The sequence below is a fragment of the Punica granatum genome, chromosome 1 (genome assembly GCF_007655135.1).
Source record: "Punica granatum isolate Tunisia-2019 chromosome 1, ASM765513v2, whole genome shotgun sequence".
Classification (NCBI taxonomy): Eukaryota; Viridiplantae; Streptophyta; class Magnoliopsida; order Myrtales; family Lythraceae; genus Punica; species Punica granatum.
In genome coordinates, this window is record NC_045127.1 from 39,794,208 (window position 1) to 39,866,296 (window position 72,089).

The 72,089-nt window shown below is 40.2% G+C and overlaps 4 protein-coding genes across 5 annotated transcripts in view; 2 read left to right on the plus strand and 2 right to left on the minus strand.

Annotated features, from left to right (window-relative positions):
- The first annotated feature begins 35,559 nt into the window (after window positions 1-35,559).
- LOC116192814 lies at window positions 35,560-38,149 on the plus strand. Its single transcript, XM_031521466.1, has one exon. The coding sequence runs from the start codon at window positions 35,847-35,849 to the stop codon at window positions 37,785-37,787; it is 1,941 nt and encodes a 646-aa protein (XP_031377326.1). The 5' UTR covers window positions 35,560-35,846; the 3' UTR covers window positions 37,788-38,149.
- A 5,361-nt stretch (window positions 38,150-43,510) lies between these two features.
- Window positions 43,511-46,528, minus strand: LOC116192819 (cytochrome P450 704C1-like). The gene is given in 7 exon segments (XM_031521481.1): window positions 43,511-43,780; window positions 43,783-43,882; window positions 44,055-44,258; window positions 44,502-44,822; window positions 44,926-45,216; window positions 45,294-45,509; window positions 45,915-46,528. Coding segments are annotated over 7 exon segments (1,680 nt in total). The 5' UTR covers window positions 46,377-46,528; the 3' UTR covers window positions 43,511-43,694.
- Window positions 46,529-48,354: 1,826 nt separating this feature from the next.
- LOC116201923 (BTB/POZ domain and ankyrin repeat-containing protein NPR1-like) lies at window positions 48,355-53,905 on the minus strand. Of its 2 annotated transcripts, XM_031533395.1 has the most exons (5): window positions 53,185-53,904; window positions 52,511-52,871; window positions 51,061-51,817; window positions 49,180-49,377; window positions 48,355-48,954 (listed from the first exon to the last, which is right to left on the minus strand). In XM_031533395.1, exons 1-5 carry the CDS (start codon window positions 53,253-53,255, stop codon window positions 48,653-48,655), a joined length of 1,689 nt encoding a protein of 562 aa, XP_031389255.1. In that variant the 5' UTR covers window positions 53,256-53,904; the 3' UTR covers window positions 48,355-48,652. The 2 variants fall into 2 exon arrangements, with proteins under 2 accessions (XP_031389255.1, XP_031389247.1); XM_031533387.1 differs by having other exon boundaries at window positions 52,511-53,905.
- Window positions 53,906-71,034: 17,129 nt separating this feature from the next.
- The window catches only part of LOC116205920, a 1,799-nt gene continuing 744 nt past the window's right edge, over window positions 71,035-72,089 (plus strand). Inside the window, exons 1-2 of the mRNA XM_031538622.1 lie at window positions 71,035-71,082; window positions 71,704-72,009. Coding sequence (XP_031394482.1) covers window positions 71,035-71,082; window positions 71,704-72,009 — 354 coding nt within the window. The remainder of the gene's footprint in view (window positions 71,083-71,703; window positions 72,010-72,089) is intronic.

A 72,089-nucleotide genomic window follows, 5' to 3' on the forward strand; every position in this document is an offset into this window, starting at 1 on the left:
TGCGAAGCCTCTTGGGCTCCTGTTGGCCATGCACGGGCATATCGAGACATTCTCAATGATGCCCTAGCGGATCTGTCGGTTATTCGACGCTCCTGTCGACTTAGGGCCCTTCTCGTCAGGGTACCGTAGGGCAGCTGCGCTTGTGACTCGCATGGGAGATTTTTGTGCAAATTTGGTTAGACCTCAGTCTAGTCATTTCCAAAGTGTTATGACTTGACTCCCGGAGATGAGTGTTTAGGATTTTGGGCTTTGTGGTAGCCGATTGTAGGGTGGCTATGACTCGTTTAGAGTCATTTATGGACCGAGAGAAAAGAGAAAGTATGGGGAGCATGTTGCCCCAAGCTAAAAGGATACAAGGTTCACGCCTGCAATGAGATGTACCCTCATTTTCTTCCGTCCTTATGTTGGTGTTAGCTGTCTTGAACTACTTGGATTGCGTGCTTGGTCGCCCGTTGTGCTTGAGGAAGAATCCGCCTTGGACAGTTGTGTCGTGCAGGAGAGCCGATCAGGGATCGTGTTGGGGTAGATAACCTGGCCATTTCCCTTGGGGATCCCTAGTTCGCGCAGTGTACGAGTTCCTAGGGTGACTGTTTTGTTTATCTTTCGTTTTACTCCCATTTTGCTACGGTCACCCACTTCGGGGCTGTACCTCTCAACCTAAAGGGGATGAGCTCTCCTTTTGTCATGACCGCCCACAAGGAGTTTTCGGTTGTGCCTCTCTTTTGCCCTAACTTTTGCCTAGGCCGCCCCCAAAAAGGGGATTTTGGACCTAGCAGGCTTGATTCTTTTGTCTCTCAAGTTTGCAAGGGCGAAGGTTTCAAGGGTTCGACCTCCGAGTGCATTGTGTTCTGTCTCTGTCAAGGAATTGCGTCTACTGCTCCCCTTTTTGTCGGGGTTTGTTGATTTCTTCTAATTGGCGGTGCCGGAATTTTAAATCTTGACGGTGTCTTGTTTTGTTCATTGGCAGGTTTTTTCTGCGTCTTTTCTCTCACTCTTCATTGGCGAGTTTTTCCCGCTTCTTTTCGCTCTGTTATTTTCTTTTCTTTTCTTTTTTCTTTCTTGTAGTTGGGGTTTGTTTTGCGCCCCGTGTCTTTGTTTAAAACTCCACGTTTGTATCATCAAGGCTGCTTTGATGTGCTTTGCCCAGTGGAGACTTGTTGCGTTTTGCTGTCCCAGCCCCATTTTGTGAGGGCCGACTTTCTTGAAAGTTTGACTCTTGTGCACTCGAGAGCCGAACTTCGCGTCATTTGCTTTGCAAGCTTTATATGTGAATTTCCCCCTATTGTCTAGAAAGAAAATAAGAGATTGTCCCGGTGCGAATGTTGGACGAGGATGCCTCGGTCTTCATTTGTTGAAGTGGCCCATAGCAAATGCTTTGTGCGATCATTGTCCCCGACCGTGTCTTGTGATTCCCCTGGCGGGTGCCTTTTGGAGAGGCATGCTTTTGAAGCCGATGGATGCATTTGGTCCCGGGGCTCGTTGTCACTTGACGACTGTTAATGAGCCTTTGCAGTGGCGGTGGCCTGATTTGCCTCTAGGCGTCACTCGATCTCAATGGAGACGCTTGCGTTGACGTTGAATTGTTTGTTCGATCGTCTCTGTTTTCGGCTTCGGAGGGGGGTACCTCTTGATCAGACCCTTTCCCTATCGAAGTAAAAGGTGAAGGGCCCGACAGAGTTATCGGGGAGATGAGAACCCGTGCATCGTTCTTCGCCTGTGACCGGCGTGACCTTGTGAAGGACGAAGAAAATGTTGCATTAGACCATTGTCGCGGTGGATTATGCGGTAAGAAATATAGAGTGGATCCATGAGAAAATCATTTTCGTCCAGCAAGCGACCCATAGGGTGCCACACGTGAAGGACACTCAATTCCGGGAGTCAGGTCATTGCCATGCCGGAGTGGTTAGACCGTGACTAGGGGCTGCATAGGTGTACTTCCCCTGATTGCGAGTAGGCATGCGCAGCCGTCCTAGGGAAGGCTCGAGGAGCCGAGTCCCATGAGGATAAGCGAATTGAACAAGTTGGACAGAACTAATAGGGCGTCTTCTAGATTGTCCTAGTGCCCCTTGAATGGTTCGTTCAAGCCGGGAGCTTGTTTGGAAATGCAAATAAATGTAAAAGAGCATTTGAAGGAGAGTGCGTGTTGCCCCAGTGGCAGGTTGGTGGCCATAGCGGAGGGTGGGTTAGGCCCATTCTTCGATCGGCAGTGTGATCGTACTGGCAACCCCGTGGCGGGTAGGCTGGGACATGCTCTGCTCGTCGGAGCTGTTGTCTATGATCTTTCGTGGAGGGAGGGTCGGCCCTCATTGTTGAAATCCCGAGGGTTAGCCGAGAAAGTTTTGTTGTCCTAATCCTAGATGTTTGGTATTCAGGCTGCCTTCTTGTTGGGTACTTCCTGCAATAGGATAAGAAAAACAATGAAAGAGCAAGAAGAACTGTCTACAGTTTTAATGCAAGGGTGAAGCGGAGCGGACTAGCTGGTTGGCGTCGTGCAAGCACGCCGAGGGTGTGTGCATCGGTAAGGTGGAGGCATGCTCGCACGACGCGAAAGGACACACTCGGTTGTGCTAGTGGACGTGCTCGGTTGCGCGAAGAGACGTGTACTCGATCACGCAATGACGCTTGGTTACGCGAGGTTAGTGAGAAGCTAGCTTTGCCTAGGAAGGTGGATTGGCCCTCGGGCCATGGCTCGCCTTACCGTTGAGAGGGGGTGAAGGTCGCGGTTGGTCTACCTAAGCCAATCTTCCACCACACTCGGAGTTTGAGGGCGCGCAGTCTCGGAAAGCACTGGTTCTAGGTGAGGGCCCTACGGAGATATCTATCATAGAGTGCATGTGTGGTTCTCCACGAGCTCTTTTCCTAGACCTCTCCAAGGCGACGTTCACTCAAGCGAGCTCCTCATTGCGTCTCTGTAGTTTGGCGTGGGTCTGAGTGAGCTCCCTCTGAGGTTGTGGTGGGCCGACGAGTTCCTCATTTTTCTCAGCAACTTACCGGCGAAGGTGATCGGTCCTGTTGTTGGTGAGGTCGACTATGGTGGCTGTGCCTGAAGTGGGGGATGTCCTGGCAGGTGTGCCGGTCTTGGTTTGCGGATACTCAGTGAGATCCTTGTGTGTTGACGAACTTTGTCAAGGCGCGAACAAGAGACCGATCAAGGCGTCTTTTACCAAGACAAAATGAAGACTGATTTAGAACTTGTCCATATGAATGACACCATAATTTTGTAAAACAGATTATGCATGTGGGCAAAGAAAGTAAATGCTCACGTCATAGTACGATTACAAGGTACATTACTCTTGAAATAGAAAAGACTTAAGTGGTACTCAGGCCGACGCGATGGACTGTTTGTTGAAGCCGGGTTAGAAGCTTGCATGGAGGCTTAGCACAATGCATGGTTTGGTGCTATAGGGGTCGTGCTACCTAAAGATGGGGGCTCCCAACTCAAGGGCGTAAATTCCTTGAAATCAGGCGGGGTCTTTCAAGGCCGTGTCAGTGGCCCAGCCGCGCGGCGTGCCCGTACTCGAAACCCCTATCTAACCTGTGCCTCCTAATATCGGTCGGGGGACGCGACCCATAGATACCTAGAACTATGATGATATGTAATGCATGTGCTGAAAATAAATGTGCGGGAAGTAAAGGAGCAAAAATTAAATGAAAGCAGTAAATAAATAAACAGGCAAACAGACAAACGGAAACGAGCCCAAACCCTCTAAATGTCCCCAGTAGAGTCGTCAAGCTGTGCGCACCCGAATTTCATCTCATCGGGGCACGCGTGCGCGCGCCTATTCAACGCGGCTTGGGAGTGTCCACCTTCCCGGGGACGCGTGACAGACGCACGTGAAAAGGAGTTGCCACTTGCCATTTTACAACCCAAATGTCGAGGGCCGGCAAGTTACCCGGGTCTAGGGGTACGAAGTACACCTAATTGCTATGGCATATGATCTACGAAACCCGATGTTCCGAATTCGGGGGTTCTATTACATGCGAACCTATATCTCGCACGCCCTATCGGTACTCTAGCTTGTCTAGATTTGCCATTTTAATTTAATTACTGCTTAATTGAGTTCCGCTCATGTTACGTTTTTTGACACCGTAAATTCGAAAAAACACTCCAACCGTCAACTCTTCGACCAGGATTCTTATATGAATAAATGTACAACATAACCCTTACATTGTTCTCTCAAATAAATAGAATACAAATTACAACAACTGAATCTCAGTCGATTCACCTTCGGTTATTATTCCACTCGTGCTCACCGTGTAGTTTGAAAAGACTATAATTGAAATTAAGATGCGCGCTCAGTGTTAGGGGATTGGACCCCGTATCCTAAAGGATCGGGCTCGATCCGCATAACAAACAAGCCTGCTTTGCCCCTGCTCTGACCTTTTTTTTTTCGAAATTCGAGTTTGATGCACGTACAAATTGAGAATTCCTCTCTTTTTGATCGAATGTCGGAAAAATAATTCGAGACCGCTATCGTGCTCAAAAAAATTCGTTGATCAATATTATGCGGTAAAATTATTTTCAATCTCGAATTTTGTCCCGGATTTTGAAAATTGACGTCGATGTAAGCAAAATTAAAAAACGACCCAAATAGTATTATTTTTGAAAAAAAAATCATAAAATTGGTGTTAAATTAGGAAAATGTGCTATTTCCGAGAAGTCGTGAGTACTCGAGTAATCAACTGGAAATACTTCCCTCGCAGGGGTGACGAAATGACGATTTTATCCCTCTAGAGCCGATTGACCAAAATTGGGTGCTGACAGGTGTTCTTGCTTGGTTTTGCTTGCTGAAGAGCTGTTGTTTGCTTGAGGAGTTTAAGAGGATTTGAAGAGTGAGAAATGCTAGAGAGATAGCATGTGGTGAGTTGTGATTAGCTTAATGACAATATTGTAATATATAGGCAAAGATTAATGACAATTAAGTGAAACAAAGTGCAATTAAGCCCTTGATTAGGGGGCATCCGAATCTTTAAAGAGGATGGGGATGATAACTTCTTCAAATGCATTAATGAAGAATATCCAAATGCATTAATGAAGGTGGAGTGTAGAATGGGATTGTGGGCTTGATATCTTGGAGAAGGATAATGCAAGTTGGCTTCTTGATTTGATGAAGAAGATGACAAATGAGGGGCAGGAATGTCAATTTGCAGCTGCCCTAGGGCAAACTGTGGGCCCCGCGGGCTATGAGGAAAGTTCGGGACAAAGTTCGAGTCTCGATTGATCGCGTGTTCGAGGTTCTTGGCTCAAACGAACGTCGAATTGTCAATGTGCACGCGAAAACGGTTCGAATGAGCCCAAAATCATCCATTTTGCCCAAAAGAATGTTCGTGTAGTTTTTAGGCTCGGAAGTCGGTTTTGCTAGTTTGAGGCGATCGGAGCAAAGTTAGCCATTTCTGAATGCGCATCTCGTGTCTGCATTCCAAATGGGACATTTTGTCATGCATTGTTAATTAGACTTAATAATTGACCCTTAAGTCGGTATTGCAAATGTAAAGCCGGAGACGTCCTAGAAGTCCGAAGTCGGATTTCTCAGAATGCTTTCTAAGTTGCTTGGATGATTCGGAGATCACTGTGATCTCTGTTTGTTGAGAACGGACTTCGAAGGATTGAAAAACTACATCTGAAACCCTGAAAGTACTGTTCTGAGGATAGATGAATTGTGGGATTCCGTATGAGGATTTCACATCGAGCCTTGGGATAAGTAGCACTGGGTAGGCTAATCATCCGGCGTCAAGTATCCGTAAAAAGGACCTCCGGTTATGAATTTCCGTTAAAAATGGTCTTTTCTGCTATTCGAAGGTCATTTGGGAAACTAAAAGGATATTGCAGTTTGATTTGCCCAATTGCGTCTGTCCGCTGCAATTTTTAGGGCAATGCATTGCTAACTTTGTTTGCCGATGTTTTGTCAGAGCAGTCTCCGGATATGCTTTTCCTTTGAGGGATATGTTTATTTTGCCGCTCGGGAGTCATTCAAGGTGTCTGCGTGACTTCTGAGGAGCAATATGAAGCAATGCTCATACTCTGTATAATTGTTGGATGTGACTGCATCTAACATCGGAAAGGTGCGTGGATGTGAGAAAGAGTGTATGCGAAACAGAAAATTGTGTGCTTAAAGGAAAAGGGTGCATGCGTCAGGGGAATGTGCGTGCATATAGGGGAAGGGACTTGCTATGAAGAAAAGTGCTCGTTAAATGAAAGTGCTGTGCTTAATGAAATTGCTAAGTTTAATTGAACTGCGGTGCTTAATGAAAATGCTAAGCTTAGTTGAAAATGTAGTGCTTGATTGAAAATGCTTTGCTTAATTGAAAATGTGATGCTTAATGAAAATGCTTTGCTTAATTGAAATGCGGTGTTAATGAAAATGCTTTGCTTAATTGAAATGCGATGCTTAATGAAAATGCGGTGTTTAATGAAAGTGTGGAGCTTAATGAAAAGTGTGGTGCATTGTTTAATTAAAAGTGCTATGCTTAATCAAAAATGCGGTGTTTAATGGAAAATGCATTGCTTAAAGAAAGTGCGTTCGCAAGAGGCACGGGCGCCTGCCCAGCGGGTTGCAATATGCACGGGCGCATTGCCTTGTGGATTACGGGCTGCACGGGCGCTTGCCCGGCGGGTTTTGCAATATGCACAGGCGTATACCTAATGGACTAGCAAGGATCGCGGGCGCTTGCCCAACGAATTCGCAATGTGCACAGGCGTTTACCCCATGAACTTGCAGGATGCACGAGCGCTTGCCCGGCGGATTTGCAATATGCACGGGCGCATACCTAATGTACTTGCAGAGAGCACAGGCGCTTGCCCGACGGATTTGCAAGAAGCACAGGCGCTTACCCCATAGACTTGCAGGATGCACGGGCGCTTGCTCGGCGGATTGCATTGCTTAATGAAAAAGTGCTTTGTTTAATGAAAAGTGTATTGCTTAATGAAAATGTGTTTGCTTAATGAAAAGGTGCATTGCTTAATGAAAATGAGCTTGCTTAATAAAAATGTGCATGCAGAAAGTAAATGCAAATGCTAGGGGATTGCACGAGGTGTGGAAGGAATCATTGTGCTTCATCCATCCATGAGCCCGTCTGTGTTGCAAACAATGCTGTGACAAAATGCTTCATTGCTTATCATCTGATTATGATGCAATTGAGTGCATTGAGTGCTATCCTGCATATTTCTCCTCGGATTGAGGCTGCAGTGATGTGGGTGTGAAACCTAAATAAAGTGAAGCGAATGTGAAACCCGAATGTAGTGAAGCGGATGTGAAACCCGAATGCAGTGGAGTGGGTATGAAACCCTGGCTGAAGTGATGTGGATGTGAAACCCTAGCTGCAGTGATGTGGGTGAATGCTGCCCCGAGAATTCTGATTCGTCAGAGACCAACGTTGTTGCTGGAGCAGTTGCACTTTGTCGAATGCCAGGTTTGCTGTTGGGCAATTGTGCTTTCGCTGGTAATGCTCCGGCCGTGCAATGAGGGATTTTGCTTTGCGGGATGACGTATGCTGAAGGACTCGAGATCTGGGGTGGAGCGCCTACGTATCCCGAGTGGTAGGGAATCAGAGTCTGCCGTAATTCTTGCTGTTTATAGTACCTGTGATCATGACGTTACTAGTAAATCATGTGAGAAATACTAACAAGTGATAGGTACAGGTGAGCACCAAAAGAGCGTCGTTCTGATACACAAATCCTCAGTTTCGGGTAGCCTGAGCACCCCGTGAATAATTTTGTTTTGACAATGCAGATGGGTCCCGTTCTCGGAGGCCTAGATGCGAGGCCTCCAGGGCTCCCGTTAGCTATGCATGGGCATATCGAGACTTCCCCGACGATGCCCTAGGAGTTCTATCGTTTGTTTGACACGCCCGTTGGCTTTGGACCCTTATCATTCGGATGCCGTAGGGCGACTGCATTTGCAACCCGCATGGAAATTTCTGTTCATATTTGATCAGACTCGGTCTGACCATTTCCAAAGCATTATGACTTGACCCCGGAAAGGACTGTCTGGGATTTTAGCTTTGTGGTAGCCGATTGACGGGTGGCTGTGACCCGTCTTGGAGTTGTGCAATGACAAAGAGAAAAGAGAAAGCTTGGGGAGCGCGCTGCCACAGGCTAAAATGATACACAGGTTCACGCCTGCAGCGAGATGTACCCCTCATTTCCATCCTGCTATTATGTGGGCTGTATTGAACTGCTTGGACGGTGTGCGCACCCGAATTTCATCTCGTCGGGGCACGCGTGCGTGCGCCTAATGCAACGCGGCTTGGGAGTGTCCACCTTCCCGGGGACGTACGACGGACGCACGTGAGAAGAAGTCGTCACTTGCCATTTTACGACCCGAAGGTCAAGGGCCGGCAAGTTACCCGGGTCTAGGGGTACGGGGTACACCTAATTACTAAGGCATATGGTCTGCGAAACCCAAGGTTCCGAATTCGGGGGTTCTGTTACATGCGAGCCTATATCTCGCATGCCCTATCGGTACTCTAGCTTGTCTAGGCTTGCCATTTTAATTTAATTACTGCTTAATTAAGTTCCGCTCATCTTACGCGTTTTGACACCGTAAATTCGAAGAAACACTTCAACCGTCCACTCTCCGACCGAGATTCATACATGAATAAATGTACAACATAAATCATTACATTGTCCTCTTGAATAAAAATGCAAATTACAACAACTGAATCCCGGTCGGTTCGCGTTCGGTTATTATTCCACTCATGCTCACCGTGTGGTTTGAAAAGACTGGAATTGAAATTAAGACGCGCGCTCAGTGTTAGGGGGATTGGACCCCGTGATCTACGATTGAGCATTGGACCCCCTATGAATCGTGTCCTAAAAGATCGGGCTTGATCCGCATAACAAACAAGTGCAAGAATGTAACAAGCGAGCACAAATAAACAAACAATGGGGTTTTGTTATTGCCGAATTTACGTGAATTAACCGATTATTAACCGGGGTATCTTGGCATTCAAATCCTACCCTAAAGCAGACAAAGTGGGTGCAAGATTTGAATCGATCAGGGATCGCCTCGGGAAGGTATTTCGCATTTGGCATTATTTTCCGAGGACCTGACGTACGTGACGTCTGTTGTAAAGTCTTGTGTTTGTGGGTGGCTTTTAGGATTGTTCTATGTTGTGACACTACGGTTGTTACAGATTATTACCAAACATGTATTCCGCCCGTGAATCCAAGAACCTAGTGCCTATCCTGCTATTGCCCCTTTTGTCTTAACCAAGTACATAATTAGTTCGGTATTTGTATTTTGAGCCAATCCACCCGAACTAACTACCCGAGACTATGCTAGAATAATAAAAACTCATCGGTCGGATAGAGCGGGCTATGCAAATAAAGCTGCGCCTAGACAGGTAGCTCATCCCTACCCTGATACCGTAGTGTTTCTATTATTCTAACCCTAGGGTATCGCTAAGTTGCAAATAGACGATTTTACCCTTGAGGTGAAAATTATTTTCGGAAAAGAGAGACTACGCGGTGCGGGCCACCTCGACCTGTGACCGGCGCTAACTGATCCCCTGGACCTTCCGAGGTAGTCAAGAACCCTGAAAAGCCAAAAGATCGGTTAATCTATCCGGAAGTGATCTAAGAAGAACTTCCATGTCCCGACCTGAGTTTCCTGAAATCAGCTGAGGCATCGAGTCAAGACGCGCAACTCCTCCCTAGACATCCATGTCACATCGAACCACGTGTCTCTGGTTTTATAAAATTTGCAAGTTTTTGAGAAGGGCACGAACACATGTTTGCAACCTATCGACGCGTGTTACCGGTTTATTATGAATTCGTGCAAAATTATTAGGGCCAAGTGAGTTAATTAATCGCATGAACGTCCCAATTACCCGTTAGTGGAATAATTGATTAAATTAATTAATATTTTGCCAAATGCTCTAAATATGCGGGTTTCAGACCGTCGAGCCGATCATTGATGGACCGTCCGATGCGAATCCAAATTCCCGACCACCTTGGGATTTAAAAAATAATTTTAGGTCGAGTTTGCATGATTAAACCGATTCATGTGAGGTTTCGATTAAAACGAGAAAATAAAGCGTTTAAACACGGATTAATGACACATTATCACTTCAAGCACGACAACCATACAAATTTACACAGTCGGTGCCGCCATGATCATGATAAACACATACGAACGTATACAAACATAATATTAACGGAATCGATAAAACGGCACCGACTCATGGGAACGGCAAATCATGCAAAGAGCACGTATTATCATGTTGCATACATATAATTATAGAAGCAAAATATTTAGACGGGGCACACATGTTGTCGGTCGGGGATCCAAGTAGGAAAGGATTGGGTATCTTTAGAAAATATCCAAGGACTGATTTGAACAATTTTAAAAGAACATGGACTAATTTGAAAATTCGGATAAAGTTTCAGGGGACTGATTTGAAAATTATAGAAAATTGGGGACTATGTAAGAGTTACTGAAAATATACCAGGACTTGTTTGAAACGAATTTAAAAATTTGGGCTGATCTGAAAAGTGAAAAATGCTCCAAGGACCAAACTGAAACAACTTTAAAAGTTTTCGAAACTGATTTAAAGATCCTGAAAAATTCAGGGACTGATTGGAACGTGCTGAAAATGGCCGGGACTCGACTGAAACGAATTTTAAAATTCTGGCAGATCTGAAAAGGGTAAAAATGGCCCTGGGACTAAACTGAAACAACTTGAAAAGTTCCTTGGGACGCTTCAAAAATTTTGGAAAATTCAAGGACTGGATGGGAAATGGTAAAAATGACTGGGACTTGACTGAAAAGAATTTTAAAATTTGGGGAAAATCTGAAAAAATAAAAATGCGTCATCTGGACTGAAATGAGACAAACGGAAAGTTCATAAAATCAAGTTCGGGACAAATCGATCACCCACGCAACCCAATAAAGCTCATTTCACATCATATTCATCCAAGAAAACATAAACATTCAGAAATGGAGCCCTAAACATGCCACTAAGTCGAGGATTTACCTAATTCGGGAAGTTGAGGGGTGATTCTGTAAATAAGAAAAAAATTAAAAATTAAAAATCCCCGCCGAACGTATTGGACCGGGCCGTGACAGGTGGACTGGGCCGACGCGAGTTGGCTGTTGGACTGGGCCGAGCTAGGCCGACGCTAACGGGCTGCCGCTGTTGGACTGGGCCGCAAGCTAGGCAGCTGGGCGGCGCGCCTATTCAACCCGAGAAACAAAGAAATCAACCCGGTTAGAACGAGAGGGAGAAACCTAGGAGAAAGGACGCGGTTCGGGGGCGGTGGCGATTGATCGTGGCGATTCCCGACTCCGGGGGGTTTCCGGCGGTCTGCTGGGGAGGCTCTCGTGATTGGGGGTTCGGGTCCGCCCGCGTGGAGGAGAAGCCGAGGCGAGGAATCAGGTCCGGGATTCGGTCTCCTAGCTGGGGGTACCGCAGGAGCTGGGGGTGAGAAAAATCATGCGGGAGAGAGAGCGTGGGGGGGAGGGCGAGCCGTGGGAGGAGTTACGAGTTCGGCTGGGGAATTGGGCCGTGTCTGTGTGTACGAGCCGAGAGACCGTGAGCTGTGGGGTTTTCCGGGAGTTCGAGCTTCCGGTTCTTCTCTTCTTTTTTTTTTGAACGAGCTCCGGGTGAGAGAATTCGAGCTGAGGTTTTTTTCGAGATAATCTGTGAGCTGTGGGAGAGTGCGGTCCCGAGAGAGTGTGAGCTCTGTGTCTTTAGACGAGCTTCGGAAGAAGAACCCGAGCTGCGATTTTTTTCAAAACCGAGAAAGAGAGAGAGGGGGGGAGGGAGGGGGAGGGAGTTGCGTGTCGGAAACCGTTGGCGTGTGCAGAGAAGTCGCGTGCGTAGAGGAGTTGGCGTGTGCAGAGGAGGTGGCAGGCTCGGGTCTGGATCGCAGCAGGCTCGGCGGTGAGGGCGGCCAGGGAGTAGGAGAAGAGAAAAGAAAGAAAGAAAAAAGAAAAGATAAAGAAAGAAAAGGGGAGGAAGAAGAACAGGAACGTGGGGGAAAGGGTGAACGGTCAAAAGTCGTCAGACTTCTGACCGTTTGACCCCTCTCCCACCCCCCCCCCCTCCTCCTTTTTTTTTTTTCGAATTTGACGCGCATACAAAATGAAAATTCTGTCTTCTTGATCGAACGTCGGAAAAATAATTCGAGACCACCATCGTGCTCAGAAAAATTCGTTGATCGATATTATGCGATAAAATTATTTTCAATCTCGAATTTTGTCCCGAATTTTGAAAATTGACGTCAATGTACGCGAAATTCGAAAACGTCCCAAATAGTATTATTTTTTGAAAAATCATAAAATTGGTGTTAAATTAGGAAAATTTGCTATTTCCAAAAAGTCGCGAATACTCGAGTAAATATTTCCCTTACGGGTGGCAAAATGACGATTTTGCCCCTCTGGAGCAGGTAGACCAAAATTGGGTGTTGACAGACGACGTGCTCAATTACCCATTGTGTTTGAAGAAGATTCCGCCTTGGACGGTTGAGTTGTGTAGGAGAACCGATCGAGGATCATGTTGGAGTAGAGAACCTAGCCATTTTCCCTAGGGATCCCTAGTCCACGCAATGTGTGAAGGACTAGGGGGTAATTTTATTTATCTCTTATTTTGCTCTCCTTTTACTACAGTCACCCACCTCGGTACCAAATTGCCCCATGTGGAATAAGGAACCGAGGTTACCTCGGTGTGAATGTTGAACGGGGATGCCCCGGTTTTCATTTGTTGAAGTGGCCCGTGGCAGGCGCCTTGTGCAATCATTGTCCTCAATTATATCTTGCTATTTCCGCAGTACATGCCTTTTGGATGGTGCACGCTGCTGAAGCCGATGAATGTTCAAGGAAAACGGTTGCGTTGATGCTGGGCGATTTGCTCAATTGTCTGTGTCTTCAACTTCGTAGGGGGGTACCTCATTGTCAAACACCTCCCTCGTTGAAGTATGAGGAAAGGGTCCGAGACAAGTTCTTGGGAGGCGCGGACCCGTGCATCACCCTTCACCTGTGACTGACGTGTCCCTATGAAGAATGACAAAGAAGATGGTACATTAGGCGATTATGCGGTGGAACATGTGGAAAGAAATATGGGGTGGACCCATGGGAAAATCCCTTTTTGCCCAGCCCGCGACCTATGGAGTGTTGCGTGTGGATGACATTTGTTTCCGGGAATCTGATCATCACAACTCTAGAGTGGTTAGACTGTGACTGGGATCACATAAGCATGTTTTCCCTGGTTGCGAGTAAGCATGCGCAGTCGTCCTAAGGAAGGCTCGAAAAGCCAGGTCCCCTGAGGACAAGCGAGTCGAACAGGTCCGACAGAACTACTAGGCCGTCGCTAGGACTGTCCTAATGTCCTTTTTGAAGGGCTTGTTCTAGTTGGGAGCCCATTTGGGAATGCATTCGAATAAAAGCAAAATAAAGTTTAAGGAAAAGCGCGCGTGTTGTCCCAGTGTTTAGCCGGTGACGATGGCGAGGGCGAGTGGAAGCCATTCTTTGGTTGGAGGCATAATCATGCAGGTATCTCCTGCGATCAAGGGTTAGGTCATGCTCTGTTTGTGGAGCTGTCACTTTCGACATTTGCAATGGAAGGATTAGATTCATCCCTCGAAGTATCGTTTGGATGAATTTGAATCCAAGTCGATTTTGGACTTAAGATGAGCCTGAAAGTAGTAAATGCAGAGTGTAAAAATCTAGAAGCAGTAAATGCTAGGTCGGGGCCCGAAAGCAATAAATGCATGGCCTAGGCCCGATGCGGGGCCGAAGCCTCATGCAGGGCTGAAGCCTAAAAGCAATAAATGCAGGGCCAAAACTCGATGCGGGGCCGAAGCCCAATGCAGTAAATGCGAGGCCGAAGCCCAAAAGCAGTAAATGCGGGGCCGAAGCCCAAAAGTAGTAAATACAGGGCCGAAGCCCGATGCGAGGCTGAATCCCGAAAGCAGTAAATGCGGGGCCGAAACCCGATGCAGTAAATGCAGGCCCAAAAGCAAAGGTCAATGCTGGGGAATAGCGCAAGGCGCTGCAAAGCAGTGACTCTGATTTGCTTGCTATCTTTGTAGAGGGAGGGTGGGAACTCAGTGTTGAAATCCCAAGGAGCTGGATGAGAGACGTTTGTTGTCTCAATTGTGGTTGTTCAGTACTCAGGCTGCCTTCTTATTGGGGATTTCTTGCAATGGGAGAAAAAAGCAATGAAGGAGCATGAACTGTCTGGAATTTCAATGCAAGAGTATAGGGAAACGAAATGGCCTGGTAGGCGTCGTGCAAATACGTCGAGGGACATGCATAGGGTGGCGTCGAGTGCATGTGCATAAGCGAGGTGGAGACGTGCTTGCACGACGCAGAATGATGCGCTCAGTTGAGTTGGTGGACGTGCGTGCTCAATCACGTGGTGACATGCTTGGTTGTAGTGAGGGGTGGGTGGCTGGGATGAACGGCCTCTGGTCACGGCACATCTCGCCATGGAGAGGTGAAGACTGCAGGTGGTCTACCCGCAAAGGTGGGCACAACTCGCCTGTTGTGCGAAAGTGTTAACTGTTATGGAAAACAGTAAATGAATAGGATGCATACGATGCGTGCGTTTTCAAAAACTAATGTTGTCATTTACATTGACTCGAAAGGTTCAAAGTACAATGTAAATTTTGTAAAACAAAGTCCTAAGTTGATTTTCCACCTCACTCGGAGTTTGAGCGAGCGCAGCTTCAGAAAATGCCGGTTCTAGGTGAGGGCCTTGCAGAGACATCTATCCTAGAGTGCTTGTGTTGGCTTCCATGAGCCCTCTTTCTAGACCTCTCCGAGGCGACATTCACTCAATCGAGCTCCTGATCGCTCTCAGTAGCTTGGTGCAGGTCTGAGTAAGCTCCCTCTGAGGTTGTGGTTGGCCGACGATTTCCTCATTTTGTGGCAGGTCCGTGAGGTCCTCGTAAGCTGACGAACTCTGTCGAGGCGTGGGCAGAAGGCCGAGCATGGCGTCCCTTACCAAGACGACAAGAAGATCCACCTAAGACTCGTCAAAGTGAATGACATCCTAGTTTTTGAAAATTGCATGATGCATGCGTGCGAAGAAAGTAAATGCCCACGACTTAATAAAAATTACAAGGTACATGTACACTGCTCTTGAAATGGAAAAAACTCAAGTGGCTCACAGGCCGACTCAATGGACTGTTGTCGGAGTTGGGTAGAAAGCTTGCATGGAGGCATAGCACGATGTATGGTTTGGTGCTATAGGGACCGTGCTACTTAGGGATGGGGGCCCCGACTCACGGTAGTCAATTCCTCGAAATCGAGCGGGATTCTTTTCAAGGCCTAAGCGACAGTCGAACTACGTGTCGTACCCCTACTTCGAACCCCTGTCTAACTTGGGTTGCCTAAAACCGGTCGTGGGACGTGACCCATAGGTACCTAGTGCTAGCGTGATATACAAGGCGAGTTCTTAAATAAAAGTGCGTAAAGTAGATAAGAGGGAAAATTGCAGAAAGCGGTAAATGAACATGCAAGCAAGCAAACAAAATCGAGCCCGAACCCACTAAGTATGACCCTAGTGGAGTCCAAAAGCTGTACGGACCCGAATGTGGACTTTCGTCGGGGCCCGCATGCGCGCTTTTGCATCATGCGGCTTGGGAGTGTCCACCTTCCCTGGAGATGCAGGATGGACAAGCGTGAGAAGGAGTCGCCGCTACCTGTTTACAACCCGAAGGTCGAGGGCTAGTGAGTTGCCCGGGTCTAGGAGTAGTGATACACCTAGTTTTGCTAAGGCATTGATTTGTGCGGAACCAGAAAGTCCGAGTTCGGGGGTTCACATTATGTGTGGGCCTATATCCTACACGCCCTTTCAGTACTCTAGTTTGCTAGGCTTGCAATTTCATTTACCGTGTGAATTAGGCTGCGCTCGGCGTACACGTTTTGATACCGGAAATGCGGTGAACTAAACGATGTCGGTTGAGAAGCCGAGAGAGAAGTAGACCGTGTATTAGGGAATCGGTTCACAATCTTGCGTTACAGTTTATCAAACTATGATGTTTGAATTCCTGCGTGAACCGGAACCGCGAAATCTTGGGATTACTCTTGTCTGGGCAAGCATTGGACCAATTCGATTGATTCGACTCTCAGACCGTTCACTCACCGATTAGGATTCTTACAAAATGAATGTACAAAATAAAATCCTTACAATGCTCTCAGAAAAACAATAAATACAAATTACAAATGATTGAATCCCAGTCAATTTGCATTCGATTATTATTCTGTTTCGACTCACCGTGAGTTTAGGAAAAAACCGAAAACTAAAATTCAAATACGCTCTCAGTGAATAGGGCGTTGGACCCCGTGACTGATGGTTAGGGCGTTGAACCCTAAGTGCAATGCGTCCTATCGGTCGGGCTTGACTCGCATGGACAAACAAGAGCAGAAAATTAACAAACAGCATGCAAATTGCAGACAATGTGTTTGTTATTGTCGAGTTTACGTGGACTAATAAGTTATTAACCCAAGGGTTTTTTGCAAGTAAATGCCATATGCTAAACAAGCAATCGTGCAAAATGTTTTGCATTCGGCTTTGCATTGAGAACTTGACAAATAGAGTCAAATCTCGTGTGTGAATTGCTTTTACAGTTGTTCTGTATTGTGACATTGAAATTCCACTGAATTAGCCAAACTCGTGTTTTGACTCTAGATTTGGAACCTAGAGTTCCACCTAACCATTATCTAGTGTTTGGTTAGATCGAGTGAAAGGTTAATCAGCGTTTTGCATGTTTTGTGACAGTGATAACCGTTCTAGTTACCCAAGTCTACGATAAGATGACAGAAACTCATCAGTAGATAAGAAAAGGCTTTGCAGATGAACCTATCCCTGAACAAGTAGCTTGTCCTTATCCAAATACCATAGTGTTTCTGTCAAGCTAAACTTAGGGGTGTCGCTAAATTATGAAAAGTCGATTTTGCCCTTTATTTGAAAGATGTTTTTAGAAAAGGGAAAACATCGCAGTGCGGGCCACCTCGGCCTGTAGCCGGTGTCGACCAATTCCCTTGATAGTCCAAGGTTATGCAAGAACGCCGAAAAAGCCAAAGAATAGGTCAATCTAACCGGAAGTGATCTAAAAAGATCTTCTGTATCCTGACCTGAGTTACCTGAAATCAGGTAAAAGCTCAAGTTGAGACACAAAAGTCCTTTCTAACATTCGTGCTACATCGGACTGCGCGTTTTGGGTTTTGAAATAAACAAGTTTTGAAAAGGGCATTAACGTCATTTGACAACTCATCGACGTGAGTTATCAATTTATTACCAATTCATGCAAACTTATCAGTGCCAAGTGGGTTTAATCGTGTGAACGTCCCGATTAATCCGTTGGTGGATTTATAGGTTAAAATTAAATGCCAAATGCAGTAAATGTGCGGTTTATAGACAATTAGACAAATCATGGATTGATCCACTAAATGAAGTCCGAGTACCCAAAAAGCTTAATTTAATGAAAACAATTCATGACTAGGCGACTAAGACGAGTCCAAGAAGGTAGAGGATAATTTGGTCAGAATGACCAAAATACCGTCGGAACCCAAATGGCCTCGAAAGAGTCACTGATACATGAATCCATGCATTTTTACTTTAAAAACAATGTTTTAAAGTTGTTAGCATGCGGGATTTGCGACGATATTGAAATTGCAATGTATACAAAATCCGAGAAATGTATTTCATCGAGGTAAAGAGATCGTTCTTGACCTGAATAAGGTCGAGGAACCTTCGGCTCTTTCCTCTTGGGAATAGCCGTGGGTTTCCTTGACCCGTTTCGGATTTCAGGCGTTCTCTTTAACCCAATTTTGACTATTTCTCGTATGCTCAAACGTTAAATACATGTATTTAACAAAGCCAGTATTGCCAAGAGTTTGGAAAACGCATTCAAGCATATAAACATGCACAAACACGTTATTTATGGAATAGATAAAATAATACCGGCTCCATGGATGCGGGAAAGCATAAAAATTCAGGAAACAACTCAAATTGGGGCTAGGACACCGGTCTTGACCCGAAAAGGTCAAGAGTACATCTCGATTATCTCTCCAAGAGGCTAATCCGAGAGGTATCTCGGTTTTTCCGAGTCGATATGGTTTTCTCGACTTCGATTTAAACATTTTTCAACATGCTAGCACATAAAACGATGATAAACATGCATGATATAACATGAAAATTGCATAAAGATTAAAACTTAGAAGTAAAACATGCATAAAACCCCTTATAACTCCATAAACACAACAAAATATAAAAGTCTAGCACCTCTAAGTCAGGAATGATTATACCTAGTCCCGGGATGTGGGATGAGACTGTAAAAAGTCGGGTTGGACCGTTGGTGGGTCGGTTTTGGGCTATTTTGGCTTGAACAGACCCGAGCGACAATAACAGACCCCGGTTGGAAGCTATCTCGACCTGACTGGGCAGTTTTCGAGTCGGAGGCCACCACGGTGGTTCCCGATGGTATTTTGATGCAAGGTCTGTGGCTCCCGACTTCTAAGAGACCCCCGAAGGTGGCTGTGGTGGTTGTTTGGTTCCAGAGTTATAGGGTTGACACGTATAGCCTTGCAAAGATCATGGAAAACAGAGCACGTCTTAGAAACAGACCAGACTAGACAGTTTTCGGGTCGGACGTCACCATGGTGGCTCCCGATGGAATTTTGAGGGAAGGTCAACGGCTTCCGACTCCTAACTCACCTCCGGAGGTAACTGTGGTGGTCGTTTTGCGAAAAGAGTCTCGGATCGACCCGACTGGGCAATCGGGCTGTTTCTTCGTGCTGGGTTAAAACCAATGGATTTTTCTTGGATTTCTCAACTCCTTGACACCCTAGGGTTGTGTAGAGATGTGTTTGATGGGTTCTGGTAGCTCAAACCGACCCGAAAGGCCTTGAAACCCGAGTTGGAAGTTTTGACCCGAAAAGGGCAATTTTTCTGTTCGGTTCTATACTGAGCTGTTCCGATGGGTTAGAGACTTCAAACATAAAATCTAAGCTCGAAAATGGATAGAGGGGGTCGAAAACATGTGGGATATGAAGTTTGGTGAAATTTGGATTTAAGCCGGGATGGTAAATACCATGATTCCGACTTAAGTCTTTGGTGTTCTTGTTTGGTTTTGCTTGTTGAAGAGCTGTGGTTTGCTTGAGGAGTTTGAGAGAATTTGAAGAGTGAGAAATGCTAGAGAGATAACATGTGGTGAGCTGTGAATAGCTTAATGACAATAATGCAATATATAGGCAAAGATTAATGACAATTAAGTGGAACAAAGTGCAATTAAGCCCTTGATTAGGGGGATCCGAATTTTTAATGAGGATGGGGATGAAGACTTGTTCAAATGCATTAATGAAGAATATCCAAATGCATTGATGAAGGTGGAGTGTAGAATGAGATTGTGGGCTTGATATTTTAGATAAGGATAATGCAAGTTGGCTTCTTGATTTGATGAAGAAGATGACAAAGGAGGGGCAACAATGTCAATTTGCAGCTGCCCTAGGGCAAACTGTGGGCCCTTCGGGTTATGAGGGAAGTTCGGGACAAAGTTCGGGTCTCGATTGATCGCGTGTTCGAGGTTCGTGGCTCAAATGAACGTCGAATTGTTAATGTGCGCGTGAAAACGGTTCAAATGAGCCCAAAATCATTAATTTTGCCCAAAAGAATGTTCGTGTAGTTTTTGGGCTCGGAAGCCGGTTTTGCTCGTTTCAGGCGATCAGAGCAAAGTTAGCCATTTCTGAATGTGCATCTCGTGTCTGCATTTCGAATGGGTCATTTTGACGTGCATTGTCAATCAGACTGAATAATTGACCCTTAAGTCGGTATTGCAAATGTGAAGCAAGAGACGTCCTAGAAGTCCAAAGTCAGATTTCTCAGAATGCTTTCTGAGTTGCTTGGATGATCCAGAGATCGCTGCGATCTCTGTTTGTTGATAATGGACTTCGAATGATTGAAAAACTACATCTGAAACTCTAAAAGCATTGTTCTTAAGGTCTAGATGGATTGTGGGATTCTGTATGAGAATTTCACATCGAGCCTTGGGATAAGTAGCACTGGGTAGGCTAATCATCCGTTGTCAAGTTTCCGTAAAAAGGACATTCGGTTATGAATTTCCGTTAAAAATGGTCTTTTCTGCTCTTTAGAGGTCATTCGGAAACTAAAAGGGATATTGCAGTCTGATTTGCCCAATTGAGTCTGTCCATTGCAGTTTTGGGGCAATGCATGGCTAACTTCATTTGTTGATGTTCTGTCAGAGCAGTCTCCGGATATGCTTTTCCGTTGAGGGGTATGCTTGTTCTACCGCTCGGGAGTCATTCGAGGTGTCTACGTGACTTCCGATGAGCAATCTGAAGCAATGCTCATGCTTTGTATAATTGTTGGATGTGACTGCATCTGACATCGGGCATTAACTTTTCTCTTGTGAACCGGCGTTTTAGGACTCCCATTGAAAAGTTATCTAAATTCAAAAAATTACTATGTATAGAGCAGATGATCTGCGAAATGTCTTTGAAAACACTTTTAATCTGTTTGGCACCGCAAGGGTTTTTTGGAGTCCAATACTTACTATCTTCTGATGGTCAAGCGAACCAGCAGAAATAGCACTGTCGGCGATGTATTCTGAAAACACCGATTTGGATGTTGTCTGTGCTCCCTGTTTGCTCTGCATGTTGCTGGATGATTCTGTATGTTCTTCTTTCATGTGCTTGAATCATCTGCCTATCTCTGTTGACTTAAGAATGAATAGCAATTTGCTGCTCTGTCGAGCCTTCTTCCATATCAATGCTCAAGTCATAGTTTGGATTGCTGTTGATAGGCATTTCCTGAACTTGTGAGCCAAAATGGGGTGCTAACAGACACCTTCAAGGGCTACATGAATCTCATGCTGGATTTCTCCAACAGTGCAGTCAATGACTCATTTGCCTCTTGCCTGAAGTAACATTTCCGCTGCTCCTGCTAAAGATGCAGGAATAGAGGAGAGCAAAACTTGCTTCAAAGAAATATCTGCCCCGAGCTCATAGAATACCGGACCATGTGCTTGAAGTGCAAATCCAAATGCTTTCTCTCGTAGGAACAACACTTCTTCTCAAAGAACTCTTTTCTTTTGTGCTCTTTGAGATCTTCAGGATGTCCTATAAAATGCACGTGCATAATATGGATAACTTCTGCAGGGCTTCTTATGAGGAACTGGAGCTAGTCCTGCTCGGTTAATCCTGTCCACCAGTTTCTTAATGTCCCAGAAAACTAGGATACAAACTCAGAAAATGAGTTTGTGGTTGTTCTGGATGGTGAGTGCTCGGGTGGTTAGGTAAGCCAAAAACTCCTGGAGCCTATCTGGCCACCTGGAGGGATATCGTTTACGGTGAAGACGATATTCCCTCTTGAAGGTGCTATTGCAACCACTGGAGGCGGTGGATCTGCCATTTCTGACCTGGCTTCATCTAACTCCATCTCCCCTTCCCATCATCTTTACTGGGGGATAGGAGTCTTCGGTCTCCCACGAGTCTTTTGATTCTTCAGGAGAGGCTTCTGATTCTTGCTTCTCTTCTTCCTCTGATACTGAGTTAGATGCTTCATCCTGTACCAGCATCTGATTATCTTCGCACTGCTCCTTAATAAAGGAGCTCAGAGGATTCTCTTTAGGGAAAACCATGAAGGCTTCTTGTGCTTCTTCTTCTTCACTATCTTCGTTCTTCTTTTCCTTTTCTTCTTTTGGAGGCTTGGAGACCGATGGAACTAGTCCTGGAGGGGTTTCATATACCTCCTTTTTCTTCCTGCTCTTCTTTTGGCAGTCTCTGTAGCCTGTCTCGCCTTTTCCCTTAGTTCCACAAGGATAGCCTTTCTAGGTTGTTGTTCTTTCTGCGAAGGAGAGAACAATGAAAGCCTTATAGACCTGTTTCTTTCTCCGAGTGGTTTCTCCAAAAAGTTGAAGAGGATTGTGATCGGGGAAGTTAGTGGTGATGGTGCTTGAGTCCCAGAGAGAATCGCAATATGATTTTTGAGCTTGCGAATCTCTTCCTTTTTTCGATCCAGATCAATATGGAAATATGAGATAGGAAGGGTATCCTGGATCTCCTTAAGATGCTTTTGGAGGGTACGAAGGAGTGACTGGGTCTATTGATGGTGCCTATCAACTTTGCTGTCAAGCTAGCTGACTTTTGAAGTTAATACGTCCACCTTAGTTCCAATAGAGGGAGAATACACGGTTTTGGGATACCGCGTTTTCAGACTGCAAGTTAAGAACGGCTTATCCTCTGGTAACGGACTTAGGGTTTCCTCTTTCATCCCGATCTGTCGGATTTGGAACTTTAAAGGCATGGGTATGCCTTCCATCACCATCTATAAACTGTCCCAACTAAGGGAACTGTTTATCATAACTAAGCAAGGTTGGACGGAACATACAGGCGGGAGCTGCTTGTGGAATGGCAGTTATTTCACCTTTCTGCTCCATATTGTGGACAAGCCTTTCAGAAATAGAGGTTGGCACCATATCTTTGAGATAGTCCCGAATTTCTTCGAGATTTTCCCACTTTTGCTTCCTGACCCACTTGAGAATGGGTTTGTAGCAAGGTAGCACCTTCTTTTTCTTCAGAACGGTCGATAAACCTTCGTCTACACCCGGATCTGGCTTGGGATCTGCTTTCTTCTGGGTCTCCTTAGAACAAGGAAGTTCCTTTCGTTTCTTCCTGTAGCAGACATTACAGTCGCCACAGTCGCAAACATCCCAGTAATAGTGTTTTCCTCCTGGCTCGCAAAAGAAATATACTAGCATCCCATTACTCATAAATGAGTGAATAGGAGGCATCTGCTTCTACACCTTCGGGTTGTCACATACTCCTTCTTCTGTAGGCTGCATCATCATCATCGTCTAGAACATAAGAGGAGCGGATGGCTCTGGGTTCTCAACGTGACGGTGGTCGAAGGAGATTACGACCTTTCCATCTGGTCTTTTTCCAAACTTGGGCTCAGAGGACTGGATCGGCTGAGCGTTCTAGTGGAGACGCTCATAGTTGGTGACCCATGTCTCTGGGAGTAGCTTCACAAGGTTGGCTCTGGAAATCTATTTGGGAACATGGACGCAAGTAGGTTCATAGAGTCCACAGAGATGACAAGGGCCTCTTCGGACCCTGAGAGCGAAAGATCCAGAGCATAGTTCTGGACTCGATAGGCCATCTGGTAATGAAGAGTGGCCACCACAAAGTCTTGGACCTGAGGGGCTCCAGTGATCTGAAGCTGGACCTTGAGAGTTGTCAAAAGCCGAGGATCTGAGAGAGCCATGTTGAAGTTAGGAAAAAGGGTGACAAAGACTGTCCCCACGTTAAAGGTAGTATCTATCGTCCCTATGCAGGCATACTGGTACTCCAGAAATATGGTGTCCAACAAAGCCATGCGAGCCACAACGGGCAAACCCTTCCTGCCATGATAACTGAGGGCATGTCGGATTGCACCAAATTGAAGATGCGTATACCCTTGAGAGATCTGTCGTGGAAACTCTGGAGGGATATGGAGAGTCACGAACTGTTCAGCTTCTGAGGCCTGAATAGGATGCTGGTCAAACCTCGTAGACTGGAAATATTCTTTGACCCGGTGAGGAGACTGAAGGATGAGCTGTCGGATAGATCTGATGGGAGAAAATGAGGGTTGTTTAGAGAAGGCGGTGTATGGGTTTATGAGAGGGAGATCAATAGAGGAGATCTTATCGTCCTTACTGAGGTAGGATACCTCATAGAGGGCGTCTAGTTTACTTTCGAAGGACTTGCAGAAGGGAGTTTCAACTGACAGAGTAACGTCTGTAGTAGAGGGAGTAGTATCTGAAGAGGTAGTCATGGTGTTTGTAAACTCCAAGCATGGGGGGAAGAGTTCTTCAGTAATTCAACAAAACCAGTTTAAAGATATTCTTACTGAATTACTTTGTCACTCACATTCTTAACTCTTTAAAAATGAAGAATTCAAAATATCTTAAAGACTTTATTCTAATAAACATAAATAATATACGAATAATAGAATAAATTTTATTGCCATAATAGAAATTATCCAAATACATAAAGCAGGCTCTACGGCATATCACTAACAATCTCTCACTTGCACTAGAACCACTCAGTATAATTTCTAAAACCCATCTTCTCAAGATGTTTCTCTAGCTGCTGCTGCTGCTGCATCATGGCCTTCATGAGTGGATTAGCGACATTGCCTGCTGAAGCTACTTTTTGTACAACTACATCGCATCTCCTGATAATCTCCCTGATAATATGATATCTCCTCTCAATGTGTTTGGACTTTTGATGTGACTTCAGTTCCTTTGCCTGATTGATTGCTCTAGTATTGTCACAATACAGCTTTATTGGTGACAATATGGAGAGAACAACACCAAGCTCCATCACAAACTTCCGAATCCAAACTACCTCCGTCGCTACATTAGATGCAACAATATACTCAGCCCCTGTAGTGGAATCTACAGTTGTCTCTTGCTCAGAACCCTCCCAGATAGCTGCACCTCCATTACAGGTGAATATATAACCGAAGATAGACTTTCTATCATCCACATCTGACTGAAAATCAGAATCTGTAAACCTGTCTAGTCTCAAATCACCTCCTCCATATACCAGAACCATATCCTTAGTTCTTCTCAAGTACTTAAGGATGTTCTTGACAACAGTCCAATAATCAGGTCTTGGGTTAGATTAATACCTGCTAGGCACACTAACAGCATAAGCGATATCCGGCCTTGCACACAGCATAGCGTACATCAAGCTTCCTATAGCTGAAGCATAAGGCACCTGTGCCATCTTCTCTCTCTCCTCAGGACTTTTAGGAGACATCGCTTTAAAGAGATGGATACCGTGTCTCATAGGGAGCAATTCTTTTCTGGAATCTTGCATGTTGAACCTCTTCAACACCTTATCTAGATATAAGGCTTGGGACAAACCTATCAATATCTTCGGTCTATCTCTATAGATCCGAATACCCAGAATATAGGTCGCTTCTCCCAAATCCTTTATTGAGAAAGTATTAGACAACCAGACCTTTACAGAAGTGAGCATACCAACATCAGTACCCATTAGCAGAATGTCATTCACGTATAATACAAGAAAGGCTATCATGCTCCCACTAGCCTTCTTATACACACATGGTTCATCTCCATTCTTGATGAAGCCAAAGGACTTTACGGCCTCATCAAAACGTCGATTCCAGCTCCTCAAAACCTGCTTAAGACTATAAATGGACCTCTTAAGCTTGCGCCCCTTAGACTTATCCTTAGATTCAAAACCCTTGGGTTGGTCCATGAATATGTCTTCCTCAATGTAACCGTTGAGGAAGGCGGTCTTGACATCCATCTGCCAAACCTCATAATCATAGTGCGTAGCAATAGCTAGCATTATCCTGATGGACTTTAGCATAGCTATAGGCGAGAAAGTCTCCTCATAGTCGACTCCCTGCTTCTAGCGATAACCCTTCTCCATTAGCCTAGCTTTATAGGTGTCTCTACCTTTCCATCAGCGCCAATCTTCCTCTTGAAAACCCATTTGTTCCCTATAGGTACTATACCTTCAGGAGGGTTAACAAGATCCCAGACTTGGTTCTTGCTCATGGAGTCCATCTCAGACCTCATGGCCTCTAGCCATTTAGAAGAATCTATATCTGATATAGCTTCCTCATAAGTGCTAGGATCATCCCTATGATCATTATCTTCATGAAAGAACAACTCTTGCACGTTTTCATGAAGATTCAGGTATCTCGCGGGAGTATGAGTTACCCTACTAGACCTTCGAAGTTCTATGACATTCTCAATCTGAATAGGTGTCTCAACTGATTTATCAGTGTCCATCGAAATGGGCGTATGATTGGTCTGTGGCATTGATGACTCCTCATCAAGTACTATATGCCTTCCCATGCCACTTTCCTAGACAAACTGTTTCTCCAGAAAGATCGCATCTCTACTAATAACAACATTTTGCTCAGTAGGGAAATAGAAATAGTATCCAAGGCTATCACTTGGATAACCAACAAACCCGCCTTTCTCGGACCGGGTTTCTAACTTATCGGTCTTCTGCTTCTTAATGAATGCAGGACAATCCCAAATCTTAACGTGTTTAAGACTAGGTGTCCTACCAGTCCATATCTCATATGGAGTGGTAGAGACCGACTTGCTCGGAATTCTGTTAAGCAAGTAACATGCGGTCTGCAACGCATATCCCCACATTGAAATGGGGAGATCTGTATAGCTCATCATTGACCGAACCATGTCCAACATGGTACGGTTCCTCCTCTCAGAAACTCCATTCAACTGTGGTGTTCCTGGTGGAGTAAATTAAGAAACAATACCGTGTTCCTTCAAAAAATCACCAAACTCAGTACTCATGTACTCTCATCCTCGATCTAATCGAAGAGTTTTGATGCTCTTCCCTTTCTGCTTCTCTATTTTAGCCTTGAATTCCTTGAACTTTTCAAAGGAATCATGTTTATACTTCATAAGATAAGCATACCCAAATCGAGAATAATCATCGGTAAAGGTAATGAAGTAAGAATATCCACCCCAAGCCACTTCACTAAATGGACCACATACATCGCTATGTATGAGTTCTAAAACTTCCTTAGCCCTCTCCATTTGTCCTACAAATGGAGTCCTAGTCATCTTGCCTTGAAGACAAGACTCGCAAGTCGGATTGGGTTCTAAACCCAATGGAACTATAAGTCTCATCTTCTCCAACTTACTTATCCTATTATCTGCAACATGCCCTAGTCTAAGGTGCCAAAGTTGCTTTAGACTTGGAGTAGATTCGGATACGGTATTAATCTCAATCGTATTCGGAAGTGTTTCATTTCTAGCTCTAAGATAATAAAGACCATCGTGTAAATAACCAATCCAATAACTTTATTACCATAATAAATGTAGCAAATATCATGTTTAAAATCAAACAAATATTCACTCCTAGTAAAACTAGAAACATAAATAATGTTCCGATAGGCATTTGGTAAAACTAAAACACGATCTAGAAATAAAGCATATCCATCTAGATGTAACGAAGTCAACCCCACAGCTTTGGCCGCAACACTTGCTCCATTGTCGACTTTCAAGCAAACCTTGTTCCTTCCGAAGACTCTATTGCTTGCTAGTTCCTGCATAGAGGTACAAACGTGTGAGCTCGCAATAGTATCAAGAACCCAAGCTGTAGATGAGCTATATGAACCACTGGAACTAACATAACAAGAGATAGACATACCTTCTGAAGGTTTATTTTCCTTGTTTACCTTCAACGAGGCGAGGTACGGGAACAATTCCTCTTCCAATGTCCATCAGTGCCGTAGTGGAACACCCCTGCTGACTGCTAAGGAACAAAGCCTTTCTTGGACTTCTTTTTCTTCTTCCCAGTCTTACTGGAAAAAGTACCAGCCACAAGAATGAATCATTATCCTTCCTTTTGTTGTTCATTGCATTATGTACAATGACCAACATGTTCAGCAGCTCAGACAACGAACATGATAACTTGTTCATGTGAAAATTCACAATGAACCCTGAGAAAGAATCTGTGAGAGACTGAAGAACTAAATCCACATGAAGTTCTTTATCCATCTGGAACTCAAGCTTCTCAAGCTGCTGAATCAGCCTGATCATCTTCTGCACATGAGATGTGACTTCAGTTCCCTCCTGCATTCTCGCACGGAATAATTCCTTCGACATCTCATATCGTGCGGTCTTGCTATTCTCCCCATATAGCTCCCTGAGATTCTTCAAGATCTCACGAGAACTCTTCATGTTCTCATGCTGCTTTTACAACTCATTGCTCATGGAAGCAAGCATATAGCAACAGACCTTCGTGTCATCAGCAGACCACAAGATCATATCCATTCTGTTGATCACTCGTAGCATCCCCACCAGGGAGTTCAACCTCCTGAGTCTCCAAGATGTATCCCAAAGCCTCCATGTTTAGGCCAATGTTCAGGTTATGGAGCCAGTCCGAAAAATTAGGCCCAGTGAGCCTATTCTCACTTAGTATACTCGTGAGAGGATTCACTGATTTAATACTTATCATGACTGTAGAAAATAACAAGATTAAATTAATGAATTTATGTATATATCCCCATAATGACCATGGACTTTCAATCAAAATGGTCTCCCACTATACTTTCGAAACCTACACTTCCAAAATAGGAAACGGGAATCTTAACCGGGAAAGATTCCTAGTGAGTGATTGAATTCTCATAAAATGCTAATTCCCTTAGGTACCTGTCGTTATTGGAAACAAACACTCTACAAGCGAACAACTCTTTATTCAGTACATCTCTATGTACGGCTTAATCAATTCGGCTCCTAGTACTCCGAACCTCATGTGCCTGCCGTTATTGGTCCTTCTTACATAGTTAAGTCTGACCCACCAAACCGTAGGTGTCAGCTACCTCAGGTGCTTATCGTTATTAACAATCGACAATCTAAAACATTACATGCTTCTACATTCATGCAAAAAGATCTCTCAATCTGTCTTGTGCCCCCGTGTGTCCACGACCAACAACGAAACAAACCAAAACTCTCTAGAGAATGCTTTGGTGGAGAGCCATGACAGAGATTCGTAACCTTGTGCCATTCCCGACTTAATATTTTAATTCGGAAGATTTTCTATTAAGTGACCTAATTACTATTCGGTTTCACTTTGCACATTATCCGTATTCACACATCATATGCATAAATATATATTCGGAATCGATAAAAGCATGATCATGGACTTACTATTAGCCTAATCCTAGAGCCACAAGAATTAAGCAAAATTTCCTAAAGTCCATAATCACACATCATACTCGAAATTTATAAAAGGAAACTAATAGCATAAAAGGAAAATAAATTTCATGCCAATTTTGTAACTCTTTACAAAATATCCGAATATCGCATGTTAGGAAATTTCCAATTTTGAAAACATATATAGGATATCATATATCTAGTGTATCTTCCAAAATCCTTTTTGATATCAAATATCAAATTTCTAATCTCATTAGAATAGGATATCAAATATCCAATTTCATAAAATCAAATTTTACGAAAAACATTTTGGTAATTAATTATTTCGAAAATCTTATTTTCGAAAATATCGAAATTTTCCTGTTACGTGACGATTGTCGGTTCTGGACAGTCATGTCCAGTCTCGTGCTTCACGGTCGCGTCCAATCGCGCGTTTAGTCGCGCCCCAATCGCGTTCAGTTGGGCAACCAGTCGCATCCAGTCGCACGCTCAATCGCGCGCCCAGTCGCACCCCAGTCATGTCTAGTCTCGTCCAGTCGCGCAACTAGTCGGGTCTAGTCGCGACCAGTTGCAACTAGCCGCCAAGACACCAGCAATTGCTGTAACCTTTTCGGCCTCCTCCAACGCCCTGTGGCCGTCCAGCAGCTACCTGCTGCGGCTGTTCCTAGCCTGTGAAGGCCATCCAATGGCTGTCCTACAGCCAGGACAATCAATCGAATTGTATTGTTTAGGGCCAGTCATGAGAAACGATTTCTCGTGCTCGATTCAATATCGATTTATCAAACAGTTCAATAAATCACAATCAACTACCAAAATTAGGCACAAAACATGTATCTAATCGAATATAAGGGTGGCTATGATACCACTGTTAGAAAACCGAGCACGTGCACAACGGAAATGTTAAATACGATAAAAATCAATTTTTTTATCACGTGCTTGTTTAATCAAAATCTTCAAGATCACATCTTGACATAAGAATTGCCTTCTAAACGAATAGATAACATCACATATCGAATCCACAAGAAAAAGGTTAGATTTTTATACTAACATTGTCGATTCGCGTCGATCAAACTAACCATCCAAGTGTCTGGTCTCTAGCTCGTCCACACGAGCACGTCTCCACCAAGATTAGACTCCTTTCGACCCGTACATTCCGATCTAGGTCACCGATCTCGAATGGAATCGTCACGGAATGAAATGATCTCTTTAAAGACGTCAAGGACAACACCGAAACGTCGAACCAGAGCCAAGAAGAACTCCGATCAGCCTTGGGATTTGTGTGGCTAAACTGTTGTAATTGCCTCAGCCGAAAACTCCTCTCTTTTTCTCTAATATCGGGTCTTGATGATAAATTGCAATTTTTTTTCAGGGTTAACCGGAAGATCATATCTACATATATCTTTACCCTAGAGACTTTATTGCAATTATTAATTAATTCACATTAATTAATAGATCACAAATAAATCCTTACATTTTAAGTCATCCAATGACTTACACTTGTAGTAAGAAAGAAAGATCAAACAAATCATTGACGCAGGTTTCAACTAATAGACAATTTATTTACATAAACTTTCCAAATAAGAAAACTATCGTATTTTCTTAATTAGATTTATCCTTGATATTGAACTCGACTTTAGGATGTGCTAGCACCCTTGCAACCACATTGCAAGCCTCGTTCGATAATTAATTCATAATTAACTTCCTTAATTAAAATTAATTCTTTTCTCAGTTTAGACACGCTCAATTTGTGTGACTAACTGGATTCATCATCAAATGGCAATGAGATTGTAGTATTAACTTATTTGACACTACCAGAAACTCTTTCTGTAACCAAAAGCATAATTCACAAAATGCCTTTAGTTCCCAAAGTTCACGAGTGACACCTAGCAACATATCGTGACAATCCAAATTATGACGAATGTATAATTAAAATATTCCGATGAACCTCTGATCGTATATGCCATGCACTGAATCCCTTCACTACAAAATCCTGATCTAGCCAAAGTTACGGTAAATGCCAAACTCTATAGCCGATCTTATGGACTCTCTGATTTCATTCTTAGATCTGTAGTACTTGAACAGAAACTCCTTTCTATTCAAGTCTATCTACCCCGGCCGAGGATTTTTCCATCCATGACAAACAAACTTCCATAAGACCTTTTCCCTGTCTACTCAGGTTAGTGAATCTCATCTTGATCGGACACCTACCTTCAAGTATAACTAACTAGAACCACTATCTACCGAATACTCATGCTAAGCACAAATACATTAGCAGTAGCAAATCATAATAACCTATACATGAGATAGCGTTTCATCTCAAGTCTAAGGACTATATGCACTAATACAATTCAAATAGCATTAATTGACATTAGTAAATTACCGTATGAATATTATCTGCACGCCACGTTCGATTACTTATCATATAAGCATCCACATGTATGTCATGATAACAGTTATTAAATAGCATGAGACTCATTACTCCATCTTCATTAGTATCCGCATACTAATCATGGATACAGACAAAGGTGACGATATATCCGGAGAAATAATGTCCAGTTAAGTCTCCTACGATCGTGAACAGTTTAAAGATATTCTTACAGAATTATTTCGTCACTCATATTCTTAACTCTTTAAGAATGAAGCATTCAAAATATCTTAAGGACTTTATTCTAATAAACATAGACAATATACGAATAATAGAATAAACTTTATTGCCATAATAGGAATTATCCAAATACATAAATCAGGCTCTAGGGCATATCACTAACATCTATGTCACATTTCTCAAAAGTTTCTATTATGTAGTGATGTTTATAATTGGACGGCATTGTCAAAAGTAACTACAAAAGATGGACAAAAAATCTTACTAGTAAAAGACGGTGACCTTGCTAGAAAATAAATAAAATAATCTAGGGCAAATTATCCTATATATCTCATGATTTGACCTTTTGTTCAAATCTATCATATGCTTTAAAAGTGTCAAAAATATCTCGTGATTTACTCTCTTTTTTTAAATCTATCATGCCGTTATATTTTATGTTAATGAAACGTAAGTAAGTTCCAAATCTATCCAATGATTTTAATTTTTTTCTAAAATCTATCATATGGTTTTAATTTTTTTCTCAAATCTATTCCGTGGTTTTAATTTTTTTTCTAAAATCTATCATATGGTTTTAATTTTTTCTCAAATTTATACCGAGTAAAAGGGCCATAGGGGCAAAACCGTTAAATGTTGACGGAAGATATAACAACGGGATAGATTTGAAAAAAAATGTAAATCATGAGATATTTTTTACTCTTTTAAAAGCATATGATAGATTTGAACAAAAGGTGAAATTATGGGATACATGGGGTAAATAATGATATCTTTCATATTATTTTGACTGAAGAGAATTTTGTTACTTAATTTTTTTATATATTAATACAACAATGTGTGGACAAGCTAGCCTGTAATAAATGTTTCATTATCTTGATAATGCCTATACATGAAAATAATCATTGGAAAATATGGCAAATTGAGGAGTTTGCTCGATAACAGATCAATAGACAGTAGAAGTGCGAGTAACAATGATATGGGATTTCAGAAACACAGATGCAGATGAAATAAGCTAGCAAAGAGCACATCATTCTCCACAAGAGTATAAGATTCTAAACTACAAGCGTTATATTTATATTCTTAATTAAAATACATGTCTTTTGATTTCATTATTTAATTTAATAAAAGAATTAAACCACGACCATATCCAAAAAATATTGATATGTTAATTTCAACATCTTCTAAAGGAAGGAAAAATTCACATCATCAAATATTTTGGAGTAAATGAATCTAAGAAGACATATAAACTAGTTTTCAACAATAAGATAATCTCAAATCTATTACAGTATCGATTGAAAAGCTGAGATTTGAATTCGATTTCACAAATTTGAATTCGTGCATTCTCCTTACTGAAAGACAAATGTGATGTTGATACTCTATTAACAAGTAATATTGCAACTATAATATGATTAGATTATATGAATATTGTATTTAAAATAATGTGTCAACTCAATGACATATAGATGTCGCTGTTAGTTTTATCATCATTCGGTTCGATCATGGATTTTGACACTACGTATAGAACAAAAAGGAAAAAATGAACAAGTTGATTGACAATGTTAACTTTCCAAAAATAAAATTTGAAGTTTCTTTTTTTCGAAGGATAAATTTGAAGTACCTTTTCTTTTGGTGAATTGAAAACGAGGTAAAAGTCCAAAAAAAATGAAAATGGAAATCACGAAACACAGAGCCAAGGCATGGAGACCGCAGTGATATCGCTAAACAATAGCACTTCTAGGCCAGATGGAGAGGAGTACCTAAAGGCAACCGAGGAGAAGCTCTCGCCAACCAGTCAGCATAAAAATTCTCTTCTTGATATGTGTGGATCACCTTAATTAACATGTAACAATGACTTTTCATATCAAGTCATACTTAAGGTGACCTAAGGAAGTGCCTCGTAAAAGATGTAACTAACTCTCTGCTCAATCAATGTTTAACCAACTTAATTTCGAAAATTCATATTTTTGTTTATCTTAACTATTTAAATCATGTAATAATTGAAAATTTACGCACCAAGTAGGAGTCACAACTAGCTCAATTTTCAGTTGTGCAAAGATAATTCAAACAAAAACTTCAAAACTATTGTATATGAGAAACACGATAACAAGGCAACTCGTTTTTCTCACTCGCTACAAATTTATTTTTAAAAATAAAGAATTTAAAATTTTTATGTTACGTTTGGTTTTATAGTAAAATTTTAAAATCAGATTTTGATTTTGAAAAAGAGTGGTATAAATGGGGTCCACCCTTTGACTTTGTATGAGTTATGTTGTTTTGTTGTGGAAAAAAGTGATATAAATGGGGTCCACTCTTTGACTTTGTATGAGTTATTTTGTTTTGTAGTGGGTAGAGCTAAGTTAGAATTGTGATTCTAAAATAGTATTATGAAACCAAACAAGGCATCATTGGGACTATCCCTTGCAAGAGGATGATGGAGAAATAATTATGCTAACACCAGTAACAAACGTCATCAACAATTCAAGTAAAAATAAATGAGTTCTCTTACATGGTCAAACGGGATCTAACAATCACCGTAAAATCAATATCATAAATAATAAGTACTTACAAGATAAGTTTTATTCTGATACAAGCTCTTTTTTATTCAAAAAAAGATAACTTATGCATATAAAAACAAATATATCAAATCCCTATTACTCTTGAATATCACTACTCTTTGGGAATGTACAAGAAACAGAGAAATGTATGTAAGTTAAGAAATATCCTCTAAGATCTATCGTAAGTTCCTCCTAAAAGAAGAGAAAAGCCGTGAAAGAACAATTACAAAATTATATACCTTTCAATTGGAACGGACCCATATATGCTTGGGGTAAACTTCCCACTTGAATTGAATTTTTTTTTAACCGAGCAAAAAAATATTTTTTGTACTGAAAAAGATGAAATAACAGAGTACACCACCTACAGAAGTTTGGCCATAATAGTAAAAAAAGAGGGCCGATACTAAACTCTCGTTAGATGAAGACGTTTAGCCCGGTAACAAATCGCATGAGGGGGTGCTACCACATCCCTTGAACACAAAACCACACTAAGTATGTATTTATTTTAACTTAATCAAATAAGTACTTGTAAATTAGTTACAAAGTTAGTTATAAGAAAAAATAAACAGGAGAAAGATGAATATATGAGAGATGAATGTTTCAATTACTTAATCATTACGTCAAAATTCACTTAATGAGTAATGAATATTTATATTCTTTAAATAAATTCAATTTAAATAATTATTTAATAATTAGTTATTTATATTAACTAATAATTATTAAAATTATATTAATTAATAAATATAAGAAAAATTAATAAGTTTAAATTAAGAGTGATCAAATTATTTATACTATAACTCTTCCTGAAGTAGAAAGCGTTCCTTTTGTTCCTGAATAGCTTCTTTCAAAAGAGTTTCTGCTTCCTCGGTAAATGTTTTAGTAGAAGATGTGATTTTTTGAAACATTACATTATTTCATGAATGATGACACGCTATCTCTATGAATGTATGAAAGAATAAAAAGATCTTTTTTTTTTGTTCTTTTTCTTCTTTCTTAAAAAAAGATTTTAAAAAAAGAATTATTTCGTTCCTGATAGTCATCTTTTTTAATCTGTGAATAGGAGCATACTCTGGATCGAAATCGTGAGGAGTACTGCTTGATCATTTCTACCAACTTAAAGCCCCAATTAATATTCTTTTTATATTATGAAAAATATCCAAAAGTCATTTTTTATATATTGGTGCTATTTATCCCCTCATAAAACATCTCCTCATCTTTAACATTGTTTCACTCTTCCTATATATTTCTTTTCCTAATTAATTAAATATTTGATATTTAAGTACTTAATTTATTAAATACAATCCGTAAAGATAAGAAGACATAGGGAAAGGTAAACTTTTATCCGACTCGGTATTATAATCAGTACTCTCATGTGAAGAGCGCCCCATAGTGTGGATATATGGTAAGTACAATAATTAATTTTTATTTTCAACTTTTTCAAAGTTTACTCAAGAAAAATAGGGAACAAAGAGAGGAGGCCATAGATTAGAAAAAAAAAAACACACATACACGATCCAACTAGCTGATATAAATCTCAAAAGAAGTAACAATATTTAATAATTAAATTGTTTTTTATGGAAAAAAAAAAAGAAAAGAAAAGGAAGGTTGGGGAAGATGGGATAGAAAGCAGACACTGGACGTCTACCCCCACCAAAAAACCAAAAACAAGAAAATAGATAATATACAGATAGAGAGGCATTTTTATTAAAACAATAGAGAAAGAAATTGAAAAAAAAAAAAAAAAAAAGAAAGAAACTCAGCTGCTCGAGAGAGAGAGAGAGAGAGAGAGAGACCCATGTCAGACCAACTGACGAAGAGCTGCTTCTACTTCTGCTTCAGCTGCTTCTTCTACTTCTGCCTCTGCCTCTGCTTCTGCTTCGAGAGGACAAAGCAACGACTCTGTCTCCGTCGTCGTCTTCGTTGTCGTCGTCTCCTCTGATTCATCTCCATCTCCCCCAACTCTACCCTTCTCTCTCTCTCTCTCTCTCTCTCTCTCTCCTGTCTTCTTGCCATGAACCCCAACAAAGTCGAACAGGACATTTTCCACCTCAACCACCACCATCCCCACCCCCACCACCACCACTCCCTGGCTGTCCCTCAGCCTGATCCGCCGGAGCCCGAGCCTGACCCATCGTTTCTCCTCCCGGAAATTGTCCTCTTTCGCTCCTCCGACTCAGACTCCCCCTCCCACTCCTCCGACAACGACGCCGATGCCGACTCCACCACCCCCCATCCCCACCTCCCCCCTAACCCTAACCCTACGCCCAACGACCCTCACCCCAAGAACCCCGACCGGCCCTCCTACATCAGCCCGGAGCCCCACATCTCCTCCCAATTCTATACCTTCAACGCCGAGTCCCATTCCCTCATGATCCGCTGCCTCCTCGAGCACCGCCTCGCCACCCCCTCGGAGATCCGCGCTGCCACCCCCCGGGCCGTCCTCCAGTCCTGGCGCTCCGTCTGGAAGGACCGCAACGAGGACACCGCCTACCTGACCGCCTGGAAGCGCATCCAGGACAAGCTCTCAGCCCGCGTCGACCCCACCTCCGGCAACAAGTTCCTCTGCTTCAAGAACAACTCCAACCAGTTCGTCTCCCACATCAACCAGTGGCAGGACATCGTCATGAGCTTCCATGGGGACGCCGATTTGAAGCACCTTGGGCTCAAGGAGACCATCGATAGGGTTAAGCAGATGTGGACCGTCGGTGCCAAATTTTACGGTATTCCCGAGAGCTTCATTAGGGTTTGTGTCGCTGCCTGCCCCATTTGTAATTCCTCGTCCTCCGGGTCCGCCATTAGGAGCAAGCGGCGACGGTTTGAGTACACTGAGTCCTTTGATGTGCCGGCCAAGGAGGTCCCCTCTAAATTGCAGCAATTGGCGAAGAAACACAAGGTCGTGCTCTGTATCAGGCAGAAGTACATTAGGTATAAGCCCTTTATGGCTGAAGTGAAGGACTATGCTTGTCATCGGGCAGGTGAACCTGCTGCTGCAAAGAGGTCGAGAATTCTGAAGAGGGAGCCCTATGTTTCGAAGAGGTGCGGGTGCGGGTTTCGTATCCGGGCTATTGTGCCTATTGCGAATTACAATGAAAAGGATAAGACTTTTGTTTATCAGGAGGAAGGCATGGCTGTTTTCAAGCTGTACGCCGTGCATTCTGGTCATGAGCCGGGTCCATTGGATGGGAATGCAAGGATTATGCACAGGGTTGTGGGCCATAAAAACGGGCTCTTGATGGATCAGGATACAGTGTATGGAGTGAGCGAGGAAATGGAGAATGAAGGGTTTGGATTGATGGGCAAGGACGATGGAGATATGCAGCTTACTGTTCTACAGCAAGTACAGGAATTAAGAACTGAGATAGGTTTACTAGAGGGGAAAATCGGGAAACTGCCAAGGGAGATACTGAGTTCGCTGTCTCAAGAACTATTTGAGGTTGTCAACAGAGTGAGGAGATTAGGGGAGGAGAGCTCGAAGTCAGTTGGGTTACTTTCGGATAAAAATCATTCAGATGATGTGCTCATGTGCGAGAATGATTTAGCCCATTGGAGTAATCATCATTCCGAGCAGATGTATGGAGATGGGAAGGAAGCAGAGTTGATTGAGGATGATGAGGACAGCTTTGGGCGGTCCCTAGGGGACGTTGTCCCTTGGGAGCCGATGAGGGCAGAGTGCCGAAGTCAAAAGGATCTCATGGCTGAGCCTTGTAAGCCCGAGAAGTGGTTGAAATGCGGGGATTTTGATGAGAAGATCATTCTCGACTGTGAGGACACTAAGCTAACCAAGCCCCTGAGACATGATGAGGGCATAGTTGGAGATGAACAGGAGAGCCTTGTAGGTATACAGGTCGAGAGTTTCTATCAGGACAACCCTAAGTGGTACGATTCTCCTTGCGGGCTGGACTCAGGTACTGACTGTGGGGATAGTGAATTCAGGCATAATCTGTCAGTCTAACTTAGGTTTAAGGTTATTATTTTTGTGCCTACTCATCAATTCTATCAAAAGTTAGACATGGGGTTTGTATATGTATACGAAAACATTGGGGTGTCTTACATGCATTTTTAGGTGGTGATTTGATGCGTCTTGGCTCTGTAAAAATTAGCTGATTGGGCCTCTCTGAGTCAGTACTTGCACATACCTTTTGTAATTATATCTTAACCCTGTTGTGTTACAGTCTCCTAGCCTGTTTGTTCTGTAGTAGATTAGGTAACTTGTATCTCTGCCATCTTGTTGTCCACAAATCTTGTACTTATCTCATGCCCAGTAATCTTAGAGATTTTTTCCCTTTATATGAACCTTATGATGATGCTGATCTACTTGTGTTCTTCCATTTTGATTATCAGCCTGTTCTTTATCCTTAATCAAATTTGGGTACAAAATGGAATGGTTATCGCATTCTTGCAGGCTTATGTTGTGCACGCGTATTGTATAACAGACTGCTGCTGGTCATTGTTCATCCAATTATTTAAGATAGTTAATGCCAGATAAGTGAAAATTTGACAGACGACTTTGTAAAATGGTTGGGTCATGTATGAACCTTCTTTTGAAGAGCTTGATTCCCAGCTGAGCCTAGAAATGGTTTTGGAACTTACTTTGGACACATACAGCATCTTGCTTGATGGCAGGCGAATCTCTTTATTATGCTTCAATTGCTGTATCGCATATTCTCGTGTTAGCTGTGTTTTCCAACTGTCCTAATTTGTAACTTATGATAATTTTTCTCTTATTATTAATTATTATTATTATTATTATCATCATCATCATCATTATTATTATTATTATTGCATATCTATTTTCGCTTCTTGCCAGTCGGTACTGGATAATATTCACGTCTTAAATGTGAGAACTGCTTTTTCTTTTTAGTGAAACAGCGGAAAAAGAAAGTTGGACCTGCTTCAGCTACTTTGTATATCTGAGCTGACTAAATGATTAGTCTGATTGTCTCTTGGTTCGAATGTGCCCTCAGGGGACAAGTTTTTATTCAAATACTTAACATCTTACGCAGAAAAATCTTTCAAATATACCGCTTTTATCAGTTTCACTGGGCCAGTTATTGGTCAGAAAAGTTATGCTGTATATGCTCAAACTGCTAGAGAAGATCTTGTTTGCTTTGGCTTGAAGTTGCATAATCCCAATCATTTATGCATCATAGCAAGCTTGCCCTACTATATACATAATGCAGAAGAATATGTCAGTTTATGAGACATGCTTCGTTTTGCTCAGGGGGAAAAAAATGCAAAGCAGATTGGTTTATGAGACATGCCTTGTTTGGTTTGAAATTCTGTCAGTCTAGTCTAGGCTATCTATTAGTGAGAAAGGCCATCTTGGTTACGACGTGGATTGTAATTTTACAGCTGAAGTTTTTCTTGTCAAGAATGGCAGCATTTGTGGACAAGCTTGGACTTGTAAACATTAATTATCTCACTATGGAGATCCGTTAATAGCTCTCATTATGGGGAGCTTCTTCATGAAATAGTATTACAAATGAATACTAGTTTTTCTTGCAGGACAAATCTTTGCACTGAAGAATTAGATGAGGTCATCTATGATTGATTTTGTTAGTCATCTATCTTTGTGGAATGTATGGTTACTGCTAGGCGTGCAGAGAGGTTCAGGGCTTTTTGAGTGTTAAATTGGATATACAATCACTCAAAGGTTTTGTTCAAAAACAAAGAGCTTGTCCTTTAAGCTGCTGGCAGTCAGAGGTTACTTCTCCATCTCATATTTAAGTATATGCTGTGCAAAATCATATGAGGCATTGAGCTAGTTATGATGCCATTCCGATTCAATTGTTTTCTAACTCATTAGGGGGTTATGTTATCGAAGTTATAGGCCATCTCATGTTTATTTACTGAAGTTGTCTCTGCACTTTTCCCTGTATTCTGCTTTTGCTCGTGGTTGTGGTCTTTATCCAGGTTTTGTTGTTAAATGGGTCATTAGGATGTTTTTCATGTCATGCTCTTCACATTTCACTTCGTATGTTGGTCACATGTGCATTGATTCTGTGGTTGATAACAGCCAGGCATAAAAATTGCGTGGAGACTGGAAGAACAGCTGTAGAGATCTTATTGACTCAACTCAACAACTTGTTATCAATAATTGGGAGACCTTATTAATGCTATTAGTCTGCTTATTGTTCTAAAGGAATTATATTTTATAACCAAGTTATTCTCTGTCTTGATCCATTCATGCAGATAGTGCAATTAGGTTCAGTGTGGGCTCTCTCGGTCTCTGACATTATGAGAAGACTTATCAAATTTCATGGCTTGGTTTGATGCTCTCTGCTCATTAGAGATTTAGTGTAGTTTCGTCGAAAAGGAATATTATCTTTGTAGCTTTACAACCGTGCAGCTCATGACTTTTCTTTGAATATCACGGGATATGAAAAACGTCATTTTGTTAATGTATTGCAAGCCTATACAATGGTTATTTAATTGGTGCTCATGTTTCCCCCAGAAACATTTTTGACGTTTCCATTAACTCCGCTGAGTTAAGCCAATTTTTATATCTTTTGTTTGGTATCATATGTGACTAAATTCCTTTCCTAGTTCTTTCTCCAGCAAGGAGCATCGAGACTTTAAATAAATTGAAGTGACGTTCGTGATTCTGTTGAAATAGTTCTACCTCTGTGTTTCCCCTGCTTACAAGTAGTATTCTAGATGAACAGGGACTTCTCATGCCTTCAATTTGCCTGTCTGAATAACTTACACTACGAAATGGAGGTGATTAGTTCCTGAGCTTTTTGCTTGGGTTTTTGTCGTGTGTGCTCATTGCAACTGTAAGAGCTTTTCTTTCTCAATATTCAGAACTTTCTGCATTCTTCAGATGGAGATTCAAAGGGAACTTTATAGCTTATTCTAAAACTTGGGTACTTCTGCTACTACACATACGAAGAACGAGCTCAGGATCATTGTGATGATTGGGTATGGCAGCTGCCTAAGGTCATTATGAAGAATATGCTTGAGAAACGTACTGTTTCTGCCAGCTATTTTCTCCTGTCATATCAAACATGGCAATTGTGTTCATGTTCTGGGCTATCCGCAGTCTCTGTGCTTTGAGCGTCTCAAAGAGCTCATATGATACCCTTGGATGAGCCATTCTGATCCTGTTGTTTTCTATCTCATTAGCATCTCATGTTATCGGAGTTGTTATAGGCCGCCTCATATTTATCTACTAAAGTTGTCTCTGTGCTTCTCCTCGATATTCTGTTTTTGTTGCTCATGGCCATGTTCTTTATCAGTTTATTTAAGTTCTGTTGTCAAGTGGGTCATTAGAATGTTTTTTGATGCTTCAACGAAGAAGAAAAAAATAATGTTTTTATCGTGCCATGCTTCATAGTTCATTCTTTATGTTGGTGACATGTGCATTAGTTCTGTGATTGATGGACCAGAACAATTTATATGTTTGCTTTTGAAAACTTAAGTCACTGCATATGTTCTGCGATTGATGCACTAGAACAATTTATATGTTCGCTTTTGAAAATTCAAGTCACTGCATATACGACAAAATATATTGCTAGTAGTGATTGTTGGAGGAACTATTGAGCGAAGAGACTTCAGCTTGTATGATCTTCTTGAGTTCAAGAAACAGAAAAGCATAAAATTTATGTGAAGACTGGAAGAGCAGCTGTGGATATCTGATCAATTCAATGATTTGTTATCAATTAATGGGTTACCTTGTTATGCTTTTAGTCTGCCTATTTTTCTAAAGGAGTCAATTTTTTACAACCAAAGAATTCGTTGTGTTGACCTGTTTTGTCCTGTACTGGCTCTCGGACATTATGAGAAAACTCATCTGATTTCATTGCTTGGTTTTGACACTTTGTGCTCTCCAGAGACAAAATAGTTTTCTCAAACAAGATCTTTCCTTTGTAGCTTTACAAAATTATGACTGACCTCTTTTTGAATGTCATGGGATTTGAAAACATGATTTTATTGAAGTATTGTAAGCCTATAGTCTGGTCGTTTAATTGGTGCTCGTATTTCCCCAAAAGACTTTTCTGACTTTCCCATTGCCAGATTCCAATAATGTAGGCAGATTTCCATACTTGTTTGATATCATATGAGACTTACCTCCTTTCCATAAGTGACTCTTTCTCTGGCATTGAGCGTGGATGGGGACTTCAATGCACCTCAGGTTGATTCTGTTGAAATAGTTCTACTTCTGTGTTCCCCCTGCTTACAAGTATTTGGATGGACAGTGACGTCTCATGCCTTCAGTTTACCCATGAGAATCACTTCTACTACGACATTGAGGTGATGGTTTCCTGAGCTTTTTGCTTGGATTTATGTCATGTGTGCTCATTGCACCTATAAGAACTTTTCATTCTAAATCACTTTAAACTTGGGGTATTTCTACTATTACACGTAGGAAGTTCATCGTTATCGATGGGGTTATGGCAACTGCTTATGCTCATAATGAAGAATATGGTTGCGAAATACTTTACTATTTCTACCAGCTATGTTCTCCCCCTGTACCAAACATGGCAATTGCGTCCATGTGATGTTCTGTGCTATCTGCATTTGCTGCTCGTTAAACATCTCAAAAAGCTTGTATCATACCCTGAGTCTTATCTTTATTTTAGATATTCAAATTCTGAGCTTCTCCACGTTTGTATCCAAAGTTAGTCTGGGTGATGAGGGCATATTGTTTCCTCCTAGAATGGTTTCAGCAGGTGCAAAGCAAGAAGCTTCTTGGATATTATTAGTAATGCTCACTAAATTGGTGAGAGAATTAATAGGTGCTTCCTTGTGTGCTTAGTTCAAAAGTGGTTCTCAGTGCTATCAAACTAGGACAGACGTACTTGGACCCGGCTCTGCTGAGAAATGAGAATAGCTTCGAGCATGTTTTCTGATAAACCTCTCTGGTATCGTCTATCTGTTTATTCTCTGTCCCGGATGTTTACTTAGGCTTTTTCCTGATCCTGAGAAACGCGGATGCAGTGATTGAGGCTCCAGGTACGTGACTTGGAAACAAATCTGCTTTTCACTTTTGTTTCTCTTTAAGCGGAAAATAATGTGCGAGTTTCTCTTTATCACTTAATACGCCTCTCATCGTCTCGTGGTTTACTTTCAGGTAGTAGTAGCATTATAAAACTGTCTTGAAAGGACTTTGATCTACTTTGAAGGTAGTAGATAGTTATTTCTATTGCCTAGTTGATAAGCCTGTGATGATTGATGTCTACTTGGGATGTAATGCATTTGTCTCCTTCATTGCGCCATAGCTGTTATGTTGCTATTTTCACCTATTGCTGCAGTTTAGATCAGGATGTTAATTTTCGATGTTATGCTCTGGACAATTCTGGTAGATGTTTCGACAACATAATATGCCGGAAGCTGCTTCCCTGATGTTAAAAAAGAAGTTGAATTTGTGGTTTGCCCTGTTAATTGCTTAGGTTGCTGACAAGAGTTGATTGCGATTGGCTGCTAAGGGGTAATCTTCTCTCAGTCATACCAATTCAGAGTGTTTTGTTTCAGTCCAAAGAGGAGCTGTCAGCAGCCGAAGATTGGTAAAAGACTACGTGCTTCGAGCCAGACGAACAGGATTCAGCTGCGCAGGGAGGATCGGGGTGAAACTACTCCAAATTGGAGGAATCGATCGAGGTAATCACAACATGATCCATGACTAGGCGATGATCTTGATGAAGAGTATCCAAGTACAAAATTGCTCTTAAAAACTTTTGAAACATGAACTGCCATGATTGATCTTATACGATATAAAATTGATGTTATGTTATTTCCTAATAATTCTCAAACTGATAACACCTTAACGCACAAGTCAGCACAGGAGTCGAATCGACCGTCTTTTATCTTACAATTTTGGTATTTTTATAAGTTACTTGTAAGTTTATCATTACAGCTTTTAAATCTTAAACCTGGGGAAGACCCTAACAGGAAGGCCTCCATCGATGTGAAGGTTAAGCATCGTCCTGTAATTCACAGTCCTCTCTCATCGGCCAGCTTGAACACGAAGCATCCCACCAACAGCGCCGAGAATATCTTCATTTGCCTGTACGCAAATTCCTTCCCAAGACATATGCGAGGACCCGCCTGTCGATCACAATAACATATAAAAAAGAGTCCACAAGCATTCAAGAACATGTCTTGTAAAGGTTAATCCAGAAAAAGGAGAGTCGGAATGTGAAAATCAGCAGAATGAAACACAAAGATCTATTAATGTTGAATCCGCAAGTCGCAACTGCAGAAGAAGAAAGTTCGCTACCTGAAAGGCTGTGAACTTAAAAGGACTCTCAGGCTGGAATAGTCCGTCCTCATCGAGCCATCTATCAGGTTGAAATTCCTCGGCATCTTCGCCCCATATGAATTTCATCCTGCCCATTGCATAAGCTTGATATGCCACTAAATCCCCTCTTCTCACGCTGAACCCGTCGGTAAGAGTATCATCAGCGAAGCAAATCTTCGCATCCTGCCCGAACAATAATATGTTAATTGGACATGAATCGGTCATTACCAAATCGTTTGAGCGGTCGCAATATCGAGAAAATAGCAAGGTGCGTCATATGTTCACAGAACATAGATTAATTTGAACTGAATTCAATAGGACTTGAATTTCGAGCATCTAAGGTCCAGATAAAGTTCCACCAGAGGTCGAATGAGGTCCACAACAAAACCAAACAAAACCGAGGTACTTGATATCTGCGTTCCTCACCACTGGAACTGCCGGGTAGAGTCGGAGAGTTTCCGTGATGGTTGCGTGGAGATAGTGCATCTTCTCTAAACTTTCGTCATTCAATCTCGAAGTAAAGTCAGCGAAATTCGTGACGTCCCTGAGGTCGACCATTTTCTTCACTTCTTCTGCAACCTTTTCTTGTATATGTGGATACTTACAGAGCATGCCAACAAACCATGAGAGCGTCGCAGCAGTGGTGTCTTTGCCCGCGATAATGAAGCTGAGAATTATGTCCCTTAAGTATGTCTCATCCGTCTCGTTAGCATGAAGAAACCTCGATAGAATGTCTTCTTTCTTCATCTATGTATGTATTCACGAAATATTCAGGCAGTAACCTTGCATTATATAATAGGAAGAGACGGGCAAATATAAATGAAAGCAGAAAGAAAGATCCAAAACTCACAGAAGGGTCATCCTTTGAGTTGTTCATTTGCTCGATCTTGCTTCTGATCAGCTTAGAGACGAAAGTATTGATTATCTTGGTGTTTTTCTTTAACTTCGCCTCCGACCCGATATTCAGAAACTTCTTGATCTTCCAGAAAACATCAACGTATCTCCAAAGGGTCATCGAACTTGCATCATCAAAAGCATTGCCAAATTTTGTGCCCTCTTCACTTGATCCGCACATGCTATCTAGCTCAACTCCAAAAGCCACTTTAAATATTGAATCTAAGGTCGATTTCATGAACAAGTCCTACACAAACAAATACATTACTATCACTCAACTGAAAGAGCAAATTGGAAAATTGACAAAATTCAAGAGTCTGTTACCTGCATATCCACGACTTGGTTATTAACTGCGACTTTGGACAAAATGTTGGCTAGTTTTGCAGCATTTGTTCGGAAGACTGCACTACTGAAGTCTCTCAAGACCTTTGTGGAGAACTCGTAGCTCGATATCTTCCTCTGTTTGCGCCACTTTTCACCATCCACCGTGAAAATTCCATCTCCTAATAGATCACTCAGAAGGCTGTGATTATAACCTCCCTGCACGAACAAATCAGGCTTGTTCTCCTTAATATAATTACAGTTTTACGCAGCTGGGTTGTCGTCCTCCTCCATTCCATGTGTTAGCAAAGCTCGAAATCATCATAAATGATATATAGGCCTGTTACTAAGCATCCAGAGAAGTTGACAAGCAATCCATTCGTGATCGAGTTTCACATGGTATCAGAACTTTGCCCGACTTGCACACCCTAAATTTGTTTCTCCCCCCATTTATAGGATTTCTCATTATCTTCCTTAGAATCTCAGGCAACAGTCAGTTTTCGATTGACCCAAAAAAATCAGACAAAAAACTCAGATACCAAACCGATTGGCCGACCTTCCTTTCCTATAATATGAAGCCGTCAGTAATTCAGATGGATGTTGTATTATATGGAATATGGATACCTTGCCGTAGTTGTCGGAGTTGGTCTTGAGGATGTACTCGACGTTAGCCGGGTCGGAGGTGTAAACCTCGTTCCTGAAGGGACTGAGGAGCCTGTACGTGCGGTGCTTGGCGGCGAGATCGGTCATGTAGTGGTGAAGGCGGTTGAAGTTGACGAGCTGGTTGAACATCGTCCCTGCAACCGGATGGTACTTCTTCTTCTTCTCCTTGCCATTCTTGTTCGACGATTTGGCGGCGAAGAAGACTGTTGACAGCAGTAGCAGGGACAGGGCAGTGAAGCAGAGTATCGGGTCGGAGAAGAAACCAGACATGGCCATTTCTTGAAATAAAGAAGAAGAAAAAAAAGAAGAAGAAGAAGAAGAAGAAGAAGAAGAAGATGATGATGATGATGATGATGATGATGATTTCAGAGGAACTGATTTTGTTGTCATTAAGCTCGTAGGTATCTGGATGAGGTTTGACATGACATAGAAGGGACGGAGGTAGGGGCCCGTGATGCGATGCTCGGCAGGGATCGGATCTCCATTGAATTATTGCGCAGTCGTCGTCTTGTTCTTGCTGAGATCATTGTTATTGCAAGTGGATCGTGTCGTGTGCCCAATGATTGACTTGGGTAATGTAACCTTGGCCTATCTCCCGTACTCTGATATCCATCCAGCATGCGTCGGGGCTTAATTGGAACCGCTGAAATTTAAAATCCTTTATCCAGAGTTTGGTGAGACTGAGGTGAATCAAATAGCGGTTGAAATATCACAATTCAAAGCCGGCTTTGTTGGGTCAGATGCTCCTTCAAGTAAGTAATTTTTTTCGGTTTTAAGCGAGACTCATGAGACTAATACAATAATATAAAGAAGTAGTCTTAGGTACGCAATGTTTAGTTGAAGTGATAGAAGGAGGCGTTGCTTCCCTTGATTGGTTTGGAAGCATTCCAAACACCAGCTCATTCTGTACATGTTCGTTCATGCCTAGCAAGGATCAATCCAATACCGTAAGGGTTTCTGTGACGGACGTGAAATCCGCCTTCGATAACAAATCCCCTTTGTTGACGATGATCCCCTATGATCCAACTACAAGCAAACTTGCAAAAGGGAAAAACTAGGGTTGTGTCCCGATATCCCTCCTCAATATACAAGTGATGATCGAGCTTACGAGAGACAGATGTATGTAAATCACCGAAATTCAATGCGCGTAAACTGTGTATAAGATATATGCACTTGCACGTCATCGTAGTAGGAAATGGATCCGATATTAAATATATCAAATATTGGCAACTGATATTGTCACTGGGGGGTCGGGTTGCGTTGCGCATATCCCTAGTGCTCTTGTGCCTCGAGCTTCATGGGACAACTTTTTTTCTGGACCAGATCTAATATGAAAAGGGTTTCCTATATTTTGGGTTCAAAAATTTGATCCTGACAGTTTTAATAAGCGTATAAGACCATCTCCTCCGAGTATTTTAGGCGCGCCTCTCCCCTCCGGAGAGGTAGTCTTTCTGTAGTGAGACTCAAAACAGCCATTCAACTCATGTCAATATTTTTTTTTCTTTTAGAGATTGACAAAAGAGCTAACAGCTCCTTTTGTCTTGTGGGTTTCGCTGCTCCACTCAAGTGATATACAGCGAACTACATAATTACTTTTCATTTTTTTTTAAAGTGGGGGCTTTTTAACTATGAAAAGAAAAAAGTGTGGGATCCAAACAGAGATTCTGATCAAATGAGAGGGATACCTTAGGCCAACAAGGTAGTCAACCTCATCATACATGATATGTTGACGGTTGCTCAATTATCTTTCGATTCCATCTGTCGTGGTTGTGTTAAAGTGCTGGATACTTCATTTTTCTAGGCTCATATGATGACCTGAGAGCTCAACATTGTACCAAATTCTATGGGCGCCGGCGAACTCGATGGAGAGGTCGGGGTGGCCAATTGGCGGCCTCGACCCGTCCTCCCCTTTCGATTTTCGTTTAGGATTAAAATGAAATAAAATATAAAGTTTAGGATATGAATGATAAAAGAAAAGGATTTAGAACCAAAATGATTAAAAAGGCTAAAGATTGAAGACTAAACATGAAAAATAATTTGACGCCGTAACCCCTATGTCTGATGGAGCAAAGAACAGGGTGCGATTTGTCTCAAACGAAAGAATAGGATGCGATTTGTCCCAACCCCAAAGCACAATGGGATTTTTATTTTTTTCCCTAAATTTTTAAAGCCAAACATGATTTATCACCACCCCTCCATGACCTGTCCTTATTACTCACCATAACTTTTAATCTAAACAAAGTCTAAAGAGGAAGAACTGACCATACTCTTCTCGTTTTTCTTGCTTATTATCATGCTCCTCCTTTCGTCGAGCGATTAGCAAAGACTAGGGTTAAGTAGATGCAGTCGATTTTTAGATCGAGCTGTTTTCCATAAGCACTTCTCTAATAAAATTTACCCAAAACAAACAACTTAACAAATTTCATATCAGGCATTGGCAATGTTCAGATATTTCCAATTTTCCAACCAAAGGAAAGTAACCCCGGAAAAAGGACAGAAGAGTTGCTCTGTAGGACATTACATACTGTATTTCTTTGCTAGCTCTGCAGTATAATACACATTGTACAGATTAGTTTCTTTGCCAAAAATTTTACACAAACACCAAACAAAAGAAACTGAACCAAAAAACAAAACTGAGATGAAGTTCCCGGATACAGGGTTCCCTTCAGTTCCTCCCATTCGACCGGGTGAGAAACTATTCACAGTTTCCTAATCTTGTTATTGGCTCGGGATCTCGAGTGATTCAAGGTAATTTTGTCATTGGCTCCATCTCTTAAAGAATTCGAGGATGCCGAGGAAGATAGGCCAGAACGGGTAAGTGTTTCCTTGTCCTTGCAGAAGGCCTTCTGGACGTCCTCCTTGAGTTCCATGAACCGCGTTGTCTTTATTCTCCGCTCATCTGGCGTGCCCTTTTCAAGGTAGCACAGATCAAGCAGATCATCCTCCATGAACTTATCGATCACTTCTGAGCAATTCAGGAAATAACGCCTTCCTGTTTCCACTGCCACGATGAACGAGAAAAACAAGATAAAAGCTGGATATAGTAGTAGAATCTACGATGACCACCAAAAAGGAACTGGCTGTCCTTACGAAATGAAGCTATCTGCTGACTCAGTCTATCTTCAGTATAATATAATTGTATTTCAGAAAACAAAATTGCCTCAATTGAACAGTCTATCTTCTGTCAAAACAAAAATAGTACTGCAGAAGGGAAGGTTTAGATTACCCGTTTTCTGGAGGGCTTCCATCCTAGAATAGAGTCTCTTTTTCTGCACAACAGGTGTCTCGTTCAAATCGACCTCCCTCAGATTGCCACTTGAGCCTTTCGTAGCACGAAGCCCAGTGAACTCAAGTGTGGTCTCAGCATGAGCAATGTCCATGGCTAGCTTAGCCTCGGCAGGGAAGAAAAGCCGTGCAAATGCCACTGCAATTTTACCACAACCATGCTATAATCACTAACCCTCCCGAGCTACATATCATCATCCATTCCATTAGAAACAACCTAATCAGCACTCCTTAAAAAATTTGGCACACAGTACTCTTGTGCATCGAATATATCAGAACCATACAAAAGAAGAAAATAAAACACACACGCACACACATATTTGCTGGATTGACGTGCACTTCTTGGTTCCAGAATATATTGCTCATCAAGCAAGTAGGTACATCATGAAATTAACTTATGCCTTTATATTATACTGCCATTAGCACTTTCTAATATAAAAGGGAAACAAGACCAAACTGAACTTTTTATCTAATACTGACAAGTTCCTATAATCGCAAGGAAACGTAGAAATGTTACAGCGAACTAATTGCGAACCTTCCACATGGCGAATCTTATTCCTTATGACTTTTATTATCAGGAATTTCCTTTTAATTAGTCTTTCCACTTCAAAAGTCCACTTAATTCACACAAGTTTGTAGAAAACATAAGGATGTAAATTCATGTAGAAATAAATGCCCCGGTGAATTCCCATCATACTGAAATTTAATTTCATCGAAAAATTATTTAAAAAAAAAAAGAAGCAAATACAGGTGTTACAGTCCATTCAATCATCATGCACGTGCATCAAATAGAGCTTGAGAGCATTACAATTTAGAGGCTTCAGGCTAGTGAGCACTTGGGTAGATTTATACTTTCTTCGGATGAGAATTCACAAATTTTAATTTGACGCACCAGAAAAACAAAATTTGGGATACGGTCGGCGGTAAGCCCAGATCTGTTTTAGCCAGAAGTAAAATAATTCAAACTTAAAGGAAAGGATTTGAAGAAATTTTTTTTATGCCAATTACTTGATGATCTTATTCTTCATTCTCCAAAAAATAAGTTCTCAGTGGATTGTCCCTCAAAGAGATAGACCTCAAAGATAGTCTCTCTGCCTCTGGACGGCAACAGGCTTTAATCTCTTTATAGATAGAAAGAGAATTTTGTTTCCAATGAACTTGTTAAAGGAAATAATATGATAAAATGGAAATATATACATATATCTATATATATATATAATTTCTGTGTTCTGTAATAGGGGCTAATGAGGACTATTGTGTTTAGAGTGGAAAGGGGATCTTCCGCCGCTTACACGTTAGACTGGATAGGTTCCATTCAATTGCTTCAATCAAACAAGATACGAGCACATAAATGTTATCGCATACAGTAATTCATCCATGAAATAACAGCAATCGACTGACAAAATTTCCAGTCAACATAGTTTGCAGTATTGATGGCCATCACTATTATTACTTATTTGACAAGGCCAATGACTCGTGTCACTGAATTAGTAAAGTACCTTATTCGAAAAAAGTTTTATTCATTCAGAAAATATATATATATATATATACAAAAAAAATTGAAACAGTGATTCATTTAGCCTAAAGTTCTCTATTGATTTGCAGGTTATCAAGTGCTTAAAAATACTTTGAGGTATGGGTAGCATGTCTCAGGGTTCATTTCCAACCCACCTGGTCTTCACAGAAGGATTTATACTTAGCTGAGTCCATGATATGTGCCTATAGTTGCTCATGGGCTTGGGGTTAGCTTAGTGAACTAATTAAAACATAAGTTCTAGTAAAGGAAACAAAGAAGCCAACAATAAGTTAAGAAGAACAAGACCTCGATTTTCCAAGTACAGCAGCTTCATGTGCAAATCATCAGCCACGACCGGCGACAAAATTGATGGTTCTCCCATCAAAGGATTCCTCCACATCTCCCTCTCTAGGACATCAATACAAATCCTATCCTTGTTCGCTTCCTGCCCCTTCTCTGTCTTTGCGTTATATTCCTTTGGCCTCGTTAGTCTACGACAAATATTCACAGCACTCTGACCATCTGGGGTTAATTCCGATACGCGTGCTCCTTTTGTTAGCAATGACACAACGATCTTCGGCTCCTTCCTCATTGCAGCAACATGAAGCACAGTGAAACCTCTTAAGTTTTGGCTGTTCACATTACTTAATCCCAGAGCAAGCAACTCAGTCACAACCTTCGGGTCACAATAAGCTGCAGCATAGTGGAGAGCATTTGCTTCGTCTAAGGTGATCTCAGATTCTGAGAGAAGAAGTTTCACGAGCTCAACATCATCAGAATCTAATGCCTTGAGAATTCTCCTTATTCTCTTTTCAAGCAATGGATCGGGTGCTTCCTTGTTATCCTCTTCATCAGCTTGAAATTTTAAACGTAGTAGTCTAATCTCTTCAGCCAATTCATGAGGAAGTTCTTTCTCGAGAGAGATGCTGTCCAGGTCTGATCGAGCCACTCTGTCTATACACACTGTGATGAGTTGACTCAGTTGGCAATGGAAGGCAACCAAGAGAATTGTAATAAAATCTTCTGCAGCCTGAGCCTTCCAAACAAAGTTGAGAAGTTGGCGCTGCAAAACCAAGCAATTTCAAGTTGGAATGCATTCCCTTGTTCGAGTAACTAATGAAATGGGTATAAGAACATGCATATTCTTTCTGACACAAAAAAAGAATTATCGGGCAGATGGTGAACTGTTCATTGGATCTTTCAATGTATGAAACAAAACAAAATTTACATAGATGGTGCTTCAACAAACTTCCAGCAACGCATCCCACATGAACCCACCCTTTCAAGGAGATGGCAATAATGGTACAAATACAATCATAATAATAATTACTGTTCCTCAATTCTCTTCTGTTGCTTGTACCTAAGTTAACTGTTAGATTATTAGGGTCACCGTCATTGCACAAAATTATATAGCTTCTCCTAGCATATATGAAACAGAACTTCCTTCCAATTTCATCAAAATATGTTTCCTTCTCTTTGGATTGAGAATTGAAGATTCTCCAGCAAATACAGGTTCTGTCACCTAGGAGCTCTCAATCTTTTACACTAGCAGCTTAATTAGAAAATAAAACAGCCACCAACAACTCCAGTTATTGGTAAAGTGATGTACTTGCCATCTCCAGCAAGTACTTTCATGAGATCATTTTTCAGCCTTAAACCTACTTAGTTTCGCTAAAGTAACGTACTTCCAGACATGATGAGTCCCTTATAAAGAGGCGAATCTTTCAAGAAGAACTTCAAGAGAGAGCAAACTGACCTGAAGTAGCGAGACAAGCTCAGGAATTTTGAAAATGGACGAGGCATACATCAACTCCACTGAGTAATCAATGGCAGGCCTACAGGCCTCGTGGTCGCAAGAACTAAGAACACAAGTCGACACCTCCGGAGGTGCAGGCTTCAGCTTCCCAGTGTAAACGTAGCCCAAGAAAATCAAGAAAGCTTCGTACCCGACCTTACCATAAGGCAAGAACTCACTCAGGTAGTACTTTGGTTTACTGTCCTTCTCGCCGCTAGACCCCTTTTCTCGCTTGAAAAGCTCATGGAAGAAGTCACTCCGAGCAGCCAAAATGCATCGGTGAACACCCACGGGGGTATTCTCGACGACAATATCGGCATCGCTGTAATCGAAACTGCAGTCAGTAAGAAGCTGCTCCAAGTTAGAGCTGAGCTTGCTCAGACTAATGATTTCAAGGCTAGGCCCCGTCTCGGGGGAAGACGACCCCGACACGTTATTATTGCCGGCAGAGTTGTTCGATAAGTGGGACGAAGAAGTAAAGCTCAGAGAAGAAGAGGGCTCTGTTAAGTTTGCCATTAAAAGGAAAAATCTATTTGATGGCAATAATGGAAGCATAGCATTCCCCCACTATCCATCGACCCAGTTACAATACAGAAATGGATACAGCAGACGTAAAGTCAAAATACTGACAGAACCTTCCATGGAACTTGGGCTTATTGGTATCAGAGAGCATGCCATGGCCATGAACAAGATCAATCACAATCATTCTCTAAAAGCCAAGTCATGTCGAGCTACGGAACAGCCATGAGAGGCTCAGTCAAGTGGGGAAAGGGAAAGAATCGAAAAGGGTCGTCAGAGCTCTCGCTGCCAAGCTTATAAAGACTAGATACCGATGTCAGCTCGGGACAGATCTACCCCCAGAAAGAAGATCAAGTCAAAAAGACTGAAACAAGAACAGCAATACTCAGCAGAAGGAACAGGGAAGGAGGAAAAATTCGATTTCAGGAAGGGAGCGAGAAAGGAGGAGGAAGGTGCAGGGGAGCGAATTCAATCAATTGGGTTTTGGGGAAACTTCAATTTTCGCTTTCAGAGCTACAGCCAGAAAGAGAGAGGGAGAGGAGCTGTTTCAGTTTGTCTGGCTGCATCCAATACCATGTGAAACCAAAGCAAACCAAAGCAAAAGCGTTCACCCAAAAAAAAAAAAAAAAAAAAAGAGAAGCCAAGCAAAGCAAAGGAAAGGAGAAGTTGGACCCCCCAAAAAAAAAGGTTTATTTATTTATTTATTTAAGCGTTGAGTTGAGTGAGGTGAGAATGGGTATGGAAAGTTGGGGAAGGAGGAGGGAGAGGAAGAGGAAGAAGATGAAGTTGTTTCGGTGACGTCTGAGATTGCGTCCGCCATTGGAGGTGGCCCTTCCTTACGTCTTCTCCACTTCGTCAGCGGCGGCTTCCTTTCTCCCGTCCCCACACGACACCCCTAAGCACCAAAAGTCTTTGCCTTTGTTGAAAATTCTGTTCTGTTCAGACCCAAAAAAACACATAATTATTAATTATAAAAATAATTTGCTTTATTCAACACAACCAAATTCTATTCTTCTACAAATTCAACATAATAATCATTATTATTTTACCTCTTTCCTTTTTCTAATAATAATATCTCATTTATATTTTTTTAATTATTTTTATAATTAATTTTTTATTTACTTTACATCTATATATATATACATACATATATATATCCTTATACATTCATATATTTTTAACATTTATTATAATTATTTTTTATCTTTCCTTATTCTCCAAAATTGAACTGAATTAAGTTAAAATCACACTTATTTTGATTGAAAATTATGTTTTGATCAATAATTATTAATTTTAAAAATAATTTGCAACTAAACTATATATATATAATATAAGAGTGTTGTTATATTCTCATAATAATCAATTTAAAAATTCTCTTAATTCAATATTTTACTTATAATGGCGTAAATTGTAATTTACACAATATATGTCCAAAATTATTCAATAGATGCTTGTGAGATTTTAAATTAGAAGGATTTTAGACATATTACTTAGGAGGATTTAGCATTTTTGATAATATAATGTTTGTTTGAAGCATCTTGGATGGAGCAGCAAGTTGAAGAAAAATTACTTATAAATAAAAGTTGAAGATAAAATAATAATGATAGCTTATTATCTCTCTGTGTGCTTAACAATATTTAATGTTCATAAAACAAAAAAAAAAAAACAAAGAATCATCTATATCTGGGTTTATTTTATTCCCTTTGCTACTTGCGACAAATTAGATACCCACTCTTTGTGATGCACATAACCCCATTCCGCCATCTCTCTTTCCTTCCTTTTTTTCCTGTAAAAATAGGGGATTTGGAGTAGTGCACCGTCACACACCCCGTGCTCCGGCAATTGCAGCTCGGCATGGCATGGTACATATATGCCAGTGGATTTGACACGTGGGTTGCTGTGAATTTTGTTTTTTTATCAAATTGAGATACATCATACTAATATGCTAGAAAAAATATATAACTTTAATTAACATTACGAATTATCTTATTAGTTAATTGAATTGTACCAAATTAATAAATTCGAAATTACAATAATTACAAAAATCAAGGGATAAAACTATGTCATAATCGCGGTCACCAAAACGTAGTTTGATGTGCATGGAACAATTATCTTTTCAATTCTCGAAAATAAAAGAAAACAATTACCTTTTGAGAAAACTACATAAACGACATTAATAATTAAATAAACATTTTAGCGTAAGTAAAATTAATTTATATTATATAAAGAGTACATAAATAATAAATTAAAAACAAATTTTATAATGTTAGAATTATAATTTTCCCAATATCCTTGTAATATAAAAGTTATGAAGATTAACATAAATGAGAAATGGGCGTACTGCAATGATATCTTACCTGAAAACTAAGAAATTTCATGTTATGTTATCGTCAGTCAGACTACCCGCCCCTTAATTATTAGTTTTTGGTTTCCCTTTATAAAGTCATGAACCTTCTTTGTAATGGAAAATATTAACATGATAGGTGAATGTATGAAATTTTATCTATTTGTTTTATACTTTTAAAAGAGAATGCATTAAAATTACATTATCAAAATTTCAATTACTTATAGCACTTTTAAACAAATGATCAATCAAAATGAGAAAACAAAAATTTTCAATTAAATTATTCAAGCGAAAAGAAAAATTGGGTTAAGTTAAAAAATTACTTTAACGTGCTATTGATGTATTAAAATATAACATACACTATAAGTTTTGTAACGTACTATTGACGTATTAAATATAATATACGCAATAATTTCAGAATATCATAAATCATAAAAATAGAAAAATACATAATAAATTAATTCATATAATAGAGCTGCAGTAAAAGTAGGGGGAAAAACTCAAGATAATGTAGAGCAAAAATGACAGAAAACTGTCCAAGCAAAATGGGGAAGAAAATGAGATTGGAAAAATAGGTAAATTGCACGTAAATTTTTGGAAAGAGTAGAATAACCCAAAGATTAATGAATAATTATAGATAGCCTTTTCTTGTGCTTTAATTTTATGCAATGTTGCTTTCTTCTCTTAATTTTTATCTTGATGTCTTTATAAAAAAAAGTAGATGAGTGAAAATATAGAAAGTGTCGCAAGTACACGTAGATATTCAATGTATAGAGGACCATTATTAAATGGACGTTGTTGCATACGATTTTAGCAAGTTTTCATAAATTGGGCCAGTCGGTTCCCACTGGTTCTCCAATGATATTAAAGGATCCACTTAAGTCGGAATGTCAGGTATACATATATATATGGATATGATGGTTGATAGATCGAGTGCCATCACTCAACGGACCGGACTCGAGTCGAGTGAGAGAGAATAAGTGAAAACAAGAGAATAGACCCAGCCTTTTAAAAGGGCCGGTCGGCTCTGATGCTAAAGCCGGTCGACCCAGTTGTCTTTTAATGCCAATTTTGTCTGAAATTGGGTATGAATTTTGGATACAAGGTTAATTTTACAGTATTTATGATAAATTGGCAGGAAATCAGATTGGCTATTTTTTGGTCGAGACCAAGAGGGTCGATCGGCCCTGTTGACAGCAGCAGCCAATGCTACATAGAGCGCCGACCAACCCCGATGTCTGGCAGCTACTTTACTTGGACATCACGTCCAGGCGAATATACGGTATCCTGTAGGACCATATTTAGGGAAAGTATCGTAAAAAATCCAATTTGAAGATATATAGAAGCCATTTCCATGGTCTCAGGGCGGCAATACAGAGAGAAAACAAGCCTTATAGCACCACTCTGTTCAGAAATAGATAGAAGGGTCGAGAGAGTTCGGTTTTGTCTCGATAGGTTCGAGAACAACCCTAGCGCTTGAGAATCTATCTAAAGGGTGAGACTCAGACGATCAAACTATCGATATTTTATATATGCAGGTACCGTCTGGAGAATCCACCGATATAAAGAGAAACACCGCAATTTCTTTAGATTTATATTTTCATAATATTACAATGTCATTCAGGCTTTTCAAGTGATTAGGATGATTTTCTTGAGAGGAAAGTTCGCAATTTAAAATTTTAGTTCCATTTCTCTCAGTTTTGGGCTTGGCACAAACAACGTCTGTTGGCACAAATAGCGTCGAGCAACGCTGTTGCCTAGGCCGGTTGACCTTCGTTGCGGTGTTTGTTTCTATTTTCCGCTAAGCTCTTTCTTAAGTGCAAACAGAGAGGTAGGCGCATACAGCACCGATCAGCGCTGCTGCCTTGGTCTTTCAGCCTATATTATATTTATTGTTTCTGTTTCTCTGTTTTAAATCGCTTCAATTTTAGTTTTGTTAAGTAACTCAAATGGCAAATTATTGTATTTTCATTGGAAATCGAGTCAAGGAAGTGTTCTGGGAAGGTCACCGATCAGAGCTGATCGGCTCTGTTGACAGAGATGGTCGGCTCAGATTGCGTCGATCGGCACTGATGAAGGGCCTGAGACGCTGAGACGGAGAAGAAATTTCGTGGAAATCGTGATACCTTTTCTTTATCCCTAATTCCAAAACTGATTTTGAAAAATCACGAAAATCAAATCTTTCAATTCAAAAAGATGGGCCTCATATATATAAACTCTCATACAATTCTATTATACTCAATTCAATTTTTAATACTAAATTCTCTCAACTATTCATTACTTTTTCAACAATTCAACAACAATATCATTACACAATCATCACTTTCTCTTAACTATTCATAACTTTTTCATATTTTTTTCTCATAATTCAACAACACAATCATTATAATCCAATTAAAATCAAAACTCAATTCTATTTAACTCTAAAACTAAACACACCATTAGTTTTTTATTACTCTAGAAAGTAGGCAGCTTGACTCTATTGAATAAGCCGTTCAGCGTAAAGTAAGTCGATCGGCGCTCTGCATTTGTATGAATGTTTGTTGATTCTTACTTCTGATTCTAAAAATTGAGCTAAGGTGGATGGGACAATGTTCAGGTGTTGTGCGATGGATGCACAATTTGTACACTTTGCAGGTCTCGAGGCTTTCACGGACCAGGAAAGGTACTGTAGTAAGGTGCCTCCACGGACGTGCGGCTGACTATCGTGTTTTAGGTTTATATTTAGGGTTTTAAATTCCTGTCATATCATGTGGGGATCGATAGAACTGTTAGCATTGTGTTGTTTGTCTAGATATAGAAACTGCAGGAGATATTTATCATGCTAGGATTGCGGGGCATAAAGTTGGATATCAACTGCTTTACTTTTTGCACATGGCTTCTTGTTCATTGTCCGCAATTGTGATATTGAGTGTTTACATCGCGTAACTAGGGACAACATTTTTATTATGGGCTATTTTTGATAAACAAACGAGCTAAGGAACAGTGGGGCTGGCTTAGGTGGGCTTGGTTGGGCTGCTATGGCAAACATACCTTCCCAATCATGTTCCCATTTCCCTTACCTAGAATCATAGCCTTCAAATGGCATGAGAGTCAAATTCGGGAAATTACCTCGCAAGGGGCCGGATAAGCATCCTCAAGTGGCTCCTAAGGTGGCGACTCTTATCTTCCTTCCCTTTAGGGCATGTTACCTCTCGGGTACTGCATGGTGATTTTGGTATGTAAATCAATTTTCCTAAAATAGATTGGTTTTCTTACTTAAAATCAACTTTTATATGAAACCGGCTACAATTTCAAAAAGGCTACCAGCGTATGTACAAAATCAACCATCTAGATTCCAACGGCCTAGATCAAACTGAGGCTTTTATCCTGACAAAAATTAGACACCCGCATATGCCTCTAGGAAATCGCCAGCTGTATCAAATCGCTGGCGAGAGAGGCCGAGTGATCAGGTGTACCTGGTCAACCATAATATTTTTTAATTTTTTTTTAACTTTAGAGATAAATATATATAAAATAGTAACATGATAATACGAAAAGTGCATTTGAATAAAAAATGATAAAAAATACAAAAAAAATCATAAATAAAATATTTATTTTGGTGTATTTTGAAAATACTTAAGACGAATGGGGTTTTGAAATTACAATATTGAAAATTGGATGGTTATACTTTGAATAGCGATTACCAAAAAGTAAAAGTTATCTAGTAACCTTTGAGGTAGATGTGGTAACTTAATTCAACCATGTTATCACATTTTGAAGAATTGTTAATGAAAATCAAAATTTTCCTAATAACACCAGAAGAAGTGTGGTAACATAGTTTAAATTGGGCAAGTTATCATACCTTGAACCGGTGTTATCGAAAATGGAAAGTTTTCTGATAAGCAGAGAAGAAGATGTAGTAATTTAGTTCAAATTGGGCAAGTTATCACAGCTTGAATAGGTGTTATCGAAAATGCAAACTTTTCTGCTAACCAAAGAAGAAGATGTGGTAACTCAATTTAAATTGGGCAAGTTATTAGTTCTTGAATCAGCATTATTGAAAATCGAAAGTTATCAGATAACCTCAGAAGAATATGTGGTAACCTAAATCAAATTGGGCAAGTTATCACATTTTGAACTTGTGTTATCGAATATCGAAAGTTTTTTGATAGAGCCAGAAAAAGATGTGGTAGTGAAATTCAAACTGGGCAAGTTATCACATCTTGAATAGGTGTTATCGAAAGTCGAAAGTTTTTCAATAATCAAAGAGAAAGATGTGATAACTAAGTTCAAATTGGGCAAGTTATTACATCTTAAACAGGTGTTATCGAAAGTCGAAAATTTTTCAATAATCAAAGAGGAAGATGTGATAATTGAGTTCAAATTGGGCAAGTTATCATGTCTTCAACCAGTATTATCGAAATTGAAATTTTTACAATAACTAGAGAAGAAAATGTTATTAATCAGTTCGAACAGGGCCAGTTATCACATCTTAAACAGGTGTTATAAAAAATAGAAAGTTTTTCGCTAACCAGAGAAGAATATGTGGTAATTCAGTTCAAATTGGGCCACTTATCACATCTTGAACTGTTTTACCAAAACTTGAGAGTTTTTTGTTAACCAAAGAAGAAGACGTGGTAACTCAGTTCAAATTGGGCAAGTTATCACATCTTGAAAATGTGTTATCGAAAGTCGAAATTTTTCCGATAACCTTAGAAGAATTGTTGTAACCCAGTTCAAATTGCGCAAGTTATCACATCTTGAACCTGTGTTATCGAAGATCGAAAGTTTTCTGACAACCAGAGAGCAAGATGTCGTGACTCAGTTCTAATTGGGCAAACTATCAGCTCTTAAACCAATGTTATTAAAAATAGAAAGTTTTCGGATAATCCTAGAAGAAGATGTAGTAACCTAGTTCAAATTGGGCATATACCACATCTGGAACATGTGTTATTGAAGATCGAAAGTTTTCCGATGACTAGAGAGAAAGATGGGGTAACTCAACTCAAACTGGGCAAGTTATATCTTGAAAATGGTTATCGAAAGCCGAAAGTTTTTCCATTAACTAGAGAGGAAGATGTGGTAACTGAGTTCAAATTTGGTAAGTTATCACATTTTGAATGAGTGTTATCGAAAATGGAAAGCTTTCTAATAACCCTAGAAGAAGATGTGGTAACCTAGTTCAAATTGGGCAAGTTACACATCTTCAACCTGTTTATCAAAGATCGAAAGTTTTCCGATAATCCTAGAAGAAGATGTGGTAACTTAATTCAAATTGGGCAAGTTATTACATCTTGAACCGATGTTATCGAAAATGAGAAATTTTAAAAGTTCAAATTGGGGTAGTTATCGCATCTTGAATATGTGTTATTGAAAGTCGAAAGTTTTCTGATACCCCTCAAGAAGATGCAGTAATTCAATTCAAATTGGGCAAGTTATCACAACTTGAACCCGTGTTATCGAAGATGGTAAAGTTTTCCATTAACCCCAAAGAAAAATGTGGTAACTCAGTTCACATTGAGCAAGTTATCATACATTGAACCGGTGTTATCGTATGTCGAAAGTTTTCCAATAACCATAGAGGAAGATGTGGTAACTCAGTTCAAATTAGGCATATCTGATCTTGAACCAGTGTTATCAAAAATGAAAAGTTTTCTGACAACCCTAGAAGAAGATGTGGTAATCTAGTTCAAATTAAGCAAGTTACCACATTTTGAACTTGTGTTATTGAATGTCGAAAGTTTTTCAATAACCAGAGATGAAGATGTGGTTACTCAATTCAAATTGGGCAAGTTATCAAATCTTGAACTGGTGTTATCGAAAGTCGAAAGTTTTCCACCATATGTAAATATATATATATATATATATATAAAATGACGTGGCATTTTAGTTAAATAAAAAAGGGCAAATTACTAAAAAATCTAAATTTTGTAAAACGTCTCAGTTTTGTCATAAATTTTACTTTGTAACAAAAAACCATATGTTTTTATAATTTTTTCAGATTTGACCTACGTTACTATTCCGTTAAGATTTACGTTTATTTGCTTATGTGGACTTTTTAAAACCCACCAAATTTGCATATCATTTGATTTTCTCTTTTATTTACAAAAATAACCTAAGCTCATAAAAGTCTCAGTTTTGTTCTAGATTTTGATTTGTAATTTTGTAAAAAAAATACATGTCAGCACTTCGTTTTGGTCCACCGGCTCTAGAAGAGAACATCAACAGCATTCCTGATTACAACCTGGAAACTATTACAGAAGAATATCCAACAAAACCCGGGATACTACTCACAGCTGGGTCAGCTGGGCTACTTCCCACCGATAGATGATAGAAATGACGTTTTTGTCCCTCCTCCTTGTGATCATGCTATGTTATCAATTTCGAATTTTCCTTGTGCTACTATCCTCTGTGCATTGCTCCCAGGGTTGTTCGATCGACATGGCTGACCCAGTTGTGAATAGTAACCCAAGGTTTGCTGGGTCTTTTTAAGTAATAGTTTCCGGGTTGTAGTCAGGAATGTTGTCGATGTTCTCGGTTGGAGTTGATGGACCAAAACGAAGTGCCGACATGTGCAAATTTGGTGGGTTCCATAAAGTCCACGTAAGCAAATAGACAGAAATTTTAACGGAATAGTAACAAAAGCCAAATTTGAGACAATTATCAAAACATGTGGTTTTTTTTGTTACAAAGTAAAATTTATAACAAAATTGAGACGTTTTACAAATTTTAGATTTTTTTTGTAATCTACCCAATAAAAAATGATTGGAAATTTAGAAAATTCTTCATTAGAAGAGTTTTACACCTTATTAGGCCAACTCGGCTCGAACTGAATCAGTCGGGACCTGTTGAGTTTTCGAATATCAAGGTCCATGATAAAAAAAATTGATTTTTTAAAAATTAAAAAATAGAAAATTACAAAAACTGGGAAAGGGAGAGGGGTTGGTGGAGACGTTGACTATCAGTTCGGTCCTCCTCTCTGGCGGAGATTCAATGCCAAGAGCAATCGAATAATTAGCTTCTCCTTTTCAACTTACTAATATTGATCCACTTTATGGCCTCTTCCTCTTTTGTCAACCTCTCTTCAGAAGTCATAGATAATTGCATATTTTTATAGGGCTGAGGCAAGTTAGCCTCTCTATGGTGCAGTTGTTGTGAGCTTTCACGATATCTTTGTAGGAAGGACAGAAGCTGAGGTCCTAGTGGTGTCGGTTCTCTTTTAGAATAATGCAGTGGTAGATGTCTTGCTGTTGACGCTCGTGGATGTTGATAGCATGCATAAATCTCCGTTTAGACGATAAAGATAACAAACACGACACAAGATCGTATCTGAAAGACTCCAATAAGCAGGGAGGATTTCATATATTCATTCTGATCGTTTTTATGTGCATGATACATCTATATTTGTAATCTGTAATGAGATGTCTCACATTTGACCATGAGAACTTGAAGACTCGATGATGAAGGATAATGACAGGGAAGGCTTGGGAGTAATTGAGTCCCTGGGACGCAACTCTGTGAAGATTGTCGTGGCAAAAGGCACAAGATGTCGTGATAAAAGGCACAAGATGCCATGGCAAAACGCTTCGGTGCAACTCTGTTCAAATTTTTGTGGCAACATTTAGAAATTCTCGTGGCAATTATTTATGTTCGTCTCAGTTCACTTTGCTTGTGGCAAAACTGATAAAGTGCCGTAACAATTTGGTTATTTGAGATATTTTTGGAAGATTTTGGCGGAGTTTTTCATTCCGATTTTGTCAAGTTGTTTCAGTTTACGCTCGTATCTCTTATTAGAATATATTGGAGGTGTGATATGTCTAATGTAACATGAGATTCAATGAGAGGTTGAAAGATGGGAAACACTCAAGAGCGAGAGGGCTAAGGTCCTTGGTGTAGTGATCTTGTTTGGGAATCGAGTGAGACTGGTCTCTGTAATTTGTAATCTTCGTTTTTCATAGTGAATTATTCTCTAGCGCTGCCCATGGAGGTTTACCCTTTCTCGTTGGAAGGGGTTTTACCATGTAAATCGATCGTGTTCTGATTTCTTACTTTCACTTTGTTTGATTGTTAACCTCATCAAGATCATAACATAGTCATTACAAGAGAAAACTCATATTAAATTCTGCCATACCAGAAAACAAGAAAACACATTAAGTTCACCCTTGAAACTAAAAACAGCTAGAAAGATAGGGCCGTTTGGATTCAGAGTTAAAGTTACTTTAATTTTGATTTTGATTTTGATTGTGGAAAAAGACAAATGAGATGTGATTATACATTTGACTTGGGAAACATGTATTTTTGTTGTGTAGTGTGTTGAGTTAAAGTTAAAGTTAAAATTTTTGAATTGAGAAATGTGTATTTTTGTTGTGTAGTGTGTTGAGTTAAAGTTAAAGTTAAAGTTAAAATCATTGAACTCGGAATTCAAACGGGGTACTCCTCCTTAAATCTGAATTTTAGAGTACCAAAATGAAAATTGAAGAAGTCACTAACTACTTCATTAATGAAATTTGACTCCTCCTTGAATCAATGCCAGCATCCTAATCGGGCTTTTTCAATGCTTCGCGTACGACCTCTTTCGTTTGGGCTTGTACGGTTTGGGCTTTTCCTAGTCAAGACATTACATGAACAAATCCGATATTGGCTCCATATCATGAAGACACCTCGTCTTTCGCTTTCACTTCACGAGAATCCAGCCTTGATTTATCCAAAATCAACTTATTTGGACTTCACCATCTCGAGACGTGTACGACTCAAAAATCCTCCGCGTCATTCTCCTACATTGGCGAAAAGCTCGATCTCGATCTTTCAAGATGTTGTAAATGTTGGACTCAATATGCAGTTGACTTGCTTTTCTGTTGGCTCTTCAACAACCATCAAACGAAATCTATATGTGGCAAGTATGATATTGGTGGTATCCTCGAGATCTTCTCTTGTAAATATAAATCCTTTGCGATTAAAAGAGGCAACTCTTTTGAATCTGATATTGGCTCCTTCTTAGACTTGATTGCTTCTTCCTTTTTGGGACTGTCGATCTTCTTTGAGACTTCGTCAATTTGCTCCTCAATGGCAACTCTTGAATGGACGTCGCTTGCAGTTCCTTCAGCTCCTTAGTATTAGCCTTGATCTTGTTCTCAAAATTATTTCAAAAATCAACTCTAGTATTTGCCTTAATGCCCATCTTCTCTTGAGTTGTTGGCTACACCATCTTGGCAATTTGTTGTGTATTTGGCTCATTCGATGCATTGTACTCCAATAAGATTTTGAATTTGGCTGAGTACTCATGCACCATTCACTTCCCATCCATACATCTTTGATCGTGTAAAAACCAATACTGCTCATAGTCTCGTGATAGAAACCTTGCCTTTAGTAATTTCTTAATGCGTCGTAGAAGTTCCTCTCAAGAGATAAACCACCTCATCTACTTGGCTTCCATTATCTAGAATATCATAATAAGCAAGAAATTGATCCACGCTAGAAATCCACTCCAGAAAGTCCTTGTCCTTACTCTTTTTACCAAAGGTAGGAACACTATTATCAGAAACAGGACCGGACCGGTCAGTCGAACCGGTTCGATCGAGAACTGGCACATTGTTTGGTTCGGTTCTCTGAAAAATCGAAATTGCACATTTAGACCGGTGACCGCATTAAATTGGGCCTTTTTTTACTAAACCCATACGAATTGGCCGATTCTATAGGTTTCCTTTTATTGAAAAATTAAATTAAATGCATAGAGACTTGAACCAATGACCTCAACCTCTCTAAGAGTTAGATGCTTACCCTCTTAACCATTTAGGCAATAGCCATGTTTGTTTCCTTTTGGTCATTCTTTATCTCTTTTAGCATAACAAAGGAAGAAATAACTTCAATAAAAAAGACTTTTTTTCATTTATTATTTCAATTATTTGAATTATTTTGTATATATTTAATATATCATAGTCTTTCTTAATTTTATTTCATTATTTATCATTTAATGGGTTAATTGCACCAATGGTCCAAAACATTTCATAAAGGTTACACGTTGGTCCAAAAAGTTTTTTTGGTAACTTATTGGTACATTAAGTTTCAAAATCGTTTCGATGTAGTGCATTCCATCATCTCTTGCTTGACGTCGTTAGTTCGACGCTGACGTGGCTTATTACATGTCAGTGTTTATCTAATGTGGCTCAAATTTTAAAATAAAAAATTTGTTTTTAATTTAAAAATAAATAATAATAATAATAATAATAATAATAAAATAAATAAATAAAAACAAATATACATCTTTTTTAAAAATAAAATATAAAAAAAATAATTTTCCCTCTCTTCTCTCGCCTTTCTCTCCTTTCTTCTCTCTCTTTCGTCTCTATCTTCTCTATCTCTTCTTTTCTTTCTCTCCCATCTCTTATTTTATCTCTCTGTTCTCTTTCCTCTATGAGGTCTCTGTTCTCTATCTCGATTTTGCCCCTCCTCCCCTCCCTTGGGGATCTCATCTTCGATCCAATTGACTGATTCAACTGCGAAAATGATGGTTATACGGTTGGCGATTCAAGGGAACGTCGCCGCGAGGCCCTCGTTCTCCGCTTCGTTTCGGCTCAACAGGAGCAGCAGCTGCTGCTTCTACACTTCCTTGGCGGCTGCGGTGCACGCGAAGAAGGCCATAAGGGAGGGGCCCCGGAACGATTGGGCCCGAGATGAGATTAAGTCCATCTACGATTCCCTTGTTCTCGATCTCCTCTTCCATGGCGTAAGCACCACCACCCACCTCTTCAGTGCTGAGACCCACTATAATTGAAATTTGTGGTTTGTTCCTTGTGGAGGTGTCAATTGTGTTGGGTTGATATGCAATGCAATGTAATCGCAGGCACCATTTCCATTTCTGTGGATCGCTTGTTTTAAGGTGTTGGATTAGATAGTTGCTAAAATTTAGTCTAGTGGCTTCATAGAGGAGAGAGAACAGATAGAGAAGGGAGAGATGGGAGAGATAGAAGAGAGAAGAGACGGAAAAGATAGAGACGAAAGAGAGAGAAGAGAGGGAAATTACTTTTTCTGATTTTTTATTTTTAAAAAAGATGTAGATTCGTTTTTATTTATTTATTTATTATTATTATTATTTTAAAATTAAAAATAATTTTTATTTTAAAATTTGAGTCACATTAGATAAACATTGACACGTAATAAGCTACGTTAGCGTCGAACTAACGGCGTCAAGCAAGAGATGACGGAATGCACTGCATCGAAACAATTTTGAAACTTAATATACCAACAAGTTACCCAAAAATCTTTTTGGATCAACGTGTAACCTTTATGAAAATTTTTGGACCATTGGTGCAATTAACCCTTATTTAATTAGACGTGCGGTTCGACCCATTAAATCCTCGATTGGACCCATAAACGCATGAACCCATACCTCGACTGGTTCAACGTCCGATCCAGTTTTAATAACACCGGGTAGGAATTCTTCTTGATGGTAATCTCTCGAATCCCATAAATATCTTATGCTTCCATGATAGCCTTTAGTATGTTTGTATTCTCCATCTTCATATGAATCAACATTTAGTTAGAACCCATAAGGAATGCACCAACAACTCATCATATCAAGCCTCTGTCTTTTTCGTTCCAGTTGTTGCCACTCATGAATGCATCAAGTCTCCCGACTCTCTGCTCCATGAATGAAAAGCACCACCTTTGATCTAGTGATTAAATTGCCACACCTTCTGTTCTTCAACAAGAGGATGGTTGTGACAAGCTTTGTTCGATGGTTCAGATTTAAGCGAGTTCCTGCTCTGATACTAATTGACGTCGCGGGAATCACGAATAAGCCTAAATCTTTGTTTGGACGATAAAATAACAAATATGGTCGTATTTGAAAGATTCCAATAAGTAGAGAGGATATCATATATTCATTTGGATTATTTTTATGTATAGGATACATCTATATTTGTAGTATATATAAAAGTATGATGTATTTTTCCAATTTTCATTATTTCAAAATTGCCTATCTACTTTGTGAATTTTCAGTGCACCATTTTAGAATGTGTTTGGTTTTTGAGTTGAGTTGAGTTAAGTTTTGGTTTTAATTGGTTTGTAACGATTGTATTATTGAATTATGAGGAAAAAAATGTGAAAAAGTAATGAATAGTTAAGAGAAAGTAATGATTGTGTTGTTGAATTGTGAAAAAAGTAATGAATAGTTGAAAGAATTTAATATTAAAAACTGAATTGAATGGTTAAAAAAATTTAAAAAAATGGAAAAAAGTAATGATTGTGTTGTTGAATTGAAAATAAGTGGAGTTGAGTTAAGTAAAGTTAAAAAAATTTTAAAAACCAAACACACCCTTAGACTCGTTACTTTTGGTCGCATACTCTCATAATACTTATATTTAGGTTCGTTTTCTTTATTACTAATTTTTCACATTTTTTCCCCTCATATCCATTTCAACCGAGTTAGTCCTTGTTGCAGATATATTTGTCCTAATTTTTTCATATCGATTTATAATTTCAAAATTTTTTTGTATCATATGTTCTAATAGCAAAAATAAAAGTATCAAGTGTTGGAGAAACACATCATACTTTCTTTTTACCATGAAAAACGTGAAAGAGTCCAGGAGACAAAGATTGTGTGAAATAAAGAGAAAGTCATAACTTAATAAAGGGTAAATTACAAAAAAAAATCCAAATTTTGTAAAATGTCTCAATTTTGTCCTAAATTTTGTTTTGTAACAGAAAAAACTATAAGTTTTCTAAAATATCTCAAAAATGACATCCGTTATAACTTCCGTCAATTTTTGCTGCTAATGGTGGGTCTCTTTAACAGTCCACGTAGGTCACACGTAGGCTGGTGGGTCCCTTTAACAGTCCACGTAGGTCACACGTAGGCAAAAATTGACGGAAGTTATAACGGAGGTCATTTTTGAAACATTTTAGAAAACTTATGGTTTTTTTTATTACAAAACAAAATTTATGACAAAATTGAGACTTTTTACAAAATTTGGATTTTTTTTGTAATTTGCCCTTTAATAAACACATAAATTTAATAGTTAAATTAGTATAGATAAATTTAATTATCAAATATTATTTCATATTTGGTGAAATAATTTTCTAGTGAAAGGATATAATTGATAAATGGATGTGACTATTCAAAGAGTTAAATTTGTTTCTACTATATATACCTTCATGGTTTCAAATAAATATATGAAAAAATATTTAAATTTCCTTCTCCCTCTAAATTTTTATCCTCGACAGTTTCAGTTTCATTACGAAGTCTCAAAAGATTCTTGATGTTGTTGCTCAAAAATCTCAATAGTCCTGTCTTATATTTCAAAAGGTATGTTATCTCTTATAAAATATCTATTCGCTTGTAATTTATAGATTTTGTATAGCTATTTAATAAAGAATACTTACGTATGATTTTCGAGTAATTCTTTACACGTTGTTCTTCATAAATTTAATCTTTCCTTTTAGGATATCATAGGTTTGCCTCTCTCCGACGATTCGAGGTGAAGATTCACCCATTTCTTCTTGTTCGGTTGTTCCGAGTCTCCGAAGAGCTTGAAGCTCCGTGAGTCCGTAGTTCCGACTCCCGATTCCAACTTCCACCCAAGCTATTCCGAGCTTCAGCTGTCCGACTCCGAGGTTCGACCGGAGTAGAGTTGATCTTCCCGAGCTTCAACCACCCAAGTTTCGACCAGAACACCTCTGAATCTCTGATCTCTCGGTTGCTTGGTCCAGACCCTGCCTCTGCCCACTGCCCACTGCCCAAGCTTTGACCACCCAGCGTCCAGGCTCCATAGTCCAGAGTAAATCAAGTACAGTATATGATAAACACGAGTTGTTTTTCAGCAAGAAAAGAGGTGTTTGCTCAGGCTATTCTTGGCAGTTTGGTTATTAGTGCCATTTTCGTTTTCATCTTCTTTTTGGCTCAATGGAGTAATCAAAGGTCCATCAGTGCCAGATAGCTGCTACAGACATCAGGATCAAGAATTTTTAAAGGCAGTTGCCTAAGAGAGGTCGATATATTGATCAATATATGCACATTATCAAGAATTGTTATTTATATGCGGTTCTGGCCTCAACTAACTTCTCACTGGAGCTACGAGCCGAGTTGAATAAATATAAGCTCTATATTTTTGGTAAATATATGTAGTCCAGGTTTCAGTGGAATCTATAGAAGATGGGATATCATATAATTTCTCCAGATCTCTTTGCAGTTTTGATATCCCAATGATGAAACAGTGAAGGATACAGACCTGTGGAAAATTTGTTTGCAAATTTGAAGGCAAAGGTGTGCATGTATTCTGAAACAAATCGGTGGATGTGTTCTATAAAAAATTGGTGGAAAATGCATCATGTATGCTGTTATGTCCACTAATCAGTAAAAGTCCTTGAAATAAAGGGTGGTTGGGAAAGGATGGTATTGGCAGCAATGTAATGACGACCAATTCCTTTACCTGTGGTTTTGCAAATTGATATTGCCATCTAGCCATAGGCTGAGAAGTACATAACCAATTCATCTCGTAATGAGCCACAATATATAATTTAACCTCATACCTCAAAGGCACCACTAAAGCTCCACTTCAGTTGGTTTGTCTTAAGGCGGGGGATGACAGAAATACGTGAAGCTTGCGTTATGGTGGTAGATTTCTCAGTAAAACGTGTTTCATATTAATTCTGAACTTTATTCTGTTATGTTATAGTAGTGAAACTTGTATGCTACATATATATAAGGAAAGTATGCTATATGTGCTATTTTTTTAATTATAGGTAGAATCTTACGATTCACGTGAATTGCGATTCACGATTCTACGACCCTCGACCGATTATAGGTAGAATCGCGATTCTAAAAACCTTGGTTACATGAACCAAGATACATATCATAGTGATATTGCTTCTCTTCTCCTCCCAGACCACAGAATAACGAGCTGAGGATATAAACTTAGATCCAGATTGAAGAGTGAAATTTAGGCTCACCTCATTTGTTAGGAGTAAACAAAAGTCCATTTCATTGTAGGACCCACATATATACTACGAAGACTGCATTAAAATCTCAGTGGTTCGGAGATGGTGAGCGTTTGAGAATTTGGTTTGATGTCTACATTGTTTATGATGGAGCGTAAAAGAAAGAAATCTTGTTTGACCTACAGAGGCATAAAATAATAAAAGAAAATAATAGCTGGACAATACAATAATTAAACGGACTGCTTCAAAGATGCAAATGGCGCTATGCAATATATGGTGCTGATGTAAGATATACTATGTATATCTTATCAATTTTCTTCATACGCAAGAAGTTCCAACACAAGGAAACGTTGTTCAAACACTTAAAACAGATCCTACATATAAGATATACTAGGTATAAATTTCAGTGTTATCCACGTCTCATGCTTTAATCAGTGATGAAAAGGCATTGATTTGCAATAGCACAAAGTTCTAAGTGTATATTATGTCATATTCCATTATAGTTTTGCTGATATCAATGCAACCTTTACGCACTTACTGTTCAATTTCATGCAACATAGATAGACATCCTAAAGGGTAAAGGTTATCTCACCAATACGAATGAATTTTCCATTAGAAATGGTTCCATCTTACTCTTCTTTGGTCGTGGGAAACCAAAGGGACTTCCCTTCTCTTTTATTGTATAACAAAAGATAACGAGCAAAAAATGACGTACATCTTTTTCGATTTTCCTCATGTCCCAGATGAGACAGAGGTAAGCATTATTGCATAGACTCACTGAAATGGAAAATAGAAAGCTTTATAGAGAGGAAATAAGATATACAGCTTAATACAGAGGTGAACTGTATTTTTTTCTCGCGTTATATATGCCATCATAAAAAATATCATAATGAGCAGTTCTAGGCTCATATCAAACCAAAGGGCACTATTGACTAACAAAAACGATGCATAATTTCTTGATTAAAGTAGTGGAGTTGGATAAAACACATAAAAGTCAAGATGATTGTAAATACTATCATGCTGATGAGTTAATTCTAAAAAAAGCAAGACAATTTAGGCATTCTGTTGCAGCTCTAACTTAACGAACATACCTTAAGCTCAATTGCTAGGACATGTTCCGATGATGTGACATGCCACGGCCTTGTAACTCTGGAATCTCCTTCCCTTGCAGAGCATCTAAAGGGATATTTCTCCAATCAAATTGCATGGAAAAGATTATCTTGATCATGGTCGTCGAATCGCGATTTGAATCGTAAAATCGTACAATTCTACGATTCGAAGGGGGGCACCGATTCCGATTCCGATTCCGATTCCATGGGAAGAATCGGGAAAATAGGTTTGGTGATGAATCGGGTCAAGAATCGCGGAATCGCAGAATCGGCCCGATTCTGCGATTCTGAATTCAGCCCAGTCGGGCGAAGCCCAGTCCATTGGTCCTGAGCCCAACTTTTTTTTTTTTTTTCTCTTCCCCTTTCTTCTGCGCCAGTCGGGTTCTTCCCCTTTCTTCCAAATCCAGTCTGACCAGTCGAGTCTTTCCCACTTTTCTTCTCGAGCACGCCCTAAATCCGCCGACCAGGTCAGATACTTTCTTCGACCTGGTTCCTTCTTCGACGAGGTACCTTCTCCGAGTCCGAGCTTCGACCAGGTGGTAGGTTTCTCCGAGCTTCGAGTCTTCGACCAGGTACCTCTTCTCTGAGCTTCGAGAACCTTCTCCGAGTTTCGACCAGCCATTTTTCTGTCTAGTGTCTATGATTGTGCTTC

Coding starts and splice junctions, on each gene's coding strand:
- LOC116192814 (XM_031521466.1), top strand. CDS start 35,847: ATGAACCCCAACAAAGTCGAACAGGACATTTTCCACCTCAACCACCAC.
- LOC116201923 (XM_031533387.1), bottom strand. CDS start 53,104: ATGCTTCCATTATTGCCATCAAATAGATTTTTCCTTTTAATGGCAAAC. Junction 49,378..51,060: donor GCTGTACTTGGAAAATCGAG/GTCTTGTTCTTC, acceptor GTAAAATTGCAG/TGGCATTTGCACGGCTTTTC. Junction 48,955..49,179: donor GGAAGCCCTCCAGAAAACGG/GTAATCTAAACC, acceptor TCATCGTGGCAG/TGGAAACAGGAAGGCGTTAT.